The sequence below is a fragment of the Phoca vitulina genome, unplaced genomic scaffold, assembly GCF_004348235.1.
Source record: "Phoca vitulina isolate PV1807 unplaced genomic scaffold, GSC_HSeal_1.0 scaffold2, whole genome shotgun sequence".
Lineage (NCBI taxonomy): Eukaryota > Metazoa > Chordata > Mammalia > Carnivora > Phocidae > Phoca > Phoca vitulina.
This window is the reverse complement of record NW_022589705.1, coordinates 88,776,245-88,838,233: the sequence shown is the minus strand read 5'-3', so window position 1 is coordinate 88,838,233 and position 61,989 is coordinate 88,776,245. Positions and strand designations below refer to the sequence as shown.

Sequence of the window (61,989 nt, the reverse complement as noted above, 5' to 3'; positions counted from 1 at the left end):
TGGGAAGCCTATGGGTGCAAGGATGAAAGATGTCCTTCGTAATGCATAGGATGCTTCCTTGGCCCCAGACCTCTCTCTGCAGGAGGGGAGAATCAGTCCTAGACTTTCTGTTGCCCTCTGGTCAACATGTCCATGTCCTGCTATGCCTCAGGAGAGGGGGCCCAGAGGGGCAGATCCACCGAGACAGCTCACAGTGGGCCAGCTCTGGGAATGAACTGCTCTGAGTGCCAGGGGAGGGGGCGAGGGGTGGGAGGTTTCCTCCAGATGTGTGCCAGTTACATATGTGTTCTGTATGGGTCCAGCTGGGTTTCTATCACTGGCTAATAAATCTACAGCAACACGAATGGTTTGGGTCTAATTTTGGCCCTGCTTTGGGATTAGAACATGATAGAACAGAGGAGTGGTTTGCAGCTGAAGCATGTGAAGAATTGGGGGCAGACAGGCCCAAATGTTGGTAAGATGGTGAGGTTGCGTTGACCACAGGATGAGTTAGGGCTGCCGTGGACTGTTGCGGTGATACAACCCACATACATGCAAGCCTGGGGGTCAAGGGCCAGGCCACCAGGGCCAAGTGAGTGCAGCAGGGCCAGGGTCTGGGCTGTGGCCGGAAGGTTGTATCATGAGTGTGGCAATGGGGGAAGCCAAAGTGTGTGGAGCATGGGGCGCTGTGTACCCTTCTCAGCATCCTCCTTCCTGCCCATGGGAGGCCAAGGGCACCCCATAAAAGGCCAGATGGGCTTGCTGCGGAGCCTCAGGAAATCACGCCCCCTGCTCAGAATCCTTCCAACCCCCCACCAAGGTGCAAAACAGAAACACACTCAGGCTGGCCCCAGGACTGGGTTGCTTCTGGGTGGTTAAAGCAGGTGCGACAGCCTCTCCCCCAAGCCTGCTCTTCACCACGATTTACTTAGATTCTCTGGACCAGACTCCCAATGCCCCTACGTGGCCAGATTTTATCAGAATAAGCCCACCTCCAAGGGAAGCTGGTCCAAATAATGATGCTGAGAAGATCCTTTTTTTTTTTTTAATCCTATTTTTTAAAAGGGTTTGCAGTGGGGCATATGACTTTCTAGAAGCCAAGTGCTGAAAACCAAGAGAACTGGGCTGAGTTTGCAAGCAGGCTTTTCTCTCCAACCACCCCGCCCGATGGCTTCTGGCTGGTCCCAACAGAAAGCCCTGGAAACTTGTCGCTTCTCCAGTTTGCCTCCTGTGCTTTAGGCTGGTGTGGGTGGCACCACTGAACAGCCCCAGGAACCTGACCCCCATGCAGAGAGGAGGCAAAAGAAGCTCTCATTTGGGCCACCTACCATGGCGCTCGCCTGTCCACACAGGGAAGGATAGAGCCGGTGTAGTTGTTGCTCACCACTGCTGTCCCAAATGACCAGGACTGTAGTGGCTTAAAACAACACGAGTTTATCTTACAGTCTGGAGATCTGAAGTCTGAAATGGGTCTCACTAGGCTAATGTCAAGGTGTCAGAAGAGCTGTGTTTCTTCTGAAGGCTTTAGGGGAGAATCTGTCCTCTTGCCTTTCCAGCTTCTAGAGGCCACCCGCATTTCTTGGCCAGTAACCTCCTCTTCCTCCATCTCCAGAGCCAGCAATGGGGCATCTCCAGCTATTTCTCTGACTCCTCTGCCTGCCTCTTCCACTTATAAGGACCCTTGTGATTACATTGGGCCCACCTGGATAAGCCAGGCTAACTGGCCATCTCTGGGTCAGCTGTTCATAACCTCAATTCCACCTGCAACCTTGATTCCCCTTGTTCACGTGAGATAACATATTCACAGGTTCTGGGGATTAGGATGCAGACATCTTTGCGGGGCGGAGGGAGCATTATTCTGCCTACCGTGGCCAGCCAGGCTTCCTGACTGGGCTTCCTGGTCTCCACGAGCTGGAGCACACATGTGCCCTCTGAAATCCAGCTCGGCTCCTTGATGAGTATCAGGGGGTCAACAGGAGAAAGATGCCATCGGTGGACCCTCTCTCCAGGACTGGTATTTAGTCCCGGACCCCTGGTGACATGAGGCTGAAACCTGGGATCTCATGAGTTCAGGCTGGTGGCTCTTAAGAGCATTGGGGGTTTCTTCATCAAACCTGAGGCCCAGGGCTGCATTGGGTGCTCCCTTCCAGGGCCTGGTTCTCTCTTAGACCCCCAGGAGGACCAGGATGAGGGCTAGGTTCTCGTGGGGGAAGCCCCCCTCCCCCACAACACACTACGGTTTCTCTGACACAGAGGTCAGCCTTGACCCTAGGAAGGTTAGGAAGGGTGTCCTAAGGGAGGCTGGAGGGGGTTGCTAGGTTGGGCCAGCTATTTATACCCCAGCGAAAGCTTTTCCAGCACCCTTGTGTATTCTTTTTTTTTTTTTTTTCCTTTATACAGATTCATCTTTATTAATATTTCTCTTCATTTGCTGTGTGTAGCCTTGTGTATTCTTCATCCATTCCAAATCTATTCAACGAGCATCTGCTGTTTGCCGGGGAAAATCTCTAACCTCAGTTTATATCTAGGGAGGTAGCAAGTAAAGAGACCAGATCAGTAGAAACTGTGACGAGTGCCATGAAGCAGGGCACGAGGAGCAGGGACTAGGGGTGGGGCCTGCTTTAGCCGGGTGACAGACTCCGCCCAGCAGCAGGGATATTTGGGCTGAGACTGAAGAATCTCACGGATGGGCTAGCGAGGGGACAGGCTTCCAGGCAAGGGCGCAGGAGGCAGCCCGGAGGTAGGGGAGCATCTGTGGCATAATGGGATGAAAAGAAGACCAGGACGGGCTAGGGGTGTGGAGTGGGGTGAGTGAGGAGGAGGCCGCTTTTCCCAGAGCCCTACCATGCCCACCCTGGAACACACTGCCCCTTCCCCTTCCCCTCTCCCCTTCTATAGGGTTTGACTTGGGGGCGGGCAGGACGGGGTAGAGTGTCCACACACCCCAGCCCCCGGGCAAAGCAGCGCGGTACAGTGGAAAGGCCACATGCCTTGGAGACGGACGATTCGATGCTGAACTGGTACTTCTCAGCTCTGAACCTCTCTGGGTCTGTTTTCTCCTCTGTGAAGTGGGCGTAATAATTGTGCCCACCTCATAGAGTTTACACGGGGTTTCCGTGAGAAGTGCCTGGCACGTACTAAGTGCTCAGGGAATGTTGCCTATTGTTGTATAACCCCCCCCCCCAGGCTCTCCTCAGCCCCTGCTGTGTGGAGAGCCCCTCATTCCCGCATTCTGCTAGGGGCGAAGTCTCCACGCTGGGAGGGTCTGCTGGATGTTGGGATGTTGCGCAGAGCTGCGCGGTGATTCTGGTGAGCAGCTAGGGTAGAGCATCAGTGACCCAGGCTGTATGGCCTCCCTAAGCCTCTCTGCCCCTCCCCTCCCGCCTGGCACCCCTGTCCCCCGCCTAGAATCAGCAAGTTCGGGGGGCCTGGGATCCCACACCGCTCAGGTGGTGGTGGTACCTCCAACAACCAGATGGTTGCTGCTACGTTCAAGTTTTCTTGTAGGGCCAGGGGTTCTTAGAGCACACACAAGATTTCCCGGGAGAGTCATTAAAAATACAGATGTCTGGCCACCCCCACCCATCCGGCCAGGCCTCCTGAGCCAAATCCCTGGGCTTATAGCTATCTGGGTGTTGTAAGGCTTCCCAGATGGTCCTGATGGTTCTCATGGTTCTGGGTTAAAATTCCAGCTATTTCCTGTTCATCACGGCAAAACATCTGGACACAGCGTGAACATTTATCAAGAGGGTGCCTTTGAGTTCTGGTGTGGTCCACACCTTGGACGATTATACTGTCATTTAACAAGAATGAATGGGAACGATCCCAACTGACTCAGAGGGATTTCTCCAAGGCACTGAGTGGGAGCTGGCTGTGTGTGTTCTAGAACCCGGCCCAAGGCCTCCAGGTGGGCATGGAGTGAGCGAGCTACCATGGAGGGTGCTGGGATAGAAGGGAGGGCCCCATCTCTGCCACAGGGATGAGCTTGGCTATGGCTCTGAGGCGGGGGGGAAACCCTCTCAGCTGGGTGTGACGTGATTTGGTCTACATTCTTTGAGAATGCTCTAGATGGGGAAGGGATTTTGGGGTAAGAAACACGGTGGGGGAGGGCGCCTGGGTGGCTCAGTCGTTAAGCGTCTGCCTTCCGCTCAGGTCATGATCCCAGGGTCCTGGGATCGAGCCCCACATCGGGCTCCCTGCTCCGCGGGAAGCCTGCTTCTCCCTCTCCCACTCCCCCTGCTTGTGTTCCCTCTCTCGCTGTGTTCTCTGTCTCTCTCTGTCAAATAAATAAATAAATTATTAAAAAAAAAAAAAGAAAAGAAACACGGTGGGGGGGGAGCAAAGACACAGGTCGGAAGGCTGCTCGCTGTCAGCCAACCGACTGCGCTCGGTTCACCGTTTGTGTGAAACCAGAAGCATCGAGATTGCTGATGGGCAAGGCCGGGGGACTGGAGAGAGGCAGGTCACGAGTGACTGCAGATTTCCAGGCTTGTCTCCTTAACGATCTACTACGCAGTAGACCATGGGTACAACGGAGTCTTTATAATGTTTCTGTAGGATTTAAAGCATTGGTTATGAAATGAAAGCCCGTGTAGTCAGCACAGAACTTTTTTCTAAAAAGAGAGCAGTCCAAGCCCCTCTGCAGTCCTGTGGGGTGGTCGGTCCCACCCCTCTCCCGCACCCAGGGCTTCTCACTGACCCGAACCTTGGGTTTATCATCACTTCCCCCTCTTTGTAATCGTACCACATACAGCAGCACCTCGGGACTGCCTCCTGGTTAGCGCTGCCTGTTTTTAGAGTTTATAGCACGCGACCATAGTCCCCACATGATTCTGTGACTTGCCCTTTTCGTCCAGCACCGCATTGGCGAGATTCACTCAGGCTGCACGTCCCCAGCATCCGTTCCTTTCCACGGCTGTGTAGGATTCCGTTTTGTGGATGGAACTGATGTTTTCCTGTCAGTGGGTGTTGGGCGCTTTCCATGCTTGGCTGTCACAAACAATGGTGCTATCACCATCCCTGCAGATGTCTCATGAGTCCCTCTAGAACATAAATCTAGAAGGTTTGTAGCCTCATTAACTGGGGGAATGGTGATGCCGTGGAGAAGAAAGGGCAAGGACCAGTCTGGGGCAAGTATGTGTTCGGGGAGGCCAGCAGCTCTAACACGTGTAAGGGCTCAGGCACAGCATCTGCTTATTTCTTCTCGTGCCGACAGTCTAAGGTGTGCAGGTGTGTGTGTGTGTGTGTTGGGGTGGACTGGGGAGATCTGCTCCACACAGACACTCAGGGACCCAGGCTGATGGAGGCTCTGCCGTCTGGCCCCTGTGGTTTCCAGGGTCACCCTGGACATTGGCCTTGAGCGAGCAGAAAAGAGAAGAGAGAGGCAGGAGAAACGACATCAGGGACCCACATCACCGTGGGAACACAGCACCTGCCTGGGGGTGCAAGGGACTCTGGGAACACGGTCCTTGCTGGGGCAGCTGCCTGTCAAGTCGTGACCACATGATGGACGAGGGAAAAGGAATTCCTTGCTGCCCGCTAGCTCCTCAGAGCCAGGGGAGAAAGAGAGCAGTGTGGGAGAAAAATCTCTCAGCGAAGAGACCTCCCAGGTCCCAGCAGTGAGCTTGCAGGCCCTTCCTCCCATCCCCCCGGGGGCCAGCCGAGCCGCGGCTCCGGACCCCGCCTGCGGATGGAGGGCACAGTAAGTGGCTTCCCAGACAGAGATTAGTGAGTCAAGGGTTCCTTCAGTGCAAGCAGACAGAAGCCCCGCGCTGAGGACCTGGTGACAGATGAAGGTGTGTGGGGCAGTGCGTCTTTCTGTCCTTCCTGCTTCCCTCTTTGTTGCAGTAACTGGTGTGCCCCCTCGGATGGGGGCTGAGGTTTCCTTGTCAACCTCTCCCGGCCCGTCGCTCAGCCCCCTGGGAGCTCTGCGGATGGACACTTTCCTTGAACCTGTTAGGTGTTTATTGAGCACGTACTATGTACCTAGGACATAAGCAGCAATGGTTGTGGCATAGTTAAGAGCAGGGGCTGGGGAGCCAGGCTGCCAGGGTGGGCTTCCTGGCGTGGCCACTGCCAGCTCTGTGACCTTGTGCAGGTGACTTAACCTCTCTGAACCTGACTTTCCTCATGGGTAGGATGGGGGTAGTCCTAGTACCTATCTCAGCTGGTGTCCTGAGCGGTGTAAGAGATTGTCTAAAGTGCTCAGCCAAGTGCCTAGCCCTCAGTAAATGGCAGCTCTGTGATGGGGAGCCATAACTTGGAATAACTTAAAAGACAGATGTGGTTTGGCTCTAAAGCCTTGATTTTTCTGCACCGCCACCTAAGGAGTCTCTTACGTACCTTTTCCTAATAATAAGCATTTTTTTTTTTAAGGTTATAGCTGGACACTTAAGAAGTCTGGCTACAGCAAAGCTTTGATGAACACGGCAGATCCGAGCACCCTCTACCCACCGGGAGGTAGGTGGGCTGGGGTGTCTCCCATTTGCCCACCACGATGTGTCAGTAGCCGCCCCCTGATGACCTGAGGCTGAATAAGCAGGGGGCAAGTTTTCATGAGGCCCGGGGCAGAGGGGGGCTGGCTCCCTGTTCCTCCAAGTGCGCCGCCCCCGCCTGGGCACCGGACCAGGGCCTCCTGCTTCTCAGCATTTTCTTGTTATGTTGGTGGGAAGGATTTGAGACGGTTTCTGATGCATATCAGGGGGCAGGAGTCACCCTTGGAGCTCCTAGAAAGGAATGCACACTCGAAAAATCCAGGGTGAGTGGTGTTGGTGTGAGTGCTCAACAGGTGTGTGTGTGTGTGTGTGTGTGTGTGTGTGTGTGATCACCCAGCAGATGAAAAGAAAGCACCGTTAAGCCAACTCTCTGAACCAATGCTATCTTTGAAGAGTTTAAGACCAGCATTAAAGTTCACTCCGTAGTTTCGGTTTTGAACTCTCCTTGGGTCTTTACATGTCTCAGCATCCTGAGAAGCTGCATCTCAACATTAATTATCTTAACCTGAAACATCTCAATCGCTGAAATTATAGCCGCCCCAGGGACTTCCCAGGGCTCCGGCAAGCAGGGACCTGAGCAGGGCTGGGCGGGGCGTGATTCAGAAATGAGTTTTTATGTGAGTAACACTACCCAAGAGGGTGCTCATTCATGATAGTTACTTCTTTTTTTTTTTTTTTCTCTTGACGGGAATTATTCCTCAAGGGATTTGAGACCATTTATCATATGGAAACAGTCAGCAAACTGATAATTAAAAAATAGAGGAAAAATAGAGACACCAAAGCTGGAAGATTTTAAGAAATAAAGGCCACAGGAAAGGATGAACAAACATATGATGGTGGGGACCAAGCTCGTGAGCATGGTTAAGCTCAGAATTAGGATCTGAGCTTCCCAGCAGCCCATGCAAGAAGGGAAGCAGAACCAGCCATCTCCTTCTCATTATCAGAAGGAAGGCAGCATGCCAAAGGATCCCCCCCCACACGTGGGTCTTTATAAGAGGACATGGAGTGGTCAATGCCCTCAACCCCTGCAGCAGCAGACCTGATGAGAGATCTCCTAAGTCTGAGCCTCCGTTTCTCATCTATAAAATGCAAACGATGCTTATCTTCCAGGATTGTCTGAGGACCAGAGCCGTGCCTGGCAGACTGTGAGCACCCTGCCAATGTTCATTTCTTTGCTTTCCATTCTCCACCCCCTGCAGGATTCGTGCCTTATTCATCCTCCTGACAGTGGCTACTTAATCCTCGCCCCTGTTTTATATGAGCACGATCATCCCTGCTGTGTGTCCAGCTCAGTGGCAGGTTCTGAAGGAGCAGGTGTGGTCCCCACCTTCTCGAAGCTCGCAAATTAGTAGTGAAGCAAAGCAGACGGACAATGCAGCATGACATAAATACAATGATCTGGGCAGAATAATAACGCCTGCATTTTAGCACTTAATCTGTACTTGACAAGGACAGCAGGAAAAAAGACACCTGTCGATGAAGCCATGAATTCGTAAATACAAAAATTATAAGCAAAACCTTAGCAAATGAAATTCAGAAAGGATACACTATCAGATCAAATGAAATGGATCCCAGGAATGCCGAGTTTCACCTTAGAACATCAATTCAGTAGAGTAATAAATCAGAAACAATTTACCAGGGTGGACCACTATCTAGAATATATAAAGAAGTCCTACCATTCAATAAAAATAAGAAACAGAGAAACAATGATCTCACTAAACTGGGAAAGAACAGCTGATAAAATTTCCGTGTATGACTTTAAAATAAAACTTAAGCTAAGCATCAAAAGGAGCTCCTTTAACCCAACAAAGAAATAGCCACAACCGCGCTTCTCACGGCGTGGTCCCCAGAGCAGCATTTTGTCCAAAATAAAGCCCTCAGGCCCCTCCCAGACCTGCTGAATCTGAAACTCTGGGGTCAGGGTGTGGAGGGGGGCAGCAGGCTGCATTTTAATGAGCTCTCTGGGTAACCCCAGTGCTGCTGGACTTCGAGAACCACTGGTCTACGGGAAACCCACAGCAACAATTACACTTAATGAGGGGATGCTGAAACTACTCTCGCAGGATCAGAGGGTCAGGGCAAGATAAGAGCACTGTTGTCAATACTTCTATTCAGACTTGAACTGAAATTTCATGCAGTAGAGTAAAACAAGAGAAAGAAATGCAAGTTTTAAGGACTGGAAAGGAATGATTATATACACAGAAAATCCAAAAGAATCTACAAGCCATAAGAACTGATAAGATGGTTCAGCAAGGCTATTGCTATAAAACCAATGCACAGAGATAAATTGTATTTCTATATGCCAAAGGTAAATAGAAAATTTAAAAGTTAAATATCCCAGTTATAATAGCAATTAAAAAAGTAAAAAATAAAAGCCAAAAAAAAAAAAAACCCCAAATCTAACCAAAGATGTGCAAAAACCTCTATGGGGTATGCTACACGACAAAACTATAAACATTGGAGAAGGTCTAAATGAATGCAGAGAGATGCCATGTTCATGGATGGAAAGCTCCATATGGTACTCTGGGGCATCTGGGTGGCTCAGTCGGTTAGGCGTCTGCCTTCGGCTCAGGTGGTGATCCCAGGGTTCTGGGATGGAGTCCTGTATCAGTCTCCCTGCTCAGTGGGGAGCCTGCTTCTCTATCCCTCTGCCGCTCCCCCTGCTTGTGTGCTCTCGCTCTCTCTCTCTCAAATAAATAAATAAAATCTTTAAAAAAAAGTTGTTACTCCTCCCCGAGATCTATAAATTAATGCAAACCCAATCAGAACCATTGCAGGTTGTGTGTGTGTGTGTGTGTGTGTGTGTGTGTGTGTGTAGAACGTAGAGGCTGATTCTGAAATTTATATAGAAGTGCAAAGAGCCAAGTGAGTCATTAGGCTAAGTGAGTCATTAAGATGACAAGATGAGAGAATGTGCTCTCCCAGGTATTAAGACTCATTATAAAGCTATAGTCATAAAGGCGATATAGAATTCATGCAGAGATAGACAAATACTCCAACTACCCAGATCAGAGGGTCAGACATTTTATTATCACATGGTAGGAGTTGCTTATAAACCCCATGTACTGGTCTGTCACCATTTACATGTATTACAGATCTATTTTCTCCCAGTTTGTGGTTTATTTTTTTATTCACTTACTCTGTCTTTCCATAAGTAGAAGTTCTTCATTTTAATATAATCATTCCTTTCTTTTATCATTTTGCTCTTTGTGGACCACTATCTAGAATATATAAAGAAGTCCTACCATTCAATAAAAATAAGAAACAGAGAAACAATCCCATGGGAAAAAAAAAGATAAAACGATGAATAAGCCTTTCACAAAACAGAAAACACACATCTACAATAAAGAGCGAAAGATATTCAGCTTCATTCGTAGTGGGGGAAACTCAGAAGCAAACCGCGATGATAGGCTATTACATGCTCACCAGATAGGCCAAAATAAATAAATACGTAAAGGGCAACTGTTAGCAAGGATGCAGAACAATTGGAACACTCACAAATTGCTGATGGGGATGAAATTGGCACAACCACTTGGAAAAACAGTTGGTTCCTACCCAGCGAATTAAAAATGCCGCACCCTCTGCCAGAAATTCAACTCCGAGGAATATGCCTGCAGAAACTCTTACTCTGTGCCTGAGAGACATAAATATTCATGGTAGCAGGAGTTAGATTATCCCCAGACTGCAAACAATGCCCGTCACCAGTGGGAAGGCTAACTACACCGTCGGACATTCATACGATGGAATATTGGAAAGCAACGAAGAAGAGCCAATTTAGGGCTCACACGGCCACGTGGTTGCATTTCACAAGCACGGCCTTGAGTGAAGGAAGCCCAGTCACAAAGGAATGATGTGTGATTCCGTTGAACCCAGGTCCAACTAGACAGAACTAACCAACACAGTAAAAACCATAAAGAAAAGCAAAGGAATGATGACTGAAAATTTTGTCTAATTGTTAGTTCAGGGCTGCGAGGGGGATGTAGTGAGGGAGGGGTCCCCAAATAGCTTCAAAGATACTGAAGACTTTCCAAACAGAGAAAGACATGTATCATATGACCTCACTGATATGAGGAATTCTTAATCTCAGGAAACAAACTGAGGGTTGCTGGAGTGGGGGGTGGGGTGGGAGGGATGGGGTGACTGGGTGATGGACACTGGGGAGGGTATGTGTTCTGGTAAGCGCTGTGAATTGTGCAAGACTGTTGAATCTCAGATCTGCACCTCTGAAACAAATAATGCAATATATGTTAAGAAAGAAAAAAAGAAGAAGAAGAATGTAGCAGGAGGGGAAGAATGAAGGGGGGGGAAATCAGAGGGGGAGAAGAACCATGAGAGACAATGGACTCTGAAAAACAAACTGAGGGTTCTAGAGGGGAGGGGGTTGGGAGGATGGGTTAGCCTGGTGATGGGTATTGAGGAGGGCACGTTCTGCATGGAGCACTGGGTGTTATGCACAAACAATGAATCATGGAACACTATATCTAAAACTAATGATGTAATGTATGGGGATTAACATAACAATAAAAAATTAAAAAAAAAAAGATACTGAAGACTTTCTATTTCTTAAGTCGTTTTCCACGGCGTTCACTTTATTATTCCTTAAAATGATCGTGTGTGTATGCACTCCTCCGTATGTGTGATAAGTTACACAATTTGAAGTCATGCCAGCAGATAGAAAGGCAATCACAGAACGCATGCACGAGTGGGTCTAGTTCAGCAGCGCAGCTCCCACTGGCCGGAAGAAGAGCAGATCCTTGCCTCCAGCAGGCAGATAGCAGAGGATTTGCCACCCCTTGAAGAGGGCCCCCGGGGGTGGCTGCCAGGGAGCCAACTGCTCTGAAGTCCCGAAGGTCAGAGAAGTGGAGGGCGCCTGCACCCTGGTGACTGGACCACAATGCCATCACTGAGCCGCCCCCTCTGGAAGAGTCCCTGAGTGTATGTGGGTGGAGGGCAGCTGTGTCAGGAAAGCCTTGACTATCTCCTGGTGGGGGCAGGTGGGTGGGCATGGGGGAAAGAGGAAGGACGAGTCACAGGTGGTAGAGGTCTTAAATCAGGGTCCCCAGGTGGGCCCCAGGGGTCCACGAACCCATCAAACTATATGCAACGTGTTCTATGTGCATTTTTCAGGGAGGATGTGTCCCCAGCTGGCTCCCTGCGGCAGATGCTGTCAGTGCCCCGCCCCCCTGCCCCCGCCATCCCGTCCCTCTTCAATTCATGGAGACCTGGCCTCCAGGTACCAGCACTAGCACCAGAATGCCTGAGGCCTTCTCTGCCCACCAGAGCCTGCTGACCAGAGGCCAGGGTATTGATGCGCCAGGAGCAGCCCTCAGCCAATAAGTGATGGGGACAGGTGTGTAAATGCCCCAGCCCCCCTGCTGGCTGGGGTGGGCTAGCTTTGGGGCATGGGCTCCACACTTTCCAGCGCTCCCCAGTGGCTTAAGCTCTATCAGCCTCAAGTGGTAACCATGGTAAGCAGCTCACTAACACACCTTCACTGGCTCCCCTTCCTTGTCTCACTTTCCCATTCCATCCTAGTGTATCCTGCACCTTCCAGGTAAATGACTTGTACTCAAATCCTTGTCCCAGAATATACATATTCTGAGAAAGAGAGAGAGAGAGATCTCTTCTTGGCTCACGTTCCTTGAAGGCAAGGACCCTTCTACCTTCTGTGTCCCTGATACTCAGCACAGCGCCTGGCGCAGAGGGGTGTTCAGCAGATGTCTGTTGAATAAATGGAAATCAGAAGACCGGAGAGGCTGAGAGCTTTTATTCCTCCCACAATTGGCCAGTAAAGCCTTGTTAGATTAAGGCTTTGCAACCACCTTGATCTGGATTCAAATCCTGACTTTTCTTACTACCAGTTGTGTGATCTTGCTCTAGTCATTCAAGTTCTTTGAGCCTCAATTTCCTTGCCTGCAAATTCCCTTCCTTGTGGGGTTGCCCCGAGGATCACGTGAGGTGGTGCATGTCAGTGGCTTAGCCTGGAGTCTGCCCAGAGCTCGGTCCCCTTTCATCTATGTTGGTGGCTGCGGACAGCAGGACTGTAACATTCTTTGCATTAAGGTGCTTAAGGAAGCTCTATGTTGGGATAGCATACTGGAAATCAGAACATCCCAGAAAAATCCAGGCCTGGATTCCTTACGACCTGGGAAGAGGGCCTGGCACACAGTGAGTGCTCAATAAATCGAACAGAGAGATGGTGCACAAATAGTATGTTGTAGCCTCCCGAGGCCCTGAGCAGCGAGAAACAGGCCGAGAGCACTAAAATATGAGGACGAGGACATGTGACAACCCCATGCCTCACCATCCTCCATTATGGCTCCTGGGCCCTGGACTTGATCGGACTGAGAGGCATGCCCCAGGGCCCTTGAGGGGCAGCTGAAGACGCCTGCGCCACCCTCCTTAGTGAGGAGGGACACCTCAGAGGTCCGGAGCACCGGGAAGAAGAGCACCAGAAGAGCCGGCCACCAAGCAGTCGGGCCCTGCCAAGACCTCAGCAACAGAGCCACCCAGCCCCAGCTTTTGGCTTCCTGATTGGGTGTGAATATACAAATTCTGGAGAAGATATCACCCAAGCCTGAGAAGAACGTGAGGTGTCAGTGTTACTTTCTACCGGTGCTAGGTTCAAGTTTATATGGCAATGTTATTTTAATGTAGCTCCAGGTTCAACCTCCAAGTCCCTGCTGGAGAGATGCAATCATGGTCTAACCAGAAGAAAGCAAAGCAATGAATCCGTGAGGACACAAGTTACCTGCAGGGCTCAGGCTCCCAGCTCATTCCTTCCCTAATGTCTCCCCTGATCAGAACTGCTCAACAACATCAGCAACTAGATGGCAAACATCTGGTACTTCTATCAGCCTCATTAGGAACTAAAGAAACACAAAACACCACCATCAGGATAGCAGAAACAAAATCCCCCGAAAAGATTGTTGGGAAGGTGAGCGAAGTGAGCAATAAATTGCTTACACAGATACGATTTGATCACACAATCCTTTGGAAAGCAGTTTCAAGTATTAGGAATTCTACCTCTAGGAAAATAAACAAGGAAGTAATCCTACTCAAAGACAAACGCTCATTCAGGATTCATACTAGCAAAAGATGAGACTCGTGCTTGGTCAAAATGTGAAAGCATTTGGGAATGGGTAGGAAAGTTGTGGTACCTCCATTTGATGCCATGTAGGAAACCTAAAAGGATTTTATGGTCATGTGACAAATATCTCTTGTATTATGTGAAAAAAAATCTGGCTACAAAAGGAAGTGATCTGTGAAATGGCAAAATCAATAAATGGGGGTGATCATTGTAATCATTGCCCATGGAAAAGGATTAAATCAGGCACGATTTGCTTTGTATACATCTTTTACAATTTAAACGTATGAACGAAAGAAGAAAAAAATCAGATACGTACGTACAGGACAGAAAGTTGTCTGAGACCTATAAAGTGAAAAAAGGGTGCTTGACTGTGTTGTGTTTTTCCTGGTAATTCTGATCCCAAGATGCATGGGCAGAAGTGTTTGGACTTCTATTCTCGGAGGCTGGCATTGTGATGATCTTGCTCTCCTCTGCGCAGTGGACGTCCTCCCCCAGCATTGATTATTGGTGAAGCAATTCTAAACACAGTTCTTCTGAAACTACCAATAATTAGGGTACCTAACACTATTGCATACAATGTTTGAGCACCGCAGTAATTCCATGAAATAGACATGATTTTGCAAAAGTCTCACAACCTCAGGAGGTAGGTCCTATTGTTACCCCCACTTGGCAGATAAGGTAGCCAAGATGCCCAGTGTTCTGTTCGACAAAAACCAATGTAGAGGTGCCTGGTTGGCTCAGTCGGTTAAGTGTCTGCCTTCGGCTCAGGTCATGATCCCAGGGTCCTGGGATCGAGCCCCGCATTGGGCTCCCTGCTCAGCGGGAAGCCTGCTTCTCCCGCTCCCACTCCCCCTGCTTGTGTTCCCTCTCTCGCTGTCTCTCTCTCTGTCAAATAAATAAATAAAATCTTAAAAAAACAACAACAATGTAATCCACCACGTAATAGGCTAAAGAAGAAAAATCATACCCTCGTATCAATGGAAGCCAAAAGAGCATTTGAAAAAGTCCAGTAGGCATTCATGATTAAAACTCTCTGCAAATCAGAGCTAGAGGAGCACTTCCTCAACCTGATAAAAAGCATCTACAAAAAAAATCTACAGTTAACAACATACTTAATTGTGAAAGACTGAATGATTTCCTCACAAGATTGAGACCAAGACAAGGATGACCATTCTTACCACTGTTATCTAACCTAGCACTGGACGTTCTAGCCAGTGTGATAAAGCAAGGAAAGAAATAAAAGACGTACAAACCAGGAAGGAGGGAATGAAACGGCCTCTAATTGCAGATGCCCATAATTATCTACGTAGAAAATTCCAAGGAATCTACCCAAAAGACCTCCTAGAACTAATAAATGAGTTCAGCAAGGTCACAGAATACAAGACAATACATAAAAATCACTTGTATTTTAATATGAACATGTGGTTACTGAAATTAAAAATACAAGACCAGGGGCACCTGGGTGGCTCAGCCGGTTAAGCATCCAACTCTTGGTTTTGGCTCAGGTCATGATCTCAGGGTTGTGAGATCGAGCCCCACATTGGGCTCTGTACTCAGAGGGGAGTCTGCTTAAGATTCTCTCTCTCTCCCTCTGCCCCTCCCCGCCACATGTGTGCACTCTCTCTAAAATAAATAAATAAAAGTTAAAAATAAATAAAAATACAAGACCATCTACAGTTCCTCCACTAAAATGAAACACTTAGGTAGAAATCTAACAAAACATGTACAAGACTTGGAATGTATGCTGGAAGCTCTAAATATGTGGGGGGCGCTGTGTTCATGGATTGGAAAATGCAGCATAGTGAGGTGTCAATCCTCTGCAAACTGCTATCCAGGTTTTAATGCAGTGACTGACAGAATCCCAGCGAGATTTTCTGCAGATACAGGCAAGATTATTCTAAAATTATGTGGAAAGACAAAGAAACTGTCATAGCTAAAATGCTTTTGAGAAAGAATAAAGTGGGAGCAATTAGTCCACCCAGTTTCAAGATACAACTACAGTAATCAAGTCTGCGCTTGGCTGGGGATAGACACATAGATCAATAGAATAGACGAGAGAACCCAGAACCAGCCCACACAAGTACTGCCAACTGATTTTTTTAAAAATGTTTATTTATTTATTTGACAGAGAAAGAAAGAGGAAGAGAGAGGGCACAAGCAGGGGGAACAACAGGCAAGAGGGAGAGGGAGAAGCAAGCTCCCCACAGAGCAGGGAGCAATGCGGGGCTCAATCCCAGGACCCCAGGACCATGACCCAAGCTGAAGACAGACACTTAACCGACTGAGCCACCCAGGTGCCCCATGGCCAACTGATTTTTTGACGAAGTTGCAAAGGCAATTCAATAGAAGGAAAGTCTTTTCAACAAATGGTTGATGGAGCAAAGGATGTATCTTAAACAGTTTTTGATTAAAAAATATATAGCAGTGGTGATAGTGGACATCCCTGTCACGTTCCTGACCTTAGGGGGGACCATGAGAGACGGTGGGCTCTGAAAAACAAACTGAGGGTTCTAGAGGGGAGGGGGGTGGGAGGATGGGTTGGCCTGGTGATGGGTATTCAAGAGGGCACGTTCTGCATGGAGCACTGGGTGTTCTACACAAACAATGAATCATGGAACACTACATCAAAAACCAATGATGTAGGAGGTGACTGATAAGCCGGTCGCGGCGAGCATGGGTTCCGCCCCAGCCCTTGGCAGCCTCCAGTATGAGGACCGTGAGGGTCTCGGGCCTCTCTCCTCCCGTGCTTGGGGTCTCGGCACCTTCCCCAGCCGGACGCTGCGCCTCGCGACCACCTGGGTCAGAGCCACTCCGGGCACAGGCTGGACGATGCCCAAGAAGCTGCTGCTGCTGCCCCCGCTCTCCGCGTCCTCGACCCTCCGTGCCCTGCCGCCCGCCCGGCCATGAACACCGCCCGCACCGGCTACCAAGTCTTCTCGGCCAACTCCACGGCCGCCTGCACCGAGCTGGCCAAGCGCATCACCGAGTGTCTTGGTGCTGAATTGGGGAAATCTGTGGTCTATCAAGAGACCAATGGAGAAACAAGAGTTGAAATAAAAGAGTCTGTTCGTGGCCAAGATATTTTCATTATACAGACAATACCCAGAGATGTGAATACAGCTACTGATCATGGCCTACGCACTGAAGACTGCCTGTGCCAGGAACATTATTGGAGTCATCCCTTACTTCCCCTGCAGCAAGCAGAGCAAGATGAGGAAGAGGGGTTCCATTGTGTGCAAGCTCCTGGCATCCATGCTGGCGAAAGCAGGTTTAACTCACATTATCAATATGGATCTTCATCAAAAGGAAATGCAAGGCTTTTTCAGCTTTCCCATGGACAACCTTAGAGCCTCACCTTTCCTGCTTCAGTATATCCAGGAAGAAATTCCGAATTACAGGAATGCAGTCATTGTGGCTGAGTCTCCTGATGCTGCCAAAAGGGCCCAGTCATACACTGAGAGACTCCGTCTGGGGTTAGCTGTGATCCACGGAGAAGCCCAGTGTACAGAGCTGGACATGGATGACGGTCGCCATTCTCCCCCAATGGTCAAAAATGCTACTGTCCACCCGGGTCTGGAGTTGCCGTTGATGATGGCCAAAGAGAAGCCACCGATAACCATAGTCGGAGATGTTGGCGGGTGCATCGCAATCATAGTGGATGACATTATTGATGATGTGGAAAGTTTTGTTGCTGCTGCGGAGATCCTCAAAGGGAGAGGTGCTTACAAGATCTACGTCATGGCCACTCACGGCATCCTGTCTGCTGAGGCCCCCCCCACCTGATCGAGGAGTCCTCCATTGATGAGGTGGTGGTGACGAACACTGTCCCTCACGAGGTGCAGAAGCTGCAGTGTCCCAAGATAAAGACTGTGGATATCAGTCTGATTCTTTCTGAAGCAATTCGGAGAATCCACAATGGGGAGTCCATGGCGTACCTTTTCCGAAACATCACTGTGGATGACTAGCTGTCACCAATGCCTTGACCGTGGAACTCCTGAGAAAAATGTGTGGAGAGCAGTGCCATCAACTTATGTACACAGTGTTTCCTCTCAAGGGAGGCCTGGAAATAGCCTGAAGTCAGATAGTCTGTCTCTATCAGAGACAGGTAGGTAGGTAGGCATTAAGTTGGGTAGGTAGGAGGCATTAAGATAGTCAAGGGGAAGACAGAGCTGATGGATAAATGGCCTTAAATATCTGCCATCGCCATCCTGTTCCTTAAACAAAAGTTACAGACGCTTTCCTGAAAAGAATCCCCAAATTTTGTTGATACTGAAAAGGGGTTAAAGGCAGATAGTCTTAGCTCTGTAACATTCGGGTATTTCTACCGCAGGGAAATGTGTGTCAGCGTTGAACTTGGTTAGGGAAGCTGAGTGCCCTGGAACTCTTTCCATTCTAGTTTTCCTCTCCCCCGTCAGCCTCACGTAAGTCTTTGCAGGAAGCCCTCTTTTTCTTTGAGAAGCTGCTGTGCCTACAGCCACTGAACAACGAAGCCTTTGTGGCATCACCCCGGCGAGGAGGTCAGATTAGAGAGTACACCCGATCTCTGGATACCTGCGTTGCTTTTCAATGGCAAATAAAAGAATTTGTTGTCTTGCAAAAAACAAACAAACAAACAAAAAACCAATGATGTAATATATGGTGATTAACATAACAATAAAAAATTTAAAAAAAGGTTGATAAAGTAAAAAAATATATATAAAAAAAATATACAGTATTTCTTGTGCACCTTCTCTGCACCAGACACTACTTCAAGTACTAGGGGCATAGACATGAATACAAAGGAAAGTCCCTGCTTTTGGGGTGCTGACATTCTCATGGTCCCCAAGAGAAATTCTGGTGCTGGAGAAGGAATGTGGGCACCTGGGATCAAAGACAGGGTAGAAGCCAGCTCCAGAAAAGGGATGCAGATGCCCTGACCTTCATCTGGCTGGGTCCCCTTCCTTTCCTCAAAGATGGCATCGTGGAAGTTAGCAGCCTATCCATGCGGACAGACCTGCATCCCACCTCCCGTCTCTGCCCCCTGGCATAATGCTCACCCATCGATGACTAGTGGGTGTCCTCCTTCACCAGGCTGCTGTGGGGTCCGCCTGAATGGGCACAGTAAAAATGGTGCAGGGTGGGGCCTGGCATCTGTCAGTCATGATGTTACCCTGCGTGCCCATGAATCTTTCCAGAGCCTACAAGGGTTCTGTGAAGAAAAGCAGAGAGGTGCTGGGCCAGACAGAGCTGGGGGAGCAGAGAGAGGGTGCGAGGACCCCTCCACCCCCACCACTACCTGCATGGTATACTCAGACAAACACCTTAGTGGGGGGAAAGATTTGCCAGTTTCTCCCAATCTGGATGATCTAGACATACTCCCAATTTTCTGCTTGAAGTTATGGAGAAGTTGGGGGTTCTTTGTGCTGGAAGGGGTTTCAGAACCCATCGGCCAAGTGACCTGAACGGGAGGCAGCTGCGTGGCAGGCAGAGTGGGACAAGGGACAAAGTTAGATCCAAGTGTCACCACTTCTGGTCTGTGTAACCTTGGGCAAGTTATGTAAGCCTTCCAAGACTCGATTTCCTCATCTGGAAAGTGGGGAGAGCGTAAGTCAGACATTAAAGTCTATGCAAGGATCAGTGTCAGCGGCCTGGCGTGGGCAAGGACTGCACCAGAGAGCAGAGCACATTAGGGAAAGCTGGGTTTGAAACCTGTTCAGGAGCCAGGTGACCTTCAACACGGGGCTCCACTCCTCTTTAGAAATGAGATCATAAGTCCTGCCCACTGGGTTATCTTGATAACTGGAAATAATATAGCGAAGTACCTGGTGACAAGTTTGGCACGTAGTGGATGCATAATAGACCGTGGTCTCTGTTATCACCCTGGGTCCTTGTAAATCTATTTTAAATAAAGCCTAACCTAGCCTCTAAGAGAGTGCCAGACTCTTAGGAGGCATTTGATAAGTATTTGTAGAGTGAAGAGCTACATAAATGGATTTGAACTCTATCTGTAAGCGAACAGCGCTGAAGGAATGGCTCAGCCATCCACTCCAAACACAGTGCAACCCTACACCCAGTCCCGGGGGCTCAGGGAGAGGCCCTGATGCCAGTGCTTACTCCCAAAATGATGTCATCACAATCTCCTGGAGGAAGGGCATATATCCAGGCCAGTTGCTGGGGCCCAGGTGCCAGAGGGCATTGGGCAACCCCAACACAGCCTTGCTTCCTCCACTGAGCAGCCCCACCAGTGATTCTGCTTTTCTGCGGGGAGAGGGGCCCCTTTCTGCGGCGTTTCTGGCCTAGGCTTTGAGCCAGCTGCCCTCATGTACCAGACAGTTTGCTTCCCAAACTTCCCAAGGTCAATGCCTTCCATGAGGTAATAACCAGGCTGGGTTCTGAGGGATCCTTGCAGGGAGCTGTCTCAGGGGCCCTGCCCTGGTCCAGTGCTAGGCTGGGTGCCAGAGAACAACACTCTGGTCTTCAGCCACAGTGTTTAATGAGCACCTACTAGGAGTCAGGAGCTTTTCTAGGCACCGGAGGTGCAACTGAAACTAGAGAAGCCCTGCCCTCATGGTTGATTTGGGGACAGACATTTAAACACACACACATAATGATAAGCTGTAACAAATTTCAGGAAAAAAACAAAACGCCCTGTAAGGGAATAAAGAGGAGCAAAGATCAACCCATGAAGTTCCTGCAAAATAGCCACAGCCATGGACACAATTTGTTGTTTTTTTTAATATTTTATTTATTTGAGAGAGAGAGAGAGAGCAGGGGGAGGGACAGAGGGAGAGGGAGGAAGAATCCCAAGCAGACCCTGCGCTGAGCATGGAGCCCAACGCGGGGCTCGATCCCACGACCCTGAGATCATGACCTGAGCTGAAACCAAGAGTTGGACGCCTAACCGACTGACTCACCCAGGTGCCCAGACACGGAGGCAATTTATGCATCGAAACATGGTTTATATACCAGAAATCCGCAAACAGCCTTTGCGTCCAACAGTGCTGCGGACTGAATCGTGGCTCCCCCCAAATTCCTAAGTTGAAGCCCTAACCCCCCAACGTGGTTTTTGGAGAGGGGGTCACGGTAGGTAATCCGTTGTGAGGGTGGGCTTCCCTAAAGAGACACCAGAGAACTAGCTCTGTCAGTGTCTCTCTCTCCTCTCTCCCCCTGTCATGCCAGAGCACAGCAAGAAGACAGCCATCTGCAAGCCAGGAGGAGGGTCCCCCCCCAGAACGCCATCGCGCTGGCACCATGATCCAGGACTCCCAGCCTCCAGAACTGTGAGAAAATACATTTCTGTTGTTTAAGCCCCCAACCTAGGCTGTTTTGTGATGCAGCCGAGCTCTGACGGGGAGCAGCAGGGCAGTGATGCACCTGGAGCTGCTGGGGCGGGCGGTGCCCGTGCTCCCCGCGGGTCTGTCTGCCCTCGGCCCCCCTGCCAATCGCAGAGCCTTTCGTCCCTGCCCTGCCATGCCAGAGCCCGTGAGTCCGGAAAAAGGCTTTGCTTCCGAAGGACAGCTGCTTTCCCTGCGTGCGGGCGTGGGTGTTTGATGAGGCGCCACCCTGTGAAATGGCAAACAGCGGGAACGCACCTCTCTTGCGTCCCTTCCTGCAGGCGGCTCCTCTCGGTCTCGGGTAGAGGATCCCGGGGCTTCTCCTTTGTCCGTCCACGCTCATTCCCCAGAGAAGCTCTAGATGTTGACATCCCACAGATTTATCATTCCCAGCCTGATCCTCTCGAACCCCAGAATCATGTGTCCAACCAACAGCCTACAGGGCGTCCCCACACAGACTCGAATAGACAGCTCACACTCGGCATGGCCAGGACCAAACTCCTGACAGCCACACCACCTGCAGCCATTCCCCGCCCCCCAGTCCTCCCTCTCAGTTGGTGCCAGCTCCGTTCCTCCAGGGGCTCAAGCCTCCCTGGACCTTGGAGAACTCCTTGATTCCTCGCTTTTGCTGATGCCCCCCATCCGGCCCACCTGCAAATCCTATTGGCTGTACTGTCAGGGTATGTCCCGAACCTAACTGCTTCTCGCCTCCTCCACGGCCAGCACCGTGCCCTGTGCCCCATGTCCTACCACCTGCCGGAGGGCAGCAACCTCCTCACTGGTCTCCCCGCGGTTGATTCTCCCGCAGCAACCAGACAGATCAGACTGTGGGCCTCCTCTGCTCAAAATGTCCCCATGTCTCCCCATGTCACTTGGGGTAGATGCCAAAGTCCTCACAACTCCTGCAAGGCCTTTTGTGACCCACGCCCCCACCTCCTAGCACTGCCCTCCCTTCCTCCTCCTCCTCCACTGCCTTCCAGCCCCTTCCCAGGCATGTCCCTGCCTCCGGGCCTTTGCATCTTCTCCCCCCAAATGTCCACATTGTCACCTCCCTCTAGTCTGCTCAGATATCCCCTCCTTGGACCACCCTATTTGAAATGGCAATCCACCCCTTGCCATGCCCTATTGTTTCACTTTTCCACAATGTTAACATACTATGTAATTCACTTATATTTATTGCCTATTGGCTGTCTCTTTCTAGTAACAAAAGCTCCGTGAAGGCAGGATATTTGTCTTTGTTCACTTTGCATCCCCAGCACCCCGAAAAGGACCTAGCAAACAGTAGGCAATTAAGAAATATTTGTGGATTTAATAAAACTACTTTAGGTTTGTTCTCTCTGCGGCTTATTCATAGCCAATGTAAACCCCCAAATGCTGAAGAAAAACGGGGGAAAAAGGAAAGATAGAAAATCACCCCAGGAGACCTTATGCTTGGGGTAGAGCCCGGCCCCTGCGGCTGACTTGCTGTGTGACAGGGGCCATGCCACAGCCCTCTCTGTGCCTCAGTCTCCCGTGCCCAGGATGACCGGATCTGGTGGTGAGGGCCTTCTCAAGTCTGGCAGTGGACAGCCCCCTCCCCCAGCTTCCATCCGAAGCTCAAACTAGTCCTAATCCTGTGACCAGCTGGAGAAAGTGGGTTTGTTAAGACCTGCTGTGTGGACGTGCTGGAGCGTCAGGTGGCCACATCATCTGCTGGCACAGAAGATGGGCTCCGAGCCTCAAGAAGGTGGTCTGGGGCCCGGATGCCAACTCTACCCGTTGTGGAGCCTTGGGAGTATTACTTGACTTCTCTGTGCCTCAGTTTCTTCTGTAACATGGGAATCATAGTGACTGTGACCTCAGACAGCTGCCGCGACGACTAGGTGGGGGAATAATGATAGCGTTTACCCCACAAGCCTGCCTCAGTGGGTCAGTCCACGTGAGGGGCAGAGAGAGCTACCTGGTGCACAGAAGAGACCCAAGAAGGTGAGCTGTCACATGGGTGGCCCAGCCTGGGGAGACCCGTCCCAAGCCAGCTTGGTCCTCGAGTGTGTAGCCCAGGGGTGACCTCCTAGCTACAATCTCCCGAGCTCCCTGCATTTCTCACCTCTTCCTCTCTGATACCCATGTTGGATGGACCCAGGTGTTCACGGCCCCAGGCGTGCAGGGGGCTGTGACATGAGGACCCAGACCTGCACCCCCAGGCTTCCTGAGCCCCTGGCCCTTCCCAGGAGACTGACAGAGCCAGCCTGCCGTGACTCTGGCATTGACACTCATGAGGGTCGGAGGGGCAGCTCCTGGGCTGGGAGAGTGGAGAGAGTACCCGCCCCGGGAGCTGAGTGGGGAGGGGCTAAGCGGCCTGTAAACCACAGGTGCTGACTCATGGCTCTGCTGGGCCGTATAAAGGAACCAGCCAAGGGGCTTCCTGCACCTGGAGGGACGGGCTGGCGGGACTATGGCCCAGGGCGCAGTGATCCATGTGACCCCGGGGCAGTCCATCTATGCCGTGTGTGTGCTGGGCACCGAGACTCCGCTGGATGTCTATGGGTGAGCAGGGACATTCTGGGGGCGGGGGACAGGCCCACTGATGACACAGGACGTGTGGTTGGCTCTGGCTTCGGGCTGCAGCCTCTGTAGCCGTTGCCCGGGGAGAAGCTGGAGGGGTTAGACCTGAGCGGTCCTGGGATGAGCCTGGACTCAAGGCGAGGGTTCCCCAGGGCCTCACCACAGATGAATTATCACAGGGCAGACAGGACCCTCTCCTTTCAGCATTGAGGCAATGGAGCTCAGAGAGGGTGTGTGACTTGCCCGAGGTCACACAGCAGGTGTGCCCTGGAAGGAAGGCTAGGCCCTGGACTTCATGACCCACACCTGGTTGCTGATGCAGTTTGTTACCTCCCCACCTCTCAGCCAAGCCTCCCTCCACGGGTGCGTAATAACCCACGTGTGATGGGACAGGCTCTGGCGTGGGAGAGGCTGACGCGGGAAACCTATCCCTGCTGTTGGCCATCTGGGGGGCCTTGGCCAACTGAGCCTCAGGTCCCTCATCTGTGAAATGGGGTAATACCCGCTCCATAGGGTGGTTGGAGGGATTAAACGTGAAAGACCATGGAAGTGTGTAATTACTTAGCACATAGCTGGACATATTGCTGGTGGTTATTCATCCATCCGTCCATCCATCCACCCAACAAATACCAACTGAACACCTACTATGTGCCGAGCCTGCACTAGGCTCTGGTTACACAAAATGGTCTAGCGACGCTCAGCAAGTGTGCATGGTTAGTGTCGTTGTCATCAGTAATAGTGGCCCCCGGCTTCCTTCCTCCCAGGCTGGACATCTGTGGTCCTAGTATGGTGCCCACACGAGTGTCTGGGACATTTCTTTCAAAGTGTCACTGGCTGTCGGAGCCTGGGCCATGGTAGAGTAGCAGTAAAAGTCTGGGGTGGGGGGCCGTCTGGAGCTGTGGAAGGGAGGCAGGAGATAGAGAGGTCGAGGGATGAAGGAAAGAGACAGGCCGATGTCATCTGAAGCCACCTGACTCTTCTGAGAGTGAGCTCCTCCTTCAGTGAGACATTCCACACGCCGCCCACTTCCCACGACAACGGCTGACATTTCCACCCCACTGCCTACACATAACTCATTCATCAGCCTTATGAGGTAGGCAGCGCTCTTCTTCCCATTTTACAGAAGGGATAGCTGAGGCTCTGCGAGGTCCAGTAAGCCCCAGAAGCCATCACGGCTCATAGGTGAGGGAGCCAGGATTCAAACGCAGGCAGCCTGGCTCTGGGACCCCGCCCCCGTGCTTCCTACCTGCTCTTAACGGCCCCCCGGCCCGCACCGTCATCCCACCTCCCATGCAGCCACCAGCCTGACTGTGGCCTGAATTCTCTTGCGGAAACACGGATGGGGTTGGCACCATCTCCTCCGCAGCGCTACTCCCCTGACCTCCTCCCAGCACACGCGTGTTCCACACCCCTGCCCCAGCCATGCCCTCTGCCACCGGGCTCAGAGCCCCCAGGGGTACAAAGGGCCATAGAGGCAGGAGCAGACCCAGGGGGGTGGGCACCACGTCCAGAGCTGCCCTTACAAACGCTGCTTGTGATTTTCATCCTGCATTTGGAAAGTTCTTTTCCTGTAATGGGAAGCACATTGATTATATTCAGACAGAATCCCACTGACTTGAGATGAATATTGAAACCCGTCGAGGGCTTTCTGTGATGCTTGTGGCTGGAGTCAGGGAGGTATCACGACCCCGGCTACTGTGTGCCAGGTCCTCCTGTGATTTCTCATGAACATCATGCCCATTTTAGAGATGAGTAAACTGAGGTTTCAGGGTCATGCAAATTCAAGGTGACAAAGCCAGGAAATTCAAACCCAGGACTGTCTGACCCCAAACTCACTTGCTTCCCTAGCACCCATGGCCTCTTGAGTGCTGTGGCGCTGGCCTCGCTGGGCACTGCTGCCCGGTTGGTGGAGCTCACACAGCTTCCAGAGGGCTCGGAAGGCCTGGAATGGGTGTGGGGGTCCGGAAGTTGCCAACCACGGAAGACGGCGGGCGTTCTGATGCTGCAGTCAGGGGGTTTGTCCTCTTCCTCCAGTGTCTCCTTCTCAGCAGATGGCCACTCAGTGTGACAGCAGGGAGCATGGGCAAGTCTCTGAGCCTCAGTTTACCCATCTGTAAAATGGGAACATTAACATGCACGCTGCTGGGGTGTGGTGAGGCTTAAACCACACATGGCCAGCTGAGTGTCCGCAGAGCAGTCCCCCTTCCCGTAAGGATTGTGTGAGCCACTGAATGTGAGAGTTGCAGATGCTAGGTGCTATCCAGCCTGGGACCGTTGGGAAGGAAATGCTGAATTCAGGAGTTGGAGGGATGTGGTCACTCGTCCGGGGCTCAAGCTCTCAGTGCTGCCTCTGCAGAAATTACAGGAAGATCAGCTCCGGATTGTCTTATAACAGCACGCATGGCTGCTCCCCCCATTCACAGTGAAAACCCCCTTCTGTTTATGAAAGTCCCTTGTTTAGGGACCTGAGAGGGTCTGGAAAACAGCCAAAGGAAAGAACACACATTCCAGGTCCAATCCCAGTGGCGCCACTTCCCAGCTGGGCCTCACTGCTCTGAGCCTCAGTTTCCCCCTCTGGCGGAGAGGGTGGTTATCAAGCCCTGGCAGGTGGCAGACCCGCCGGTCTGCACCCTTCTCCCCACCCCTGGTGAGGAAGCCATGTGGGGCCGAGCGAGCCGAGTGAACAGGCCACGGGCCAGGCGCTGTGGCTGCCCCCACCTTGGTCCCCAGTCTCAGTCTTCCCATTGTTGATTGGGCCCCTTCTTCATTTTCCTGCTGTACCAAACACACAGCGTGTCCCTCTCTTGTCCCCTCCTCCTGCCATGGCACCTGGGTGGCTGGGGAGGCCTGGCTTCTCACCTCGGCTTTGCGGGCATGAACTTGAACAGCTGTGCACAGACTTTGGCAGAGAAACAAGGGCGTTTCCTACATTTCGGTCTGTCCAGGTCGGTGTGTACCCTGCAGAAAGGCCCCTGGTTCCAGTGCGGCGCCCCTCAGCCAGGAACTCTTGTCGGGCACAGGCTGAGTGCCCCGTCACTACTGAGCGGCCCCCAAACCTCACAACAACCTAGGAAGCGAGGAAACCTCATTTCCATGAGACCAGGCTTCCCTCATGACCCAAGTCATGTAGCCTGTCCGGAGTGGCCCAAGCTGGTCCACCACTCTCCAGCCCTCGGAGACGGCCTGCTGCACCCCCCCGTCTCCCGTCCCCCGGGCTGGCCTGGGACTTCCCGTGGGGCACCCCTGCTGGCCTGCAGGCGAGTGTCTGAGCACAGGCTGCTCCGGGGGCTGGAGCCAGAGGCCCGAGCCGTGGTTGGTATACCTGGCTGGCTGGTATAGACAGATAGGCCCCTGCCCTGGGCTGTGCGGTGCAGTGGGAGGGGTAGTTCAAGGACTCTGTCCACACTGACCCTGGCTATCTCCCCAATCCAGAGAGTCAGCGCACCAAGGCCCAGGTCGGTGTCCCCCTAGGGAATGACAACCCAGCCATCCTGCCCCTGGCCCCCGTTGTGGGCGGACCAGGCTGGGAGCACGTGGTAAAGCTAGTGCCTACACTGAGGGGTGGGGACAGGCAGGGACACCCATTAGTGGAGTTCGGTAGATGTGGACTGGTGTCCTTGTCAAGGAAGACTTGGGGGAGCCCGCAATGGGACCCCAGATCCTCCGGCTGAGGAAATCACCCTCCTCCTAGCCAGGAGCCCCTGGGACCCCAGAGCTTGCCCCCACCCCCACCACCCGTTCCCCCAGCTCAAGGTCTGGCACACAGCGTGGCCACGCACACCTGGGGCAGGTGTAGGGGTGCCGTGAGGGGCTCAGTGTGCCTGCAGTGTGGGGAGAATGTAGGGGCGGGGCCGGTGTATGAAGCGCGCTGGCACCACCCCGACCGACCCTTCTCTGACAGAGCAGAGAAGTGCAATGCCTAAAGCTGAGCTTGGGGAGGTGTCTTCAGCCCTCTGCCTCAATTCCCTCACCTGTGAAATGGAGAGAAGCTCAGCACCTACCTGGCACGTTGGTGGTGAAAACTGAATGAGCTGATGTATGGAAAGAATGCGTACGGGGCCTGGAGCAGTGTGAATGCTCTATAAATGCTCGCCGTTCCTGAAGGCTAAGAACTTGAGCTTGACCTTGTGTGGATGGCGTGAGGGCCTGAGCTGGGGGTGGGGGTGGGGTGGGGGTGGGTGTGGGCACCACATGAAAGGAAATTGGGAACAGAGACTAGGAGAGTGTTGGTTTCATCTACTTCTTGGTTCTTCAAAAATGACTTAAAAAATTTGTCTCCTGAAAAAAAATAATCAAAATGTCCATCAATGATTGTCCCTAAGTGGTAAGATTCCATTCTTTTCTAGGCAATTTTTCTTTCCTTCCTTCCTTCCTTCCTTCCTTCCTTCCCTCCCTCCCCTCCTTTTCTCCTTCCCTCCCTCCCCTCCTTTTCTCCTTCCCTCCCTCCCCTCCTTCCCTCCTTCACTCCCTCCCTCCTTCCCTCCTTCCCTCCTTCCCTCCTTCCTTCCTCCCTATCTGCCTCTTTCCTCCTGTCTTCCTTGTTAGTCCTATATTAGCTATCGATCACTGTGGGACAAATTGCCCCCAAACCCGGCGGCTTGAAACAGTAGTGGTTATTATCTTACCGTTTCTGTGGGGCAGGACTCCTGTGTGGCTTAGCTGGGTCCTCTGCCTTGGGTCTCAGTGGCCGTGGTCAAGATGCCAGCGCAGCTATAGTCATGTTGAGGCTTGGCTGAGGCAGGCTCTGCTTCCAAGCTTACCCATGTCATTGTCGGCAGCTTACTCCATCAAGGTGAGGAAGCTAAGGAGAGGGGAGAGAGAGAGAGAGAGAGAGAGGAAGGGAGAGAGAGAGAGGGAGAGAAAGAGAGAGAGAGAGAGAAGACGTCTTTTGTAACCTTATCACAGAATGGACAGCTCATTCCTTTAGCCATTTCCCATTGACTAGAAGGCCGTCACAAGGCCCTTCCCACCTTCCCGAGGAGGGATTTACACGAGGGCATGAGCACCAGAGGTGGGGATTGTTGGGGGCCATCTTTGAAGTCTGCCTATCACTGACTTTTCCAGTGTTTTCCTAATTCTCTGTAAGGAATACATGTAGCTTTTGATACAGAGATTAAGAACTTTATGGCAAAAATAAAAATAGAAAACACAATCATAACACTCGTGCCTTTGCGACCTTGGGGAGCAAGCTCTGCCTCTCCAGGGAGCCTCCGTTGTGGTTTGAATCTGCTACAAAGCCCTAGTCCCCCCACGATTTGTGGGTCACTCACTGTTGCAGAAAGGACTGCTTTGAATGTTCCCGGACATGTCTCCTGGCGGACACGTGCCAGGGATACTCTGGGGTGTCTGCCTTGCGGTGGATTGCTGGGTTTGGGGCGGGCCGATGTCTGACTTCGTAAGAGAACACCAAGTTGTTTTACAGAGTGGTAAACTTCACACTCCCATGAGCAGTGTTAGAGCTGTCTTTGAATTGTATTGTCCACAGTGTTATTTTTCACCAATCCAGCCGGTGTATGCCCCTGTTCCACTATAGCCTGGATATTTTCATTTCCTTACTTATGAGTGAGATGGAATGCCTCTTCACATGTTTATTATCCTTTTCTGTTGCAAGCTCTCTGAATGTCTGTTCATATCTTTGGCTATTTTTTTCTATTGAGTTATCTTTTTCATATTGATTAACTCAAGTTCTTTATATATCCTAGGTGCTAAGCCTTTTTGGTTTTATGTCGTGAATATCTTCTCTGTAGATTATGCTAAGTCTTTTCACTTTATAGTGTCGTTTGAGGAACAGAAGTTATTTATTCTCATCTAGTTGAACTTACAATCTTTTCTTTAATGTTTATTGGTATTATGTCTTGCTTAAATAAGGGCATAAAGATGCCTGTGTCATATTCTTTTAAAAGATGCAAACACCTATTTATGATAAAACTCTCAGTAAACTTAGAGGGGAATTTCCTCAACCTGATAAAGTCTATCAACAAAAAACCTACAGCTAGCATTGACCTAATGGTGAGAAACTTGCAGCTTTGCCACTAAAATCAGGAGAAAGGCAAAGATGTCCTCGCTCACCACTGCTTTTCAACATCATACTAAAATTCCTAGCAAATGCAATGAGACTAGAAAGGGAAATAAGAGAGATATCAATTGGAAAGAAAGAAAGAAACCTGTCTTCATTTGCAGGTGACAAGATCATCTATGTAGAAAGTCCAAATGAATTAACAACAACAACAACAACAACAAACCCTTCTAAAACTAACAAGCAATTATGTCAAGGCTATAGAATACAGTGTTAATGTAGAAAAGTCCATCATTTTCCTACATACCAGCAACAAACAAGTGGAGTTTGAAATTTAAAAACACAGTACCATTTACATTTGCACTCCCCCAAATTAAATTTATGCTTAGGTATAAATCTAATAAAATATGTATAATATCTATATGAGGAAACCACAAGACTCTGATGAAAGAAAACAAAGAAGTAAATAATTGGAGAGATATTCCATGTTCATGGATAAGAAGATTCAACATTGTCAAGATGTCAGTTCTTCCCAGCTTGATCTAGAGATTCAATGCAATCCCATTTTGTGGATATTGACGAACTGATTCTAAAGTTTATAAGGAGAGGTAAAAAACTCAGAATAGCTAACACAGTATTGAAGGAGAAGAATAAAGTTGGAAAGCTGAAACTATATTATAAAGACTTATTATAAAGCTATAATCAAGACAGTGTGGTATTGGCAAAGGAATAGAGAAATAAATAAATGGAACAGAACAGAGAACCCAGAAATGGATCCACATAAATATAATCAACTGACCTTTGACAAAAAGCAAAGGCAATACTATGGAAAAAAAAGTAGTTTTTTCAACAAATGGTGCTGGAACAACTGGACATCTACATCCAAAAAGGGAATCTAGACATAGGCCCTACATCCTTCACAAAAATTAACTCAGAATAGGTCATAGACCTAAATATGAAATAGAAAACTATAAAATTCTCAGAAGGTAATATAGGAGAAACCCTAGATGACCTTGGCAATGACTTTTTAGATAAAATACGAAAGGCATAATCCAGGGGTGCCTGGGTGGCTCAGTCATTAAGCATCTGCCTTTGGCTCAGGTCATGATCTCAGGGTCCTGGGATCGAGCCCTGCATCAGGCTCCCTGCTCTGCGGGAAGCCTGCTTCTCCCTCTCCCACTCCCCCTGCTTGTGTTCCTGCTGTCACTGTGTCTCTCTCTGTCATACAAATAAAATATTTTTTAAAAAGGCATAATCCAGAAAAGAAAAGAAAGAATTGATAAGTTGGACTTTATTAAAATTTAAAAGTTCTGCTCTAAAAAGGACTGTGAAGTGAATACAAAAAGACAAACCACAGACTAGGAGAAAATATTTACAAAAGATATATCTGATAAAAGATTGTTATCCAAAACATACAAAGAACAACAATAACAAACAACCTAGTTGAAAAATGGGCTAAAAATCTTAACAGACACCTCACCAAAGAAGATACACAGATGGCAGGTAGGCCTCCACATGATATGTCATCCGGCAATGCAAATTAAAACAACCATGAGATGCCACTTCACAACTATTAGAATGGCCAAAATCCAGAACATTGAGAGCACCAAATGCTGGAGAGGATGTGGAAGAACAGGAACTCTCATTTCATCGCTGGTGATAATGCAAAAATGGTACAGGCACTTTGGAAGACAGTTTGGTGGTTTCCTACAAAACTAAACATACTCTTACCATATGGTTCAGCATTCCTACTCCTTGGTATTTACCCAAAGAGGTTGAAAACTTATGTCCACACAAAATTTGCCCACCGATGTTTATAGCATCTTTGTTCATAATTGCCAAAACTTGGAAGCAACCAAGAAGTCTTTCAGTACGTGAATGGATAAAGAAACTGTGGTCCATCCAGACAATGGAATATTATTCAGTGCTAAAAAGAAATGAGCTATCAAGCCATGAAAAGACATGGAGGAAACTCAAAATGCATATTACTAAGAAAGAAGCTGATTTGAAAAGGCTACATACTATATGATCCTGACTGTATGACATTCTGGAAAAGACAAAACTACGGCAACAGTAAAAGATCAGTGGTTGCCAGAGGTTGGGGGAAGGAGGGATAAATAGGCAGAGCACAGAGGATTTTTTTTTTATAATTTTTTTTATTATGTTATGTTAGTCACCATACAGTACCTCATTTGTTTTTGATGTAGTGTTCCGTGATTCATTGTTTGTGTATAACACCCAGTGCTCCATGCAATACGTGCCCTCCTTAATACCCATCCCCTCACCCCTCCTCCCCTCTAAAACCCTCAGTTTGATTCCCAGAGTCTATAGTCTCTCATGGTTCATCTCCCCCTCTGATTTCCCCCCTCCTTCATTTTTCCCTTCCTTCTCCTAATATTCTCCATGCTATTCCTTATGTTCCCCATAAATAAGTGAAACCATATGATAATTGTCTTTCTCTGTTTGACTTATTTCACTTAGCATAATCTCCTCCAGTTCCATCCATGTTGATGCAAATGTTGGGTATTCATCCTTTCTGATGGCTGAGTAATATTCCACTGCATATATGGACCACATCTTCTTTATCCATTCATCTGTTGAAGGGCATCTCGGCTCTTTCCACAGTTTGGCTATTGCGGACATTGCTGCTATGAACATTGGGGTGCATATGGTCCTTCTTTTCACTACATCTGTGTCTTTGGGGCAAATACCCAGTAGTGCAATTGCTGGGTCATAGGGTAGCTCTATTTTTAAATTTTTGAGGAAATCTCCACACTGTTTTCCAAAGTGGCTGTACCAATTTGCATTCCCACCAACAGTGTAAGAGGGTTCCCCTTTCTCCACAACCTCTCCAACATTTGTCGTTTCTTGCCTTGTCAATTTTTGCCATTCTAACTGGTGTAAGGTGGTATCTCAATGTGGTTTTGATTTGAATTTCCCTGATGGCTAATGATGTTGAACATCTTTAAATGTGTCGGTTAGCCATTTGTATGTCTTCTTTGGAGAAGTGTCTGTTCATGTCGTCTGCCCATTTTTTTGATGTGATTATTTGTTTTTTGGGTGTTGAGTTTGAGAAGTTCTTTATAGATCTGGGATACCAGCCCTTTATCTGTAGTGTCATTTGCAAATATTTTCTCCCATTCTGTGGGTTGTCTCTTTGTTTTGTTGACTGTTTCCTTTGCTGTATCAAGCTTTTTATCTTGATGAAGTCCCAAAAGTTCATTTTCGCTTTTGTTTCCCTTGGCTTTGGAGATGTGTTTTGAAAGAAGTTGCTGTGGCCAATGTCAGAAAGGTTACTGCCTGGGGCGCCTGGGTGGCTCAGTCAGTTAAGCGTTTGCCTTCGGCTCAGGTCATGATCCCAGGGTCCTGGGATCGAGCCCCACATTGGGCTCCCTGCTCGGTGGGGAGCCTGCTTCTCCCTCTCCCACTCCCCCTGCTTGTGTTCCCTCTCTCGCTATGTCTTTCTCTGTCAAATAAATAAAATCTTAAAAAAAAAAAAAAAAAAAAGGTTACTGCCTATGTTCTCCTCTAGGATTTTGAAGGATACTTTATCCAGCAAGGCTGTCATTCAGAATGGATGGAGAGACAAGGAGCTTCCAAGACCAGCAGAAACTGAAAGAATGTGTGACCACCAAGCTGGCCCTGCAAGAAATATTAAGGGGGGGGGGGCGTTCTATAAAAGGAGAAAGACCCCAAGAATGATATAGATCAGAAATTTACAGAGACAATCTATAGAAACAAGGACTTCACAGGCAACATGATGACAATAAAATCCTATCTTTCAATAATCACTCTCAATGTGAATGGCCTAAATGCTCCCATGAAACGGCACACGGTTGCAGATTGGATAAAAAGACATGACCCATCCATATGCTGTCTACAAGAGACTCATTTTGAACCTACAGATACATCCAGACTGAAAGTGAAAGGATGGAGAACTATTTTTCATGCGAACAGACCTCAAAAGAAAGCTGGGATAGCAATTCTCATATCAGACAAATTAGATTTTAAGCTAAAGACTGTAGGTAGAGATACAGAGTGACACTATATCATTCTTAAAGTGTCTATCCAACAAGAGGATCTAACAATTGTAAATATCTATGCCCCCAACATGGGAGCAGCCAACTACATATGCCAACTGTTAACCAAAATAAAGAGACATATTGATAATAATACACTAATAGTAGGAGACCTCAACACTCCACTCTCAGCAATAGACAGATCATCTAAGCAGAAAATCAACAAAGAAACAAGAGCTTTGAATGACACACTGGACCAGATGGACCTCATAGATATATACAGAACATTCCACCCTAAAACAACAGAATACTCATTCTTCTCGAACGCACATGGAACTTTCTCCAGAATAGACCACATACTGGGTCACAAATCAGGTCTCAACCGATACCAAAAGATTGAGATTATTCCCTGCATATTCTCAGACCATAATGCTTTGAAAGTGGAACTCAATCACAAGCACAGAGAATTTTTAGGGCAATGACACTACTCTGTATGATACCATAATGGTGGATACATGTCGTTATGCATACATTTGTTTAAATTCATAGAATGTACAACACCAAGAGTGAAATGTAAACTGTGGAGTTTGGGTGATTATGATGTATTGATGTAAGCCTATCAATTTTAATGAATGTACCACTCCAGTGGCTGATGCTGATAATGGGGGAGGCGGTGCATGGGGGTGGGGGGCAGGAGATGTATGGGAAATCTTTGTACCTTCCTCTCAATTTTGCTGTGAACCTAAAATTTCTCTAAAAAGTAAAATCTATTTAAAAAAAATTCAAATTTTTGCCTTTCATTTTTAAGTCTTAAATCCACCTGGAGCTTGTTTTTGTATATGGTATGAGGATGGGATCAATTTAATTATTTATCCAATCTAACTATTTTCCATATGAGCAAGCAATTGTCCTGGCACCATTTGTTACATAATCTTCCCTTTGCCCGGTTATCTACAAGATCACTTCTGTCACAGGTCAAGGAGAATCTCTCTTAAGTTACATCTGTCATTTGTCCCTGCCTGAGCCATTATAGCACCATCCATGGCTTCCTGGTAACTCATACCTGGTAGAGCAAGTCCCTTACCTTTTCCTTAAAGAGTACTTTAACTGTCTTAGTCCCTTGGTTTTCCATGTCAATCTTGGAATCAACTTGTCAAGTTCCATGATATGCTCTGGAATTCCATTGAATATATCAATTCATTTGGGGGGAATTCATACATTAATGATAATAAGCCTTCCTCACCATGTTTGTGGTATTTCTATTAATTTGGGTCTTCTCTAATGCTTTCAATAGATTTGGTTTTCTCCATAAAATCCTTACATATCTTTTGTTAGATTTATCCTAGGTACTTTACAGTGTTTTTTCCTAATGTAAATTATATCTACTTGTAAAAATTATTTTTCTAACTATTTACTGCTTGTGTACAGAAATGCAACTGGTTTTTGCCTTTCCATCTTACTACCTACCCTATTGAATTCTTAGTATTTCTTTTAAATTTAAGGTTTAAAATTTTGGGGGGCAGTTTGCAGATAATCAAGCTATGGGGTTTTTGTTACCTTTTATCAACTATCTACAAAATAATCTGCTTTTCCTGTAGTGTTTTTTTTTCATTTTTTAATTTTTGTTCCCTTGATCAATCTTGCCAGAGGTTTACCAGTTGTATTAGTCTGTTTTGGCTTTGTTGATTTACTTGTTTTATATTTCACAGATTTCTACCATCTTTATTTTTTTTATTTTGGGAGATTACATTCTATTTGGTTTTTCTGTTTTTCCTTATATACTTATTTTTTAGCTTTTCTCTTCTTTTTAAAGATCGAGGCATTTAAGGCACAAAGCAACATCTTTAGCTCCCCCAAAAGTTTTGAAATGTAGTATTTTAACTATTGCTCAGTCTTAAGTATTATTATTTAATTTCCATTAATTGTCCGTTGACTTGTAAGTTATCTAGAAGTCTGGTTTTAAAATTTCCAAATGTATGGGGCTTAAAAATGGACTTTATGTTAGTGACTCCTAACTTAGTTACATTCTGATCAAAGACTGTGCTACCTACACTGTATGTGACCTATCCTTTAATATTTGTTGTGACTTGCTTTGAAGACTAACTATGTGATCAATGTTTTTTTACTGATCCATGTGCACTTTGCTTGGGAAAATGTATATTCACTAGTTGTGGAGCAAGGAATTCTACATATGTGTACCAAATCAAGCTTGTTAATTGTGTCACTAATTTTTTGTCTGCTTAATCTATTGTTTATTGAGAAAGAAGACTTGAAGTCTTCAACTATGATGATAGGTTTGTCAAATTCTCCCTATAGTTCTATCAGTTTTGCCTTATATATATACTGGGGCTATGTTATTAGGTGCCTACAAGTTTAGAATATCTTCTGGGTGAATTGAACCTTAAATTATTAGGTTGTGATCCTCTCTATTGCTAATAGTGTGTTTTTCATCTAAAAATTAATTTTGTCTGATATTAATATACCCACCCCAGCCCTCTTTTGGTCAGTATTGGTTTAGTGTATGTTTTTCCTTTCCTGTAAATTTCATCTTTTCTGGATCTTTATATTTTTTTTTAAGATTTTATTTATTTATTTTAGAGAGAGAGAATGAGAGACAGAGAGCACGAGAGGGAAGAGGGTCAGAGGGAGAAGCAGACCCCCTGCTGAGCAGGGAGCCTGATGTGGGACTCGATCCTGGGACTCCAGGATCACGACCTGAGCCGAAGGCAGTCGCTTAACCAACTGAGCCACCCAGGCGCCCCTGGATCTTTATATTTTAGGTGTGCCTCTTATAAATATCATATAGATGAGTTTTGTTTCTTTATCTGAGTCAAAATTCTCTTTTAACTAGTAGCATTGATACATTGACATTTATTTTGATTATACATATATTTGGACTTGTTTTTACCTTTTGGGTATTTTTATTTGTACAATTTTTTCTTGGGGCACCTAGGTGGCTCAGTCAGTTAAGCATCTGTCTTCGGCTCAGGTCATGATCTTGGGGTCCTGGGATCAAGCACTGCGTTGGGCTCCCTGCTTAGCAGGGAGTCTGCTTCTCCTTCTCCCTCTACCCACTCCCATCACTCGTGCTCTCTCTCTCACTCTCTCAAATAAATAAAATCTTTTTAAAAATATACAATTTTGTGGGGTACACAATTCTAAGTTAACAGTTATTTTTTTCAAAATACTTTGAAGATGTTATTCAACTGTCTTCTGGATTTCATTGTTGCTATTGGGAAACCTGCTTTCAATCTAATGGTAATTCCTTCATAGGTGATCTGACTCTTCTTTCTGGATACCTTTAATATCTCCTTTTTGTTTTTGGTGTTCCTCAATTTAACCTCCATGGTGTATATGTGTGTGTGCATGCACACACAGAGAAGGGAGTCCTTGGAGATCTCCCTTACGTCTCATGATCTTAGCAGTTCTCTAAAAAGTATATTTTAATCACAATCTAGTTGTTTTGTAAGAGGAAGGTTCTTCGGAGTAGTGGTATGTTATATTCCAGAAGCAGAAGTCTGTGTGATTGTTTATATATGCACAATCCTCTGTGTGCACATCCCCCTGCAATTCTCCTAGTCAAAGTGTAAACCCTTCAGGTCAGGAGATTTTAATTTTTGTTTCTCACTATCTCCCGACAACCTCTCAGTACTTACTCCCATGGTCAGGGTCGACTGGCTGCCCTGTGGGGTTTACACTTGTTGGGGGAAAGGGAAGAATGCTGGGAGAGCAGTGGTGGGCCAGGCCTCCCTCACGGTGCACTCTGTCCTCCCCACTGTCTCTTCCACAGCTCTGCCCCCACGGGCTACACATCCTTCAGCATCAATGCCTCCCCAGGAGTGGTTGTGGATGTTGCCCATAGCCCTACAGTCAAGAAGAATCCCACAGGTTCCTCCAAGTGGTCCCTGGACCCTAGCCTGGAGGTGAGCCTGAGGATGAAAGCTGTGAGCAGTAGCACAGGTGACCAGAAGGTGAGTGTGGCAGCCATGGGGTGGGATGTGTGGGAGGAGGTCAGCAGATGGCAGCAGGTCAGCTGCTCAGTCCGTCCTGCACTGATCCCCAGCCCTAGCGGAGTTTCCTTCTCTCTGGATACTATAGAGACTGTTCCAGCCATAGGTATCCTCACAGACAATACAGAGATGCCAGAGGTTTAGGAAAGCCGGGTTTTTACTAAACTCATCCATTCAGCAAATGTTTAGTATTCACCTCCTACATGCCAGGCAGTGCCAGGCACTGGAGATACAGAATGGAACAAGACAGGTGAGGTTGCAGCCTGCATGGGGCTTACAACCTATGGGTAAAATACAGGTAAGCCATTATGAGTGGTGGCGAGTGCTATGAGGCCACAGCCAGGCAGCCCTGGGAAGCTCTGGTCCATGCCCTTTCCCTGTGGCTGCTGGACAAATGACCAGAAACTACTGGCTTAAATCAACAGAAATGTATTCTCTCAGGAGGACAGAAGTCCAAAATCAGCAGCACTCCTTCTGGAGGCTCTGGGGAGAACCAGTTCTTTGCCTCCTTCAGCTTCCTAGACTAGCGACTGTGTCACTCCAATCTCTGCCTCCGTGGTCTCGTTGCCCCTCCTCAGGCTGTCAAATCTCCCTCTGCCTCACTCTTATAAGGACACAAGTCACTGGATTTAAGGCCTCCCTGGATAATCCATAATGATCTCATCTCAAGACCCATAACTACATCTGCAAAGACCTTTTTTTCAAATAAGGTCACATTCACAGGTTTCAGGCATTCAGATATGGACATATATTTTTGGGGACCACCACTCAACCCATTACATCCCCTCCAACTGTAGATAAGCTCAACAGGAGCCTCTGGGGTTCCCCACAGAGATCTGAACCAATGAGCACTCGTTTCCAGTAGGACAGGCCATTCAGTCTTCCCCTTGGGACAGAGACTTCTTGCTTACTATAGGAGCATAGAGCTTGGCCATCAAAGTAGGTTGGTGAGGGTGCAATCAGGGAAAACTTCCTGGAAGAAGTGGCAAGCTGAAGGATGGTAGGAATGACCCACCTAAGAGAGGGAAAGTGGAGTGGGAACTCTACATGGGGTATGTGGCCTGTGTGCACAGTCCAGATGAGGAGGTGGTCAGGCATGTGTTGGGGAAACTGAGGAAGATATGTATGGCAAGGAGAGAAGGTGAAGAAGGAAGTGGAGGAGAGAGGGAACCAGTATTAGAGTTTGGCATCAGGGACCTCATTTTCTGAAGGCAACAGGAAGCCAGTAAAAACCTGTCATCCAGGGAATAACAAGTCTGCATTTGTCATAGAAAGACCCCACTGGCTGCAGTGTCCTGAATAGACTGGATCTAGGCAGTCGCCTAGAGGCTAATGCCATGTTCTAGATATGAGGTGATGGTGGCTGTGACATTTCCCTGGGTCCCCACTATCTACAGGACAGACTCAGACACCTCAGTCCATCCCCTCAGCAGTGTCTCTTCTTCTGGTGGCAGCTCTTTGGTTTTGCATTGGGGAACTCCCCTCTTCCATTTTGCTTAAAAGTGTCCATCCTGATGCTCTGCCTTCCTCTGGCCAGGGTGGGCCGGTCAGATCCACTCTTCCTGGATTTTGAACCCTGGGCAGTGGGGGGTTGGTGTTTCTTGACCTCGACCTGCCCTGAAGAGACCAGCTCCCATCCAAAGCTCCCACTTCCCAGATCCTCAGAGGGCTCGGGCTCCAGCCTTTCCAAGGTCTGGTTCTTCAAGTCCTCTCCACCCCTTCTGCTTGCCAGAGCCAGTTTCTGTGGCTTACAGCCAGTGCCCTCCCTCTGATGCCCCCTCCACCACGTCTCCAGCTGCGGAGCTCCTACTCCTCCCTCAAAGTGTATCTCCCTGATACCACCCAGGCTGGCTCAGCCCTTCCATTTCTCGGCTCCCACAGAACCCTTGTCTAAGTATCATAGGCATTTGAGTACTTTGCTCCCTCCCCCATGCCCACCAGTTGGGGTGCTTTTATAGGCTGGCCCCACTTCTTGTTCATCCTTGTCTCCTCAGCATCTCACCCTGAACTGGCACAGAGCAGCAGTCCAGATAGTATTTGTTGAATGACTAAGAGAAGACCTTCGTGGTTTCCTCTGTCCTTTAGGTTCAGATTTCATATTATGGACCCAAGACCAACCCCGTGCAAGCCCTGCTCTATGTCACCGGTGTTGGTAAGTGATGACCAGGACCTTGGGATGCCACTGCCCCTCTCCACACACACAACACACCCTTGCAAGGTGTCTCTCTCCAGGAGAAACTACACTCTGGAGCTCACTTTAGACTGAGCAGAGAAAAGGGACAATTTCTAGCTAGTCATACATCTGGTGGTTCATAAATATTCCCTCCCCAGTCAGTGAACCATAAAGTAATTCAACTTTATGGGGTATGTGGCCTGTGTGCACAGTCCAGATGAGGAGGCCAAGAAGGGCCAGGTGCGCTCAAGCCTCTTGACGCTCCAGGAGCTCTCTACCTCTGCTGGGTTCTCCTCTGGCGCCCCCTGGGGAGAAACAGAGGGCATTTACAGGGAGTTCAATTACATCTTAATATTTTCTCGACATACGAAGTGGTACGTGGATTTTCCACATATGAGTCTCTAAACCTTTTTGACACTTCAAATATTTATATTTAAAAGAAAAGTAGATGATGACACTGTCTTATACAATAATATATAGACTGATGTTCCCGAAATGCCATGACTTACATCCCATCTTCACTGTTTTGCCATATCAATGATCTGCCTAGACTCATATTTATTTAACATTCTTCTTTAAATAAAGTAATTTTCTAACTTGACCTCATATTGAACAGTAATATTATATGATTATCATTACCATTTAAATGCATTAAATATCAGAACAGCGTGTGAAAACTTCAGGTTCCATTTCATTAATGAATTTCATTCGTTAATACACATGTATTTCATTAGTGCACATTTACATAATGGGAATAATATAGCACTGATTCTATACCAGACACTTCACTAAGACTCTACATTTAAATCTTACAACAAATCCCATGAAATTGGTACGGTTATATCCCATTTTACAGATAAGGAAACTGAGGCACAAGAGGTAGACAGATTTGCCTAAGTTCATGCAGCTGGTTAGTGAAGGAGCCGGGAATCCAGAGCACTAAACTCTATGCTGCTCTGGCACGACGTGTGTCTAAAAGGTCATCCAGGTCGGTCTCCCACTGTGAGCTCACAAGGTCACTACCTATGATGTGGGCACACGGATCTGTGTCACTGGAAAGACTGTGATCACGTGTTCTGATGAGGGTGGGAAGGATTTAGAAACAGACATATGCTTTCTCAGCCTTGACATCTGGGTAGAGTAGACAAATCACTGCCATGATTTGTCCCCACTGCAGCCATAATGCATATTAGGAAGAGCCAGGTGGGGTAGGAGTAACCACGGTGTCCCCCACCCCAAGGTCACTGGAGTTGGGGCCAGAGGCCTTTAGAGCCTGGCTAGGTGTCCTGGCAGGAGTTTTGCTTAAGTTTTGCTTAAGCATCCCATTGGGGTGGCCAGGAAATCTTTCTGAACCCCTGAAGGCCAGACGTATAGAGACTAGTTGGCATCACAGCTATGTCAAGGCCCCCCAGCCCCCTGCAAAGGAGAATGGGTGTAGTCAGAGGCTCCAGCTCTGGGTGAGTTGCAGTCCAACATCTTCTTTGGGGACACGGGGTGGGGGGTCTTTGAATTTGTGTCTCCTCGGAAGGCGGGGGAGAGAAGCCATGGGACAGACAGTCTCCTGGGGACCACACTGAGTGCCTTGGCCTTGTACCTTCACCAACCTTCTCCTCTTACTCGGTGGGATTGCAGAAATCTCCTTGAGCATGGACATCGCCCGCACTGGCAAAGTGAAGCCCGCTGGAGCCAAGAAGGGCCAGGTGCGCTCAAGCCTCTTGACGCTCCAGGAGCTCTCTACCTCTGCTGGGTTCTCCTCTGGCGCCCCCTGGTAGTCATGGCACGAACGGCCGCCCGTCCCTCCAGGACGAACAAGGCAAAGGAGAAAACTAAAATCACCCTTACCGTTTGGATTTGTATATTTCCCATCTCTTTTGCAAAACTAGATTTTCACTGGTTGTGAGTTTAGAGAATGTGTTGTGCAAATTAGAAACTACAGAGTCATCTGGTTAATGCACAGCAGAGAAAAAAATTGCAGGCCGTTCTTAACTCTGGCAGAAAAAAAAAAAAAATCCCCCCCACCCCAGGGTTTCCAGGCTGGTGGGAGAGATTCCCACGGTGCTGCCCACAGGAAGCGAAGAACAGAGAAAGGGCAAACTGGCAGGGGGCGGAAGAGGGAAGGAGCCACGCGGGGGCAGGGAAAGTCTGTTGCTCAGAGACAGCGGTGTATGTAGAGGTGGGGCATGCAGGTAGTCTTAACTGGGTCTGCGGATAAACCCCAGGGTGTTCCTGAAATCCCAAAGCCACCTGCACAGTTTAATGCTGGTGTGCACTTTAGGAGGATAGGCCCTGTCAAAAGATGAAGATCCCTCTGTGGGTCAGCCAAAAGTGGAGGGAGGAATTACAACTCTGGGAGTGGAATCCGTCTTTCTGTCCCACCCAGAACGCTGTCATTCCTGGGCGCCAATGCTGTCCTGCAAACAGAAGATGTCATTGCTATTAGATCCCTACTGGGAGGGGCTGCTTAATTTGCTTTAATCTTTGGACAGACAGCAACTGGCTGCTAAGAATAGTACCCACACTTTGGCGGATGAGTAATTAAGAGTTCACATAAGAGTAATAATTTAGATTAGAATCTTGACATAAATATTTAGCTCAGTCGGTTTGCCAATCTGACAGTTTTTTTAAACCTGTTAAAATCAATTTTACTGTCATGGGGTCCTTTTTTGAAGTGGATGAATTGCATTTTTGGTGAATGTGTTTAGGATTTTTGTTTTTTGTTTTTAAAGATTTTATTTATTTATTTGACAGACAGAGAGAGAGAACACAGTGAGAGAGGGAACACAAGCAGGGGGAGTGGGAGAGGGAGAAGCAGGCTTCCCGCTGAGCAGGGAGCCCGATGTGGGGCTCGATCCCAGGACCCTGGGATCATGACCTGAGCCGAAGGCAGACGCTTAAACGACTGAGCCACCCAGGCGCCCCTGTTTAGGATTTTTGGAGCAGGCAAACAACCCCCTCCTGGTACTAAAGAATTCGCTGATGTGGGAGTGAGATGTGTAAACCACACAAGGCTATCGAGGTGCTGGGGGAAGGTGGATATGCTTCCCCAAGAGTTGGAGGGACATACGCAGGTTTCTGAACACGCCCCGTCTCTGCTGGGTGTCCACAGAGGACCTGGACCTGGGGCCCCCACGGGCAAGGCGCCATCCTGCTGGTGAACTGTGACAAAGATAATCCCAAATCTTCCACTGTAGACTGCAAGGATGCTGAAGTGCTTGACAGCAAAGGTAAGGACCCCCATCCCCCAGCCTCCCTGCTGCCCAGAGAGCTAATGAAAATAGAGCTTTGTCTTTTTGTAAAGCCCTTTTGTCTACGCAGCCTGAGCTTAGTAACAGCCCTCAGAGATGGCGGTTATTGGAAGCATGTTCTTTAATTTTTTTTTTTTTTAAGATTTTATTTATTTACGAGAGAGAGAATGAGAGACAGAGAGCATGAGAGGGAGGAGGGTCAGAGGGAGAAGCAGACTCCCTGCTGAGCAGGGAGCCCGATGTGGGACTCGAACCCGGGACTCCAGGATCATGACCTGAGCCGAAGGCAGTCGCTTAACCAACTGAGCCACCCAGGCGCCCTATTGGAAGCATGTTCTTGTTAGCTTATCTGTTGCATAAGAAGAATGGACAAGGTCCCGAGAAGGTAAGTGACTCAGCCAAGGTCACACAGCAGCCAGAGAAGAGCTGGGACCAGGGCTGAGTCTCCCAATGCCTCCTCCGGTCCCCATGCTCCGGTCCACAGCCCAACCTAAATTTCTGCTCTTGGGTTAAACCTGGGACCCGAAATAATTTAAAATGAAAGCCGGGCTACTGCCCCAAAGTCCTGTCAGAGCAGCCCCGAGCGCCTGCCACATGCTGGACGCTGTTCTGACCACTTCAGAATTATTAACTCATTTGGTCCTTCAGTACAAGGCTTGGAAGTACGTACTGTCCTCAGCCCCATTTTACAGATGGGGAAGCTGAGGCATGGGGAAGCTAAGCAATTTGCTTAAGGTCACACAGCCAGTAAGTCACGGGCTCAGGATTTGGACCCAGGCATCCCGACACCGCGGCGGGTTTGGGGGCACAAGGATGGTGGTGGGCGCAGGGTCTCTGATGGCACCCCTCTGAGGTGTGGCTGGGATGGAAGAGGGCGCTGGGGGCGGGAGGCTGGCCAGCCATGGCAGCAGCTCGGGCCTTCCCGGGGAGTTGCTAGGACGGCATAGAAATGGATGCATTTTGAAGTTGCATGCAGTTGCTTCCGCCTGATGCCAAGGGGCAGCCTCTGTGCGGTGCGCGGCCCAGAGTAATGATCAAAATAGCCAGTACCCTTTGTGGGCGCGCCCAGGATGCCGTCTGCTGCAGTCCGCACTTCATACATATGCCCTCACTCGTCCCTCTGCCTGGGCACTACTCTTAGCTCTGTTTACTGACAAGGAAGAAGAGGCACGGAGAGCTGAAAAAGCTCCCAGGCTCCCACAGATCCAGGGCTCGAACCCACCACCTCCAATTCCCTTCACCCGGGGACTAATGCCCAGTGGGGACCACCGTCCAGCTTCGCTCTCCCCCGCCTTTGTTGGCCATTACTTGGGTTGGTTCACTTCCCACTCAGGCCCAGGGGAGAAACCCATCCACTCGTCATTCCACAAATAGTTACCAAGCCACCTGCCATGCACCAGTCCTTGTTCTAGGTGCTTCTAGATGCTTCTAGGCTCCAGGGGCTGGGGACAGAGCAATAAACAAGACAGTCATGGCCCCTGCTTCACTGAGCTTGCCTCCTAAGCTCATTCTCTTGGGAGAGGGCCAAAAACGTAATTAGCTTCAATTCCAAAATGAAAATCATTATTTAAATCCTGACAAGAACATGACGAAAATAAAACCAGGCGATAGGGTTGGGCGGGGGGCAGGCGGGGGGGCCTGAGGGGAGCGGTGAGAGAGGAGAGAGTCTTCTCGTTCCAGACCTGCAGGACATGTCCCTGGTGACCCTGTACACCAACACACCCAGGGACTTCACCAAGCACCAGCTGCTCCTCCACGTGGCCAAATCGGAGATGGACAAAGTCAGGGTGTTTCGAGCCAGCCGTGAGTCGCCCTCGGCCCTCACCTCGGGGTCCCCTTCCCGCCCCAGCACAGCCCCTTCGCATCCCCCTTCGGCAAATAATTCCTGAGCCCCAGTTCTGTAGCATGTTCTAAGAACCAGGGGTAGAGCAGTGAGCAAGATGGACACCCTGCCGCTCCCTTCTAGAAAGGGCACACAGACGAAATGCCAACAAACAAGAAGCTGATGTCTGGTGCTGGTGAGCACCAAGGAGGAAATAGCCTCCCTCCCAAGGACTGCTGTGACTGTGTTTGTCTCTTCCTCTCTGCCACACACACACACACACACACACACACACACACACACGACTCTTGTTTACAGAGGTTGTTGAATCCAAGCTGACTGTGTGTGTTATGTACTAGTGTGTTCTCCAGCACCTTGCTATCAAAGACAGCATTAACTTCTCAGCAGCTCACAAGCAAAGAACAGAACAAAGCCCCTCGTGTCACTTTCCTCTTGGGGGGTTGAGAGAGACCATGTATAAAATAATTAAGTAAAACCTCTAGTGTGTCTGATGGCATTAAATGCTATGCAGAAGAATGAAACAGGGAAGGGGGTGTGGATGAGGGGTAGAGTCTGGGGGTGTGAGGAGAAGGGGTTGGGGAAAGCTGCCCCCATAAGGTGTCATTTGAGCAAAAGGCGGTGGGGAAAAGCCACGCAGACACCCAGGGGAATGGCATTCCGGGAGGAGGGAACCTCAAGTGCAAAGGCCCTGAGGTGCAATCGTGCCTGTGAGCTTGAGGAAGGCAGGCGGGGAGGCCAGTGTGGCTGGAGTGCAGGATACCAGCGTTAAGGTGGTGGATGAGGGTGGAGAAGAAAGGGGAGGTCGGCATGGACGTGGGGGAAGCCATCTGAGGGCTTTGTGCAGAGGCACGACTTGATCTGACTTACTTCCGTTCTAGATCAAAGTGACTGAACTGACAGTGATTTAGTGACAAACCAACTCTTTGCCCCTGCTGAGGCATCACCTCCTCCAGGAAGCCTTTCCTGGCCCTCCGGGGTTCTCTCCATCACAGCACTCATTACCATTGTGATTTTGACTGTCTCTGCTCCTCCTCCCTCACCCAGGAGGCTGTGTACTCTGTGGGGACCGGGACAGTGACTACCTCCCTGGTCTCCCCAGGTGTCAGTTGAGAGCAGGTGCTCAGGAATGAATGAATGAATGAATGAATGAACCATAATGTGTGTTGGACTTGTATGTATATGATTGGGAATGGCTCAGGCACCCCCCCATCACTCCATCCCTGGACCCCCAGCCAGGGGGCGATGTCCCACCTGACGCTTTAGTTTCTTTCTCCTACGGGGGGCTCATTTAGCTCTGACATGTCGTCCTGAGAGTGGTGGCCCTGGGAAGGTATCACAGCACTGGGGAGACGAAGACCTGAGCCCCCTTCTCTCCACTAGGGGGCAAACAGGTCTCCAGGTACAGGCAGGTCCTGGGGCCACAGCAGCCCAGTCACCCCCTGGAGCTCCCGGGCGGCCAGCACAGCGTGGACTTCTACGTGGAGGGCCTCGCTTTCCCAGACGTCAGCTTCCCGGGGCTCATTTCCCTCACCATCTCCCTGCTGGACCTGTCCAACCCGGTAGGCCAAGATGGCAGCCCAAGGGGAGACCTGAGCTACTGGGCCTCGGCCCAGCTCGAGGGTCGGGGTGCAGAGCCCAGCCGGGAAGCGGTAGGTGTCAGGCCCCGGCTGCCGTGACAGCCCTGGGCTCACCCATGCCTCACAGGAGCTCCCCGCCACCCTGCTTTTCCAAGACAGCGTGGTCTTCCGTGGCCCCCTGGATCATGACCCCCAACACTCAGCCTCCGGAGGAGGTGTACGTGTGCAGGTGAGGGCCCTGGGGTGCCAGGGGGTGGGGCATAGATGCACCAGGAAGGGCCCTGGGTTCTGGCCACAGGGCAGCCCCCGAAATATCTGCTGTGTAAATGGGGAAAAATGACCCCTACTGCAACATGCCAAGGGCTTCTGGCCAGTTTGGAATAAAAAGGCAGGGAAATTCCTGTTGCTATTGTTTTGTCCTCACTCTCCTGCCCTAATATGCAGGCAGAGGGCGCCTTTCTCTCCTGAAGGCCCATAGTGTTTGCTAGACGTGGCAGATGAAAACCCTCAGTCCACGAGCCAGCCTGCCAGGGCTCAGTGGGTGGCCTGTGGACCTTCCGCACCAGAAACCACTTCAAATGCATGTTTCTGGCCAACCTCAGAACTGGGGGGTCTGGGGTCTGGGGAAGGGGCCCATCTGCCTTTTAACAAGCTGCTCTGGGGAGCCTTGGCATCCACCTTGCCATCTGAGAGCACCTGTTGAGTATGCTGGGGTCTCAGGGACACCCTCCCCTCTTCTCTTGTGGTTGCTTCCAGGCAGAAGGGGTGAGGGGTGACCTGGTGGTTGCCTGGAGGTCAGGACGGAGGCTGAAAGTCAGCGAGACCTGGATTCAAATCCCGGTGCTGTCTCCCCAGATGGCATGACTTTGAGTGTTGACCTCTTCATTGTGGCTTCTCCCGGATGGAAGGGCAACCAGCTAGTCCCCTCATGGGTTGTTGCAAGAGTTCAGTAAGATGTTTGCTAAGAGCAGAGAGACAGGATGAGCCGGGCATCTCCATCCAGGCCACAAACATCTCCTGAGCAGCCACTTGCCCTTCCCCCACTCCGTCCAGGCCTCAGCTCTTGCTCCACCCTTAGGGACCCTGCAGGGGTCCCTGGCCAAGGCCACTGTCCACTGAATCCAGAGCACTAAGGGACTTCTTTTCTGCTCTTTCTAGGGTGCTTGAAAACGCGGACTTCCTGAAGTCAGTGACAGCTCTGGCCAGGGAAGCCAAGTGCAAGCTGACCATCCCCTCCAAGGAGCAGAGCAACGATGACCGGTGGATGCAGGTATGTGGCCCTGTGGGGCGGGGGTGAGACACACCGGGTGGATCTTCCTGAGGGTCAGGGGACACTGGAGGCCCCAGGCTCCTGAGGCTGGGCCTAGAGGCCTGCTGGCCACCCTTCCTCAGATGGGCAGGAAGTGAGGAGCCTCTGAGGGTCTGGGTATGTGGGGGCTCAGGCAAGTGATTAAAGCAACGTTTAAGGCCAGCCCTTGCCTGCCTGCCATGGTCACCAAGATGAAAGCCACCTCCCTGCCTGAAAACTCTCAGGTGACCTCCAGAAATGACACAAAGCTCAAGGGGTTGGCGCCCGACCAGTCCCTCCTGTGGCCCTCCCTCCAAGCCAGCCCTCCTGGGCTCAGCCACCACACCAGCAGGCCACACTCCTGCTCCATCCAGCACTTTCCATGGTTCCCACCTCCTCCCCCTCAGCCTGCTTCCAGGGCCCCCACCCCCAACCTGGCTGCCCCGCACCTTTTGCAAGCCAGCTGTCCACCCTGTATTGCTGTTCTGTTTCTGCGCCAGGCTCCCTCATCATGCCATGAGCTCCCTGAGAGCAGAAACCGAGTCTCACTCAGCTCAGCACCCAGCACCCGGCATGGGGCAGTGGCTGCCGACTGGACCTCGTGAGCCTCCTCACCACTTGCTTGCTTTCTCGGGCTCTTTGCCCTTCCATGCCATTCGCCCTGCTCCCAGCACCTCTGTGCCTCTGCTCATGCTGTTCCTTCTCTCCGCTGTCCTCCCCGGTCCCATCGCCAACACCCAGGTCCCGCTTGTACAATCCCAGCTCGAAAGCTTCCCCTTCAAAAATCTCCCATCCCTCCCCTAAATCCACAGAGAACACCCTCTCTTCCTTTCTTGAAGTCCTGTCTGTGTTAAGTTGGACTGAACAGGGGCGCCTGGGTGGCTCAGTTGGTTAAGCGACTGCCTTCGGCTCAGGTCATGATCCCAGGGTCCTGGGATCGAGCCCCGCATCGGGCTCCCTGCTCCTTGGGGAGCCTGCTTCTCCCTCTCCCTCTGCCTGTCGCTCCCTCTGCTTGTGCTCTCTCTCTCTCTCTCTGCGTCAAATAAATAAAATCTTTAAAAAAAAAAAAAAAGTTGGACTGAACAGTCTAAAATTGCTGGAAGCCCCATTTCTGACCTACAAGTGTGGCCATTTCAGGGGGCTCAGCCTAAGAGGGGTCGCATCCGACATCACATCTGTCTAGCAGAGTACAGACAGGATTGGTACCAGGTGCATTTCTGAGCCCTCCTGACTTCTGCCCCTTTGGCGAAGCGGGGTCTGACCTGCCCCCCCTTCTCTGCCAGTCCCAACACCATCAGGAGCCTCTCCTTCCCGGCCCATCACCTCCTCACTCTGGGTTCTAGGTGACCAGCTCCCTGAGGACAGGGCCTGAGGCTCACTCACCGAGTCCCCAGCAACCGCAGCACCCAGCCCCAGCACTCACCAGGAGTGGGGGTGAGCCCGTTTGTGCACACACAGAATAATAAGCTCTGCTTCCTCAGAGTCCCTCCTCTGGGGTCGAACACTGCACAGGAATTTGCCCTTGACCACAGGGGGAGAGTGAATGGTCCACGCCCCCCTCCCTGCGCTGGGTGTCACCTGGACAGCAAGCCCATCAGCCCTCCTTCCCCTCGCTCTGCACAGGACGAGATAGAGATCGGCTACATCCAAGCCCCGCACAAGACCCTGCCTGTGGTCTTTGACTCTCCGAGGAACAGGGGCCTGAAGGATTTCCCCGTCAAATGCATGCTGGTAGGTCCTGGTGGGGCCTGCGACTGCTGAGCTACCCCCCGCCCGAGGCCTCCTTCCTCACCACCCGCGGCTGAGCACCCTGGCTCCGTAGTAGGTGCGCTTCCTGCTGGGGCAGCAGTCACTCGGGTGGGCTGCAGTATTTCTGTCACTACTGAGATGAGATCTGGCTCCCCCTTTCCCGGAGCTCTTTCCAGCCATGAGCTCAGCCTGTCCTCAAAATAACCCTACCAAGGACATCAGATCAAGCTGCGGCATCCTTGTCCCACTGAAGATGCTCTTGCTGCAAGGGGTGGGTGGGACCGGGACTGGAACCTTCCCCAATACCCTGCTGGAGGCTCTGTCTTTGGTGGGGGGTGGGGGGGGCTTTGTGGCGGGTCCATCTGGGATATGGGGTGGGTTTGGGGATCAGAGTGGTCATTGCCTAGATGTGACTCTGCATGTGTTCGGGGGCGGGGGTGGGGGTGACATGTTGGTGAATCATGCTGGACTAGCCCGGCAGGTTCGCGTAAACTCAGCACAGAATTATAATCCTAGGAATAGTTATATTTATCGAGCATGCATTCTGTGTCAGACATGATGCCAAATTCTTTACAAGCACTGACTCATTTAATTTGTCCAGCAACCTTTAATCTAGATGCTATCACTAGGCCCATTTTATAGATTAAGAAACTGAGGCTCAGAGAGGGGCAGCCACTTTTCCAAGGTGACATGAAAAGAGAGAAGCTGACACTGAAACCAGGCGGGTCTGGCCCGGCGAGCTCTGTGCCCAGCATGCTGCTGGGCGCACACCCCGGGTGCAAGGAGCCCCTGAGTCCAGGCGCCGGGGAAGTGCAGAGGAAAGAGTGTGGGGTGTGGGGTGCAAGGTTTGCTCTGAAGAAAGGCTTTCCGAGGAGCACCCTGCGCCCCAGGGAAGGGGAGGCGGACCTGCCCACACAGGAGGCTTTGAAAGGAAATCTGAGTTCAACTCAGCAACTCGTCCAAGTCTCACTCACTCTCCTGAGCTGAGTGGTGCCAACGCAGAGATTTTGTAGGGTCCACAGTGTCTCTCCGCCCGGAATCAGGGTAATCCTGTTTCAGGACCCCCGCTGGCCTGCTGGGACCGTGGTCCCTCCCACTGGTTGCAGCCCTGCTCTGCGCAGTGGCCTGTCCCCCTTTCCACATTCCAAGCGTGACAGAGGCCAGATTCTCTGACGTCACCAGCCACATCTCCAGAGTCCTGCCAGGCAGACAGATGCCTCAGCACAGGGGTCCTCCCCTCTCCCACACCCAGCCTGGGGCGAGGGGCTGCGATGTGTTCATAGGCAAGCACGGCTGTGGTTTTCTGACTCACATCACTCAGGAAGAGAATTGGGCTAAAAGTCAAACTTGTCACCAGACAACGTCCCCATCGGCTTTTCCAAACTCATCATCATGGGCCACTTTCCCTGTCCCTCACCCAGCTCCAACCCCGCGGGCCTCCTTCCTGTTCTTCAAATGTGCCCAACTGCTCCTCACCTCATAGCCTTTGCATATGCTGTTCCCTCTGCCTCCAATGCCCTTCCCGCTTCACATGGCTGACTGTCCCAGCCTTCACGTCTCCGCTGCAGTGCTCTCCTCAGTGAGACCATCCCTGATGCTGAAGGACACCCCGCCTCAGCCCCTGGCATTCTCGGCTACAGCACCTCATTGGTTTTTTCGGGAGTGTTCTGTTATAAATCACTGATTTCTTACTTCCCTTTTGTTTCCCTGCTGGGCCATCAGCACCAGCAGGGCAGGGTCTGAGGCCGTGGTGCCCATCACTGCTCACAGGTCGCTCAGCACCCAGCTTGACGCTCACTGGGTATTCTTCCAGTAAGACAATGTCAGTAAGCGTTATACCACCTTTAAGTGGAAAACCAGCGGTACTTACCATAAATAGAAGGCAACCGTGAAGGTAAACAGAATTAAAACAAAATAATGCTATTAAAGCCAGCTCGATACGAATGAGTGCAAGAGCTGAGCCAAGGTTTGCTCTCCGGTTAGTAAAGTGGGAGATCAGCAGTTTTCAAGAATGGATTTGCGCACTCTGGGGCTTCGGTGAACAGAGACTGGAGGAGAGCGAACAGGGTGACACGTGTCTAAGTCTGTGCCGGAAGCTGCATCGGGTAGCACGTGGGAGTGTCCCCTGCGCCTCCCACTCCTGGGGGGCCACTTCTGCAAAGGGGGCACCTTCATTTGCCTTCAGAAGTCCAAGCCTGCAGCCTGTGGAACTGAGCCGCTTTCGTGGCAATGGCCAAGGCAATGACTTATATGGATTTTTCATTCATTCATCCACTATTCTTTGAGCCCGTTCTCTGTGCCCAGCCTTGCTCCAGGCACTTGGAATGTGTCGGTGAGCAATGCCAAGGATCCCGCCCCCACAGAGGTGACATTCTAGCCCAGAAAGACAGACGATAAACAATAAGTACAGTGGATAAATAAATTATATTGTATATTGGAGAGTGGAATCCAGGGCTATAGCAAGAAAAAAACAGAATCAAGGGGCTCCCAGGTGCCAGAGTGGTGGGGGGATTACATTGCAAATTTAAATAGGATGGTCAGGGTAGGCCTGACCTTTTTGAGGTGACCTCTTTGAGAAGCGGACACTGGAGCAAAAACTCCAAAGAGGTGAAAGAGTTGGCTGTATGGATGTCTGGGTGAAGAGTATTCTAGGCAGAAGAAACAGTCAGTGCAAAGGCCCTGAGGCAGCAGCAAGACTGGCATGTTCAGTGAAGAGTGAGGAGCCCAGAAGGGGTGGAGCAGAGCTAGCAAGAGGAAGGGTGGGATCTCTGTGCCGCACCTACTGAGAATGAACACCATTCTCAGCGATCAGACTGTCGACGTTCCAGAAAATGTCATCACTCTGAAGGGATGCGCTATTATTGCAAAGGGCCCTAGGGAGCCCTGCGGAGGGACTTCAATCACATCAATGTAGAAGTCAGTCTCCTTGGGAGGAAGAAGAGGCTCTAAGTGGACAAATGGGCACTAGAACAGAACTGGCTGCCATTCGCCCTATCTGTATTATCTGGAGTTTCGTACAGAATGTGGTCAAGGGCGTGGCCCCGGGGTTTCCGTTACAAGATGAGCTCTGGGTACACTCACTTCCCCATCAACCTTGTTATTCAGGAGAATGGTTCTTTTGTTGAAATCCAAAATTTCCTGGGTGAAAAATGTGTCTGCAGGGTTCAAGTGAAGCCAGGTGTTGCTCGTTCAGTATCTCAAGCCCAGAAAGATGAGTTAATTCTTGAAGGAAATGACATTGAACTTGTATCAAACTCAGCTGCTTTGATTCAGCAAGCCACAAGAGTTAAAAATAAGGATATCAGAAAATTTGGGGAGGTATTTATGTTTCTGAAAAAGGAACGGCTCAGCAGGCTGATGAGTAAGATCATATGTTGTCCAGCTACAGAAACAGCAAGATGCCGGATGATTTTTCAGACCTATTTGTGATATTTGAAAGATGCAATAAAAGCTGTATTGATTTGGGGGAGGGGGAAATGAAGGAAGGGTGGAAGGAGAGACTGTCAGAGAGGTGATGGGGACTGAGTGGGGGGCAGGTCCTGTGGGCCACTGCAAGGCTATTTGTTTAAACTCTGGGAAAATGGGGATTGTTGCAGGGTCTTAAATAGAGGAGGATTATGACCTGATGAGTGTTATAAAAGGGAAGCTCTGGCCCCTTGTTGAGAATGGACGACGGGGGGCGGGGGCAGGCAGTGTGGAGGTGGGGGCAGGCACAGTCACTGGTGAGAGGCGATGGGGGCGCAGACCTGGGGAGCAGGGTTGGGCGCAGGAAGTGGCCACATTCTGGACATGCTTTGAGGGCCGAGCCAACAGGATTCCCTGACCTCTATGAGAGCGAGGGAAGCCAAAGGTGACAGCAGGCTTTGACATTTGTGAGCAGTGGCCACCATTCCCTGAGCTGGGGAGGACTGTGGGAGGGACAGGGGATGAGGGTAGAGGGGTCAGCAGTTCCATTTGGGGCAAGTGTGAGCTATTTGGTGGACATCCGAGTGGGAAGTCAAGTGAGCGGTGGATGCCCGTCTGGGGCTGGTGGGGAAGTGCAGACAGGAGATAGATATGTGGGGTTGTCGGCACATGGTCGGTGTTCGGCGAGACTAGGTGACAGCACCAGGAGGAAGAGAATTATAGAGAATAAAAGAGTAGGGACAAGGCTGGGGGCACCCCATCCCATGCACAGGAGACTGAGGGGCAGGACCCAAGAGCCTGCAGTGTCAGGAAGGCCAAGCACAGAGAGTGTGCGGAGGACATGGGTGTGACCAGCAGACTCCCCCAGTGCTGGAGGGCACGGCCCTTTGGGCTCAGCTGTGTGGTCATGAAGTTTCCAGGGCACAGGGGGCATGGGAGTCAGGCTGGCATGGGTGTTAGAGAGGAAGGGAGAAGAGGGATTGGGAATGACCTCCCTTTTGTAGAAAGCTAGGGCTAGTGCAGTAGACAAAATGGTGGTGCTCAAACACAGCCTTGTGCTAATCCCTGGGACCTGATGCTTTCTTATGGCAAAAGGAGTTGGCAGATGTGATTAAGTCAGGGACCCTGAGATGGGGAGGTGCCCCTGAGTTATCTGGCAGGCTCTCTACCATCATGGTGCTCCTTGGAAGAGGGAGGACGGAGTGGGAGAAGGCATGTGATGGTGGAAACACAGGACATAGCGATGCACCTTGAAGACGAGAGAAGAGACCACCAGCCACGCAGCCACTAGGAGCTGAAAGAACAAGGAAACAGACTCAGAGGCTCCTGAAGGAACCAGCGCCCCCACACCCTGATGTTAGCCCCATGAGACTGCTTTCAGACTTCTGACCTCCAGAGCCAAAAAGAATACATGTGTGTTGTTTTAAGCCCCTACTGGATGTGTTCCAGCAGCCATAGGAAATGCACAGAGGGGATGAGATGTGTCACCCACCCATTCTTCCCACGAAGATCCAAGTGGGGATGTCACAGCCACTGGGTGAAGCCAGTTCCAGCCCAGTCAGGAAGCAGCACGGTGTGGTCCTAGAGGGCTTGCTGGAGAGACAGCTCAGATCCCTCCACCAGCAGGCTGTGGGGCCGAAGAAGCCACCCACGGCTCTGACCTTCATTCTTCTCTGCAGAATGAGGACAAAAATGATACTTTATAGATTCGTTGTTACACCTGAGTTAAGGTTTACAAAGCAGTGGGCACGCATGACGCACTCAGCAAGCGCTCGACCCTTTTCTTACCCCCTGAGTCAGCACTCCTTCGGCATCCCCCAGATCATAGCAGCGTCTGCTCTGTACCAGCTCGGACCACTACCAAATCCTGCCTGTGGCTTGGCCCCCACCCTGTCCCCACGCAGGGGCCATGTTCTCTAATACTTGGCCCATGCCTCTCCCATCTCAGGGTCCAGATTTTGGCTATGTGACTCGAGGACCTGAAACAGGAGAGGTTACTACCTTTGACTCCTTTGGAAACCTGGAAGTGAGCCCCCCGGTCACGGTCGGGAGGAAGAAATACCCTCTGGGCAGGATCCTCATTGGGAGCAGCAGGTACCCCAGGTGAGGAGGGCAGGGACAGGAGGGTAAATGGGAGACCCAGGGATGCCAAGGAAAAGCAGAGGCTGCAATGGAAGCCTCCCCTACTTGCTCCCAGCCCAAGGGCCTCAATAAACTTTAGGGACTTGGAGAGGAATCAAGTGCAGAGTGACGAATACAGCTTAGGAGCCCGGTAGACCCAAGCTCAAATTCCAGCTCAGCCACTTACACCCTTTTCCATCAGTGAATATTTACTGAGCACCTACTGTGTGTCAGGCACTAGGCAGGTGCTGGGAAGGAAGGCAGCCATGAGCGTGACAGACAAGGCCTTGCCGCTATCCTAGTGGGGGGGACACAAAGGTAAACAAATAAGATAATTTCAAATAGCAAAGAAAACAAAAAAGAGAGGGGCAGAGGAGGAATGGGAATGTTAGGGTGACTAAGGAGGGCCTTGCTGAGAAGACAGCTCTTGAGCTAAGGCCTGATGACAATAAGGACATGGCTGTGGGGAGATCTGGGATAGAGGGTTCCTGGCAGATGAAAGAGCATGTGCAAAGGCCCTGCAGCAGGACTGAACTGGGTGTGTTCAAGAAGGCCAGAGTGGCTGGAACAGACTGAGTGAGAGAGAGCAAAGGGCTAGATCAGGAAGACCCTTGGAAACCAGGGCAAAGAGAAAACTGAAGCCCATAGAGGTGAAGGAATGTCCCAAGGCTACAATCCGACAAGGGATTACCCACTCAGGTTGGATCGGCTCTCCACATCTCTGGATAATATGGGCAAGCCCCATGTTTACCCACAACACCAGCATCTGGGCTGAGTCAATGGGCAGTGCGCTCTGAGGCTAAGCTCTGGTCTTTTTCACTGTACTGACTTGGTGCCTCAGTTTCCCCCCAAAAAAACTAGAATGGCAAATCGTAAATTCCTCCAATGTTCGAGGATAGAATAAAGGTATCCAGGCTTCCGAATCCCTTCTGTAGCTGAAGGAGAACCTCGACCCCTTTGCCAAGCCTCCATTCCTCTAGAGGCCCTCCTGTTGCCCCTCGCTCCCCGTAACGCTCCCTTTATCCTGTGTTGGCAGTGCTGAGAGCCAGGAGATGCACCAGGCCGTGCAGGACTTCCTCAGTGCCCAACAGGTGCAGGCCCCAGTGAAGCTCTACTCCGACTGGCTGTTTGTGGGTCACGTGGACGAGTTCCTGAGCTTCGTCCCAGCACACAAGAAGGTGCAGTCTGGGGGGGCTGCCTGAAGGAGGCCACACGCCTGCTCCCTGGGCTCCCAAGCATTGCTCAGCACTCTGCTTGGGAGGCCCGGCCTTATAGGCCTGACCATCTTTCCCTCAACCCCAGGAGGGGGCACGAAGGAGATTGGCCAGCCTGGGTCCACGCCCACATTTCTGGGAGCCCCAGGGGCAAAGCTGACCTCTGACCCCAGTGTTTCTGCCTCTAGGGCTTCAGGCTGCTCCTGGCCAGCCCCAGGTCCTGCTACAGATTGTTTGAGGAGCAGCTAAAGGAGGGCCATGGGGAGGCTGTGCTATTTGAAGGCATTAAGAGTAAGTTGGCTTTGCCTTGTTCTTCCATCCAGGGTCCTTTCTCTGCCTTCACGTAGTCTCCTGTCACCAGATGGGGGTATTCGGGCAATAGCTACCTTCTGAGCACCTACTGTGCACCAGGCATTGTGCTGAGTGCTGGGGATGCTGTGTGAACAGGGCAGGGTAGCTCCCCGCTGTCACTGTCGGGGCTCACGGTCCTGGGGAAGTGAGTCAAATAAACAACAATGGCACAGGCGCTTTGGGAATATTTGGGAGGAGTCCAAGGGAGGCTTCCTGGAGGAGGCAAAGACCAAGCAGGAGCATGAGGAATGAGCAGGAGTTCGCCCAATGGGGCAGTGGGTTGAGAGGAAGAGTGATATCTCAGACAGAGGGAACAGTGAATGCAAAGGCACAGAGACAGGAGAAAGCGAAATGTGTTTGAGGACCTGAAGAAAGTTCAGTCTGGCTCAAATGCTGAATGAATGAATGAATGGATGGATGAATGAAAGAAAGTTCCCCGTCTGGCTGGAGCACAGAAGGAAAGCTTAAAGTCCGCAGACATGGGCTGGGTCAGAGGTTGGTAAGTCTCCACGGCTGAGAATTTTTATCTAATATCAGGCAACGGTTAGACCTCTGTTTGCCTTTGGAGATAATTTAAGGGAGTGAGAGAAACACTTTTAAGGAGAACTTACACTGATGAAATATTTTATTAAAGGCGTCTGCCTCCTAGATGCTCACAACGAACCTGTGAGCTAGAAATTATAACTGCGCCCATTTTCTAGATGGGAAAACTGAGTCCCCACTGTGCCTACTGGGAAGAGGGAAATCGACCTCTGAATTCATCTGCATTCTTTTTTCTTTTTTCTCCATGACAGAAAAAAAACAGAAAATAAAGGACATTCTGTCAGACAAGAAACTGAGAGAACATAACTCATACGTGGAGGTACTAGCCGGGGTGCCGGGCAGACTGAACCACCCACCCCACCGCCTTCCCTTCCCTTGGAGGCTCAAGGCAGAGCCTCCCACCGGCTGCGTGTCGGCTTGGTGGCGAATGGCTTTGGGATTTGGGTAAATGTGTGTGGGACAGACAGACAGACTTTAGTCACCACTGTGGGAACACACGCGAGTGATGCGTGGAAAAGAAAGGAAGGAAGTCGAGAAAGCTGGAGCCACAGCAAGACAGGTGAAACTCTCAGAGACAGAGCGACCGGCAGGAGAGAGGCCGAGGGCTAGAGAGACACAGAGTGGCCGGAAAGACAGGGACACACAGGCAGAAGCCAGAGGTCGAGGGACTGAGCAAGCAGAACGAGGGAAGGAGGGAAGGAAAAGAGGTGTGCGTCACTGCCTTCCTGACCCTGTCCCTGGTCCTTCCCTTGGCCAGGCCTCAGCCCCAGACCGCCCTCCCCCACCGTGGTCCCCACCCCCTCCTCGCGGCGGCCCTGCTGTGCCCTGTCACCCCCACCCTGGCCCTCCACCTTCTCATTGCCCCCCCACCCCTGCCCGAGTTGGCCCGGCCATGCCCACCGCCCCCCACCTCCCCACCCCAGAAATGCATCAACTGGAACCGGGAGGTGCTGAAGCGGGAGCTGGGCCTGACCGAGCGGGACATCATTGACATCCCCCAGCTCTTCAAGCTCCAGGAGGAGGTCAGCGGGATCCTCAAGGCCAGAGCCTATTTTCCAAACATGGTGAGGAGGTGGTCTTTGGGGTCGGCCCGCCTTTGCTAATGGCCTTAAGTCAGGGACCCTGGGCGCGGATCCGGAGGGCTTGGCTGTCTGCTTGGGGTCCGCGTGGCTCACAGGGTGGCTCTGGGCATCTCACAACCGCCCTGGGAACCCGAGACTCTCACCCGCTCCCACTTCGCAGATGAGGCACAGAGAGGTCAGGTCTCTGGCGCAAGAGCACACAGCTGGTAAAATGGGATTTCGAGCTGGGGTTCGCAGCCGGGGGTCTGGCTGCAGAGCCCATGCCCTCACCACGTGGCACTGCCCCCTGAGGGCTTCCCTGTGTGGGGTGCTGCGGGTGCGCGGCGGACGGAACAGGCAGCTAACGCCGGCTCTCAGGTCGCGTTTGGAAGGGATCGAGGTGGGGCACCATTTCAGACGGGGTGGTCCGGGAAGGCTTCTCCGGGGGCGTGAGGCTAGCGCTGCCCAGGCTGGGTGGCTTCTCTCCTCTGAAGGGTGGACTTGAGGGGGAGCCCGCCTTTGTCGAGAACTTTTAACCGTGACCGCCCCCCTCCCCGCCAAGCACCATCCCAAAGCCATCTATTGTATTTTTACCATCCCTGTGCCCTGACTCTGTAGCTCCAAAGGATACCCGAGGGCCAGGCAGAAACCTCAGCCAGTGCTGCTGGGGCCCCTCAGCCGCCCTCTCCTGCTGGGGCTGGAGGTCACCTTCAGGGAGGAGCCCGAGCCCCCGGCACAGAGGACGCCAGACTGGTTTCCCCAGGTCACTGGGGTTCCAAGACGGTGCCTCAAAGCCAGTGGTTTGGGTTTGTTTTGTTTTGGGCATCAAGGTACCGCAGAAGATTTTATTTAGAAGAAGAGGTTCTGTGGTTAAAACAAGGCAGGAGGGGGCACCTTGACTAAAATTCCTTGGCCCCAAGCGTTTTGTTTCTCCATGTCAGCCCAGCCGGGTTTCCTAGGCAGGAAAGAAGGCTGATGCCGGCGGCCAGGGGATGAGGCATCACGAGTGAAGTCATCAGCTCCACTCTGTGCCTTGGCTGCTGGAGGCTCTGGAAGGAGCCTGAGCATGAGCTGTTACTCACCCCAGGAGCCCGCAGTGGGAGGTGGGGGCATGAGCGTGGAACGGGCAGAGAAATTCAGGGTGCAAGACACTCAGCAGGGGCTGTGTCTGGACCATAACAGAGAATGAGAGGCCCTTCCCTGACTCCTGAGCCCTGGAGACTGACCCTGCACCTGTTCCTGAGCAGGACGTCTAATCGTCACAGTAACAGAAACCCATTTGGGCTCATTTTGCTGATGAGGCTCAGAGAGGTGAAGTGACTTGCCTAAGGTCACACAGCTATTGAGTAGCAGGGCTGCGATTCAAACCCATGTTGGCCTAGAGCCAGAATCCTCCTCCTTTCACCGCCCAGTATAAGAGAGAAAACAGTCATTTCCATAAATGATAATACATGGAGAGTGCTACCAAGAAGGTAATCATGTATTCATCCAGTCATGGGATATTTACTAAGTGCTGGCTATGGGCCAGGCCCTGGGCTGGCAGCTGTGGGGGGAGCAGAGAGGAGGAGCACTAACTACCAGAGTCCGGGGACTCATGGGCGGCTTTCCAGAGGGGGTGCCACCTGAGCTGAGCCTTGAGTAATAGAGAGTTTGCCAGAAGGTGGCGGGTGGGAAGGAGAGAACATGGGCCCTGGAGTCTGACAGACTTGGGTCTGAGGCCCAGACCAGCAGGGTGGCCGGAAGTAGCCCACTTTACCTTTCTGGGCCTCTGTTTCCCCATCTGTGAAGCGGGGCTGCTATTTTGGAAGGTCAGAAGGAAAAGCGGACCCACGGGCAGTGAGGCAGGCTGCATGCCTTTGGCCCTGGGCTGGGACCCCGCTTCTTTGCAGGTGAACATGCTGGTGCTGGGGAAGCACCTGGGCATCCCCAAGCCCTTCGGACCCATCACCGATGGCCAATGCTGCCTGGAGGAGAAGGTGCGGTCCCTGCTGGAGCCGCTGGGCCTCCACTGCACCTTCATCGACGACTTCACCCCGTACCACATGCTGCACGGGGAGGTGCACTGTGGCACCAACGTGCGCCGGCAGCCCTTCTCCTTCAAGTGGTGGCGCATGGTGCCCTGAGCCTGTCCCCCGCCCTCCCCACCCCGTGTCCTTTCCCTTTGGAAGCTCCTGGCCAGAGGCTCTGGTCCCCTGCAGTGTGGCACAGCAAGAGCTCTGGGGGACAGATCGTCTCCCTGGGTGTGGCCACCCTCCCGGCAGCATCTTGCTCCCCTCCGCCGTGCCCTGGAGCCCTGGGCACCCCCTCTGAAGATCCCAAGATAGTCCTGGCCTTGCAAACTTGTTTCTGCTGTGAGATGCTGCAATAAAGTTTGATAATCTCTTTGTAAGGGAGGTCAAGCTCTCATTGCTCTTTGTGCGTTCACTCCTTGTCATGGTCAGGCTGAATGTTGCAAATTCGAAGTTGAAGGTCAGCGCTACTCTGTGTGGCTTTTTCTCCCAGGTCTATACTTGGTCTATGAAGTCTTCTGTGATCTGAGCCCAGCTGATTCTACGCTCCCATGGAGCCTTTGGTGGGGCAGCGGGGGGTGGGGGGGAGGCTGAGCCCCGAGGATGCAGCACATCCCTCCTCTAGGCTGCATTGAAGTCAGCTCCCCAGCAGCCAGCCGGCTGAACATCCTGAGGCATATGGATGCCCGTCTGATGACTCGCTGTCATGTGTATGTGTGACAGACACACCTCCGCTGTGTGTTTCCTGATAAAGAAAATTATAGGAAGCACACTGGATGCCGAGCACATCGGCAGGAAGAGCGCCAGGGACAGTCATGTCAGCCTCAGACTTCTCGGGACACCCCAAAGGGATGTGTACGAAGTTCCGAGGGCAAAGGTGGGGCCAGGAATTGCATTCCTGTTCGTGCTGTCCTTTGAGAAAAAGGCAGCAGACGGCCAGTGCTAGAACCCGAGGGGGCGTGAGCGTGAGGATTTGACTGCCGTGTGAGATCCATACACACGCCGGCGAATTCTCTGTGTCCCTCGCATTTGTCGTTCCCGTTCTAAGACCGTGAAGGGGCTTGTTTGACGCTGTCCCCAGGTGCGGGGTGTGGTACACAGCAGGAGCGGTGCAGGGGGGGTGGTTGAGGAATGAAGTCACTAGTCTCCCTCTGTGTCCTTCGTGTACACTTTCTTTCGTGGCCCTGACACAGGGATTTAGGTTCCTCTGTCGAAAATAAAACCTGATGCCTCCAGATTTTGAAAACGAAGGCCAGATCTTGGCTCCATAGGGTCTGCGATGCTCACTAAACACCCAGAGATACTGTTTTCATGTGGTTACAGAGAATAGACGATGGTGGAAAAGGTGGACAGCTAAAGCTCCTACCCTCTCACCACAGTAGAAAGGATCCAAAAACCCTGGGTCAAACTGTGCTCCTCCGAAGAGAGTTAGAGGCTTCCCCTCCCAAACTGCTGGGGCAAAGGATGCACGAGTGGTTTTTGTGGACCAGAGAGGGGACAGTGCACAGCGGGGCGTTGGTGTGAGGTTGTCCCCAGACCTAACCCATATGGCAGCCTGGAGCAGCTCCCTGCCTCAGCAGACAAAAGCCAAAGGTTCTGCCAGATCGCGGGAGCTGCAGAAGGACCGAGGGACAAGCTGGTGACTGGAGCAGGCTTGGCATCAAGACAGACCCAGGGGGGCCTCCCCCAGTCACTCATGGGGGGCGGGAGCCTCTGCGAAGGACCAGGGAAGCCCAAGTGAGAGAAAGCACCCGCTCTAAGTCCTGCCAGCCCCGCAGAGCACAGAGCCATCCTAGGACAGTGCCCGGGAAGCGAGAACTTTCCTGCTGCCTCCCCTCCCCTCCCCTCCCCAGCGGTCACAGGTTACTTGCCTGAGGCTGCCGTATGTAACATGTTACCACAAACTGAGTGTCTTTTTTTTTTTAATATTTTATTTATTTATTTG

The 61,989-nt window shown here is 50.7% G+C and overlaps 1 protein-coding gene and 2 pseudogenes across 1 annotated transcript; all 3 read left to right on the top strand.

Moving 5' to 3' along the window:
• The first annotated feature begins 16,392 nt into the window (after positions 1–16,392).
• Positions 16,393–17,529, top strand: LOC116640997 (annotated as a pseudogene).
• Positions 17,530–23,310: 5,781 nt separating this feature from the next.
• PADI4 (peptidyl arginine deiminase 4) lies at positions 23,311–60,158 on the top strand. The gene is given in 17 exon segments (XM_032418279.1): positions 23,311–23,402; positions 37,246–37,426; positions 39,551–39,617; positions 41,271–41,338; positions 42,745–42,862; positions 44,564–44,686; positions 46,107–46,285; positions 46,431–46,474; positions 46,476–46,532; positions 47,462–47,573; positions 49,215–49,322; positions 54,694–54,848; positions 55,903–56,032; positions 56,254–56,371; positions 57,226–57,293; positions 57,898–58,038; positions 59,925–60,158. Coding segments are annotated over 17 exon segments (1,995 nt in total).
• Positions 52,129–52,705, top strand: LOC116640991 (annotated as a pseudogene).
• Positions 60,159–61,989: the final 1,831 nt, after the last annotated feature.